This window comes from Phalacrocorax carbo, chromosome 2 (assembly GCF_963921805.1).
Source record: "Phalacrocorax carbo chromosome 2, bPhaCar2.1, whole genome shotgun sequence".
NCBI lineage: Eukaryota > Metazoa > Chordata > Aves > Suliformes > Phalacrocoracidae > Phalacrocorax > Phalacrocorax carbo.
The window spans coordinates 52,343,740-52,414,402 of record NC_087514.1 but is presented as its reverse complement, the minus strand read 5'-3'; the positions used below and the strand labels follow the sequence as shown (position 1 = coordinate 52,414,402).

Here is a 70,663-nt window from a genome sequence, read left to right as displayed (position 1 = left end):
CGGAGGATGCTGAGGGAAAATCTCTGCTGGGACCACCTCCCTGAAGATGCTGACTGCAAAAGAGATCTTCTAGAATGAGATAAGGGGCAAGTGTCATGAGGTCTAGTAGGAAAAATTAGAAATACTCTGTCAAATTGTTTAGCTTTCTAATGCAAAAGCTCCAAAATGCCCTTTGGTGGAAACTTCTGCCTGCAGCACTTGCAGTTCTGTTACAGAGGAAAAAAGAAAAAAATGGTAAATTCCTCGATAAACAATGTATTTACTAGAAAATAGATTTTAGGAGCAAAATTCCACAGCACAATATGTTTTGTTTTGAACTTTTCAAAACCAAGCATGTTGACTTTATTTCAAAATTAGTTTTCTTGACTTGATTGGCTAATATTTTAAATGAAAAAAATAATTAAAGATAGAGCAAAAGATTTGAATACACATATATTTAGTTAGAAGACTTAGAAAATGTTATTCAAAGTCATTGTCACAACTTTACATCTATCTCAGGATCATTGCTGGCAGTGTCCTTCTTTCCCCAATCTTCAAAAAAACACATTACATTGGCTTTGTTAATAGTGACACATCATTACATTGGCTTTGTTAACAGCGAAACATTTAGTACCCTTAACCTCAGGTTCTGTTGGCATTTTGATGACAGCAGCTACTGGAGCTCTGCTGCAGCATTTCCTGGCTGAAATGTAATGTGGTGGCTGGAGCTCTGTGTCAGAGGACTTTGAAATACGACGTGAGGGAGTTTAGTTCGTCAGGGCTATACAAGGTAGGGGTTGCTAGCCTGGTTTAGGTCAGGAGTCCGTTCAGTCCAGTGTCCTGGTTTTGAAGCCTCAGCAAGTCTTGCACTGAAAGCATGGGAAATATACTGCCCAGAAAAAGGGCTTTTACCTGAATTGTCCCAGACACGGGCAGTCCCTGCAGGAGAGCACCCGTGGCACCATGCAATAGGTAACACAGGGTAATACAGCAAAGCAAAATTAACGGATGTAGAAGTGGAGGTTACGACATAAACATGCACTCAAATACGGGTGTAATGAACGTAGTATAAATATTTAGATGTATTCCTACATCTAATTCTTAGCCTCATCATTCTTCTGTCAAATGGTTTACAAAAGGCAAAACTATATTTCAGTTACAGGCACCACTTCATAATTCTTGAGGTTAATTAAGGCATCTAAATGTGTTTCATGTCTGTCTGCCTCTATGTCGTAAATGGTACAAACCTGTGGATAATTAAAGGCTTTTCATATTAGTGACAGTAACAGCAGTTTAGGCTGGGGATGGTGGTCCACAGCACATCTGGAGCTGAGCATCCAGCCTAGAAGAAAAGCAGCAGCCACGTGCGTTGTTTGCCTGTCTCCTATAAACAGATCGTTGCTTGTGTCATGTGTGCAGACATCATATATGGGAAGAATTCATCATGGCTTGGGATCTCATTACACTAAGTGTTTGTGAGTGCACAGTTCTGACGGGGATGCTGTTTAAGAGCAGGTCATGCTGATGTGGTGCGTGTCCCTGATGCCCTGCCCATGACCACTTCTCAGCCCAGAGCTGCCCCGTGCACCTGGGACGAGGGCAGTGAGTTTCCCCAGGCTCGGTGCTGGCATGCTGTCACTGTGGGGGTCCTGGTGCTGGTGCAGATGCAGAGCGGTGTCCCATGGACAGGCCGGTGTAGTGCCGATGGGTGGCCAGGGGCACAGGGGTGCCTGCGCCAGCCGTGGCGTAGAAGCAAGGGCCCAGTGGGCCCCACCTTCCCAATACGGCTGCTGTGCTGCAAGGCTGGCATTGGCCCAGGGCACCATTTGTTGTTCTGTCCCTTTCTCCGTCTGGTGCTTTTATGCAAAAACTGCATAACTGTGCAAGCAAAGGAGGAGGGGTGGCCTGTTCCTAGCTGGAGTGTCCCCTTGCAAAACTCCTGGATGTCACCCACAGCAGAGGGGGCCATAGGAGATCTCCCCTGGGACCCAAGGCTGGGCTGCCTGTAATGGTCCCAGGGCCTTGCTGGCAAGTGGGATCTACTCGGTGCGGGTGGAGACCCCCCCCCTTTGCCAGGGGAATCCCTGCTTGGCCACTTCACAGTGTTTTTAAGGACAGCAAGGAACCTTATCATGTCTCTGCATCTGCCCCAGATACTTCACATTCCAGTGATGCTCCGCAAAGATGTTGAACCCTATAGCATCTCCCAAAGAGGGCTCACTGTTTGCCACCCTGGGGCTGGCAGCCTCCAGGCACACATCCAAGCCAAGGAGAAGGGAATGGCCCTGCTCCTAAGGATGTCCCTGCAGAGCCAACAGCAGGTGACACAGCCCTGCCCCTTGCCCATGTCAGCGGGACCGCACACAGCTCCGGGTGCCGCGTGTGCAGGGAAGGCTGGACCGCACACAGCCAAAGTTCAGCCAAACAGAGGGGAGAGGAGAAATGGTTTCTGACCTGGTGGCACCGAGGCCGCTTTGGCCACCTTTGGGTTTCACCTTGAACCATAGCCAGAGTGTGGGGTGCTGCCAGCGCCTGGTGCCTCTGCAGCAATGGGCTTGAAGCAGGGCATGCCTCCTGGGGAGCACTCTGCTCCCAGAAGAGTAAATAATTAATAAAAGCCTCTCACAGCATCTTCCAAGTGCTGCTATCTGTCAGTCTGGAGCCAGACCCCAGTGCTTCGCCATCTCGTTGCCTTACGGAGTATCAGTATGCCTTGTCTTCCATTTCTCTCCCTCTGTCTCCCATGTCTGTGCTTTTCTGGGGCTTCTTTCTCTTTAAGAGGAAACTCGGCGGAAGCCTAGCTATTCAATATTGTTTCATATTATTTGGTTGTGAAACAATTTAATTTGTTTATGACTCTAAAGGTCAGATTTGACTGTTGCCCAAATTTCTAAAGAATAAAGAATGAATCAGGCTGAAGGGGACTTTGTGGCATGATAAACTGGAGAAAGAGAAGGGGGCTAGTGAGAATATTTAACTGGAACAGCAAGGCAAACTTACCTTCAGCTCAGGTTTAAAAGCCTAGTCAATCATTACACATTTTTTATTATTTACCTGGTACAAAATCCCCCTGGGAGAAGAAGTAGAAAAACTCACAGGCCACATTCTTTCAAATTTTTAGTAGCTTGCTCAGCATTTTTTTTTTTTTGCTGTATCTCAGGACAATTGGAGTGATATGGATTGTGTTGGTGCCTGGATAGATGAGACGTAAAGTGGAAGCACATTGTGGTTGCAGCTCCAAGCAGGGAATGTATGTAGCACTGAAGAGAGCAGGGCCAGCCGGGGTCTTTGAGAAGGAAGGTAATTCTCACACAGTCATCAGAAGACAAAGGTTGCATTTACACCTGGCCAGAAGGTTTAATCATCTACTATTTCCAAACATTGCAGGCTCACAATCTGTTGTGTCTGAGATCATAAAACATATCACGAACTGGAGACAAGAGACCTGGGGCTTGATTGACCAAAGCTTATCTTTTCTTTTTCTTCCTTCTTATTTTTCACTCAATTTTCGGCTTTTTTTTTTTTTTTAAAAAAAAAGATGCTTTGGAAAGGACTTAATTTGATCTGAAAATTCTTACCCAGTATAGCAGAAAACATGATGCAAAACAATTCTGAAAATGAGGGATTAATGGGCAATTTTCATTCCTCTCTGCCCTACCATGTCAAGAGTATTTGGGAGACAGATCACCTGGTTGCTAAAACTTCTGTCCCAGGCTTACAGGGAAAAGAAATTGTGGAAAAGGGACAAAAAGAGAGGAGTATTCAAAGAGGAGCAGGTAGAAACCTCTCATAGGTTAGTTTTCCAAGCTCTACCACAAAAATCACTAACATTCAACCACTTGAAACACTGGGTGTAGGTGGCTTTCATCTTTTTTTTGGGGGGAGGGTTAAATTATGGTAACATTGAAAGACAATCTGGCTGTGATGGCAGGTTTTTTTTGGGATAACGTTAGCCACATTTTTGCAGTTCTGGTCTGTAGTTGGTTTCCTCTGTACCTGCGAGGTTGGCGAGAAGGTTCATTGAGCAAGATCAGGGACTCCTATGGCAAAGAGGTGTTTGGGGAATGTGAGTTCTGCTTCACTCTCCCAGTTGCAGGGTCATCACCTTTTGCTGTCTGCCCATGGCCAGGCTGTGGAGAGGAGCTGGGATTTAATGTGGGCGGTGTTTCCTACTGATATTCCTGGTGGTCTGTAGGAGAAAGGGTGGAAGGGCCATGCCCTGGCCCCAGCTCCAGTCTCCCTGGAAAGGGTCATGCCTGCATCAGGGAGGAACCCTGGAAGAGATGATCTTGCTTTGCACCTCATTTGGGTGTTACAGTGCTGATTCATCAAAGCACTTAGCGCTGGGAGGAGGAACAGGTCCTACTGAGGTGAAGGTTTGCCCTTGCTGACTTCAAAGGGGACTGAATTTAACCCTTTCTGTGGGGTTTGAGCCCCTAGTTGGAGTTAAACACGTGCTGTTGCTGGGCTGGGACAATCTTCTTTATTTTGAAGGGAAAATAAGTAGATCCAGTTTATTTATGCTATATCGTCATCTACCCGATGATGCCTCTCTGTGTTTTATGACTGCCAGCCCAGTAACTTCTCCCCCACAAAAAAAAACCAAAACAGAGCAGGAGCAATAAGCGTTTCCCCAGGAGAAGCTCATTAATCAATGCAGGCTGGAGGGCCATCTGCCCCTGGCACTGCTGGGTGCCCTCGGGGTGTCCCTTGCCTGGCTGGGCCTGCCCGCCACCTGATAACAAAAGTGGCATCTTTGATGTAGGGCAGCAGTCACACAGAATTGCATAATCAAGGTCACTGGAAAATTACACAAAACTTTGCCCACGTCTATTGGAAACAAAGTGAAGCACTTGCAAAAAAAACCCCACCCAAACTTCTGCTCATGCCACCAACGCGCCACACTGTGTGAATGGCACATACAGAGCCAAGCTATCCCCTCAATAAATCCTGGAAGCATTGATGAAAAAATAATATTATCTACATAAAAACAATTTCATTTTTTTCCTGGTAGCCACACGAAGTCAGCTCTGTGGTTTTCCAACTCTCTCCTTCAGCTACAGTTTCAATTAGATAATGATGTGCAAATATAAGGCGTAATAGTCTCATGCTTTGCATTGCTGAGTGATGTCCTTCTGAGGATTTTAAGTCTCAGGGTGGTGAGTTTGGTTTCACATGCCCTTAGGAGCTACTAAGTCTTTCCAAGGCTGCTTTACAGATATAGGAAAGCCAAGCTGAAAATTTGTAAATGAAAATAAAGAGAGGAAGAAATTTCAGAATTTATCTTCAGAAAAATAAATTTATTGGAGAAATTTCTGTTATTCCCCCAACATTTTTCTGTGTTAATAAAGCTGACATTGAAAAATAGAGGGGTTTTTTTAGCACTTTTGGTTTATCACCTTTCCCTGCTCCCTTCGATTCTTTTTCCTTTTATTTCTTTCCACTTCTGTCTGTGAGAAAAAGAAAGTAATGGAGCTGGCATAAAGAGGAAGAACTTGTAGCATGAAAGAAGTCAGGGCTCAAAGTGAAGCAAGAAAAAAAGCCCTGAAAACGTGAAACATTTTCTTTTTTTCTAAGAAAAAGCTGGAAAAACACTCCCAACTCCTGAAGGCCTTGCTGGGCAGGCGCCGGGTGGCAGGGAGGGTGCGGGTCCAGTCCTGTTTGCCCAGCTGGACTGGTGCTGGCTGTGTTTCCCAGCTGCCCCAGAGCATTGCTGTCCCCTGCCATTCAGCGGGGATATCCCAGCGTCAGGACAGGTGAGAGGTGCAACACGCACCTCTCTGTATCATTTCACTGGAGCAGATGCCCCATACACTGCTGGTTTTACACCACTAAAATCTACATGTCACAGAGGTCCAGGCAGTCTTGTGCAAGGCATCATGATGCCACTTTGAAAATCTTATGCCTTTAACTCTGAATTTACATTTCTGACAAGCCCCTCTTGTAGCCAGGTCATTTCTGGGTAATTTAGAGTGTGTCTCCTTCCAATTTCTGTCCTTTTAAAGTTCTTCTTCTTAAAGCCTCTCCCAGCTTCCTGAGGATGGTTTGATAACTGTCAGTCATGAGAATATTGTGGCAGAACTTTTTAGCTTCTCTTTCTGTAGACCTAGGGAAATTAACAGTTTGAAATATCACATGCCTTTCTGTTGCTTCATAGAGTTCAGGTGAGCTATAAACAAAGCCATCTTTCCCCCCATGGTGGAAGGAGCTCTCTCTTTTCATTCTTCACATCATATGTGGAATAATGGTTTGCATCTGTCTTCTTAACTTTAAAAGCTTAAAAGCTTAAAGAATAATTTTTTCCCCGTTTTTATTTATGAGAAAGCTGTTAGTAAACATCCACATTGCTTTCCTAGCCAATATGTCACTCTAAAATTCAGATCATCTCCCTTAATCACATCCATAAGCCAGATGACTGAATTACAGTATAGAAGTTGAAGTGAAGGCACAATGCGTCCTCTTGAGTTTGCAAAGTGCTTTGGTTTTGCTTTTTAAATTGACACAGTGGGTATGAATCCTTATGTTCAGGGCACTGAAATTAATAGGGTTGTAATGCTTATATAATCTCTGATGGCCACTTTGTTGTATTTTAAAGGTAGTTTAAATTTCTATTATCTAATTGCATGCTGCAGTAAAACAAAAAAGGTCACTCCATCCTCGAGATCTCCTAAATGCCTGTGGGCACCTTCCCACAGCTGGCAAGTGTGCAGCCAGGTATTCCACCTGGTGTCAGCTACCACCGCCTCTGTCATAAAAAAAAAAAAAGAGTCACTTTCCAGTTTATTAAGGGTTAAAATTTCCATTACAACTGATGAAACATGTAGGTCAATCTCTCTGAGAACTGTTGGTTCCTTGCTCAAGAATTTGATGGACATTAAACATTTGGGGTGGAAAGCAGGTAGGAGCAAGCACATGGAGATCTTGTTCTCCCTGTATTATCAGTGTAAGAAAAACTTTAGCAGGCCCAAGGAAATGGCTTGTTTAGCATTCATTTCCTCCAAGGGCTGTTACATGTGGTTTAGCTCTTGAAGGTTTTCCTCTGCCCTCTGTGGCATGGGCGAGGTGAGGGACCCGTTGCAGGGTCTGCATCACGCTCAGCTGGTGCCCTGGGTCACGGCAGCCATCCCACTGGCAAGCAATAATGATGACAAGCAAAGCTGCTGGGTAAGAAAAGGCCACTTTAAAATGGGATGCTCTGATCCTCACCGTCTATGGGCCAGGCCGGGCAGCAAGTGCAGCCCTAGCACCCAAAATATTTGGGGAATCACCTTGCCCCAGTGGGAATGGATGGTTTGGCGATGGGTAGCTGGGAGCTACAGAGAGGCAGCCAAGCTTCCACGTGCCTGTTCCAGCCAGAGGGTGCCTTTTTGGTGGGAATTCGCAAGAATCTGGCTAAACCCGCACCTGGCCTGTTGGGGTAGCAGGATGGCCACAGAGCCGCGGGCAGGGCAAGGGTCTGGAAAGCCAATAAATTCAGGAACTTTGCTTGCTTGGCCGCTTTGTGCAGAGAGGTAACAGTACCGGCTGGGATATACCCCTCTTGCACATACCTTGAGCATTTACTGTCACCCTCATAACATTTCCTGGATCAGCAGAAATGCTCTTCAGCTATAATTTTTGTTGAAATATCTTGCTTTAAACCTGGAGATCAGCAATGGAGGCCTCAAATCTGTAAATCAGCTGCACCTTGGAAAACAAATCATCGTGGTGGAGTTTTGCCAAGCTAATTTTCTGTGCTCATTCATTATTCGGTTTTCACATTCTGAGCTGATTTAAACAGACTGTGCTCTAACTGTACCAGTTGCATTTAAGATATGAGCCTGATTTACACTTTGAAAATGTGAACTGTTCTATGGCTGCCTTTCCAGGAGGATGAAGTGCTATGAAGAGGGGTTGTTTGTCAGCAGCCATAGACTTTATAGACAAGAGCTTGCAGGTTGCCTCTGCTTACCTGCTTGAGTTGGTGAGATTATATTACTGAAAGAAAAGACATGATCTTTTCAGGTGCTATGGCAAAAGTGATGTCTTCCAGGGGGAAAATGACAAGACAGCTCCAACTGTGATTTTCCATCGGGAGATCAGAAGATTAGAAGATACAGTGGAATAAGCATCTGTGAAGATAAAGCGACACCTGGAAAAAGGGGTGGCAGAGGAGAGGTGATGGAGATGTGGCATTGACATCTACAGTCTGGGAAACGGCAGAGGTGGAGAGGCAGCATCCGTGGCCTGGAAGAAGAATGGGAAGAAGCCAACAGAAAATCTGGTAGTTATTTAAGTGTCCACTTAAAAATCCAGCTCAACAAAACTGGGCCTTCACCCAGGTTGTCTGCAAGGGGCAGTGTGAGATAGTGTAGTTTCAGCAGCCCTGAAACAGCATCAGGGAGGACAACAATGGCTTTTAGTTTTTGTTCTTAAGTTTGGGAGTTTCTTTGGTTCTGGGGGTTCCTATGGTAAAGTGAGACCTGGTAAAAAAATTACTTGATTCAAACAGCTATCCTGCACCATTAATAAATGTTATTACCTTAATTATGTATTTATTGGAAGTCTACTTGTTAGAAAAACTTTCTTTCCCTTTTTCAGCCTTCCCAGCACCTTTTTCGCCCCCATGACCGGGTGAGATCAGAATATTTTAATTGCCGTAGTGGGCCAGAGCTTCACCTAAAGTAACTTTGTTCCGGTTACAAGCAAGGCAATATGAAAGTGGAATTGCTGTCATACAGTGCAGTTTCCACCCTATTTTTGCAAGACCTGTAAGTCTGTGTAGTTAGACAAGCTTTGAGATGAACCCCACAGCCTCCTTTGCTCACGTGAAAGCCTTTCAGGCTTGCTGAAGTTTATTGTAATAATGCTATACTGGCATGTTAAAAATACCTATAATTTCTAAGAACACACAATTGTTTACATCTATCATAAAGCTTTAAAAAACAAAGAGCTTTTCTTCAAAGGGAAAATGGGCTTCCTTGTTATTATTGCAACGTCCTTGTTTCCCCATCTTGGTGTACAAACAACATCACTATTCAGGGAGTAGTCTTGTGTACAGAAATATGAAATCCAAGACTGATATATGTGCATGGCTGAAAAAAGAAGCTGGCTATGTAAAACTCTCCAATTTCACATTTGCCCTGGCATAGGATTAAGGGGATTTAAAATAGATGAACAGGTTCACATAAGAACAATTGTTATAACTTCCATCAGAACGGTATCATTGATATCCTCTTTAAAATGGTTTATATTGCCAAAACAGAATGAAGAAACCTTTGTGCAAATTCACATCAAGTCACCTGTGCTAAGACCGCATAGACCTTCACAAAGTGCTTGGAAGAGCAGCTGCTGGAGTTGATGGGACCCATTTATTCCAACTTCTGTGAAATTTCAGGTACATTTCTCCAATGGTGAACGAGCAGGAATGGATCCCCTTGGCAAGCTCTTTTATGTGGATAGTAGTTAGTAATGGTAATCACCCCACCTGGTAATCTAATAACCACATTGACCCAGCTGTGATGTTCCTACTGGTACCGCAATTCACTTTAATGTAGTCAGGAGCCTGTGTCCCATCATCCTTTTTCTATGGTGATGACCACAATCCCTCTTTTTGGGTATGTCCTTCCTTCAGGTGGATCCCTTGAGATATTGTTATCTGCATTTCAATGCCTGCTTCCCCTTTGCTGCTGTAAGCATTTTGAATCACATCTTCCTAGCATCTTCCTTGCTTTTACTGTTTCCAAGAAATCATCCTTGTGAGATATCCAGGAACCTAATGTGGTGCCAGGGGCGTTGTAAGTTCCCCAAAAAGATGACCGACTGCATTTTACAAGAGTACGGTTGTGCAAGGACGGGCAGGACAGATGGCTGAACCTGCAGAACGAGTTTCAGCCATAAATGCTCTGAGTACCATAAATGTTCAGTGGCTTTTCTTTTTCTTTTTTTTTTTTTTTTTTTTGAACGCTGAAATATATTTGGGAAGTACTTGTACAAACTACAGACTCAGTCAAATATTAACAAGTGGAAACTGAGGAAAAAAAAAAAGATACTTTGAAGGGCTCAAGCATGTGTGGGTTCTTGCTGTATTTGCCTAACTATAATCACTGGGGCCACACTTGCGACAGGCTAAAAACGTTGCTGTGAATAGAAAGTATACCATAAGGGTTCTCAAATATGAAAGTGGGGCTGGAACAAAGAGCAGGCACCAGACAGACTTCCCCTGTTAACGATTACTGGCCTGTCACCCTGGTGCCAGCAGTCTCAGAAATCCCGTCAGGAGCAGGCGGCAGTATCTTGCCCAATGTGACCGGGCTGCTTTGAAACCCTGCCCACAGCCTCACCGTACTCCTCACTACCGCCTCGTCGCGGGGGAATGAACTTTATCGCTCTGCTTTTAAGAGTGTTTGCTTTAAAGATGATTTACCACACTTGACAATTACCGAATTTCCTAAATTCAGCCTGAGGTATTGTTGTTGTTATGTATCTTGTGCCATGCAAAGCAGCACCGCGGCCGCAGAGCTGTAAATCTCTCAGAGCGCAGAAGGCTGCTCTCGATGCACACTGAAGGTCCTCGAATGCTGCTTCCGTCCGCAGTCCCGCAGCTCGGGGTGTCAGCAGAGACACAGTAACCTATGACTGAAGGGAGGAAGAAAACAAAACCGTCACCCAGACTTGCAGGAACATCAGCCCACCATTGAGTTAGGACTCGTCTCACCATCTCCGTCTGAAGGACGTGAGCTGCAGAGCTGGTGTAGCAGGGACAAACACACAGCCGAAAACGCTCCAGCAGAAATTTCGGGGCTTTATTTTTTTAATGTCTTCTTTTAAATCCATATTTTGATCCTGTTAATCAATGGGGTAGCAAATCCAAAACAATACATACACATTAGTAATGAATGTGATCCTTTTTGTGCTAATGTGATTTTCTTTAACTATGTTGTTGCTGACTCAAGCACTACAGGAATGCTCTTTTTCCACTCGAATGTGAGGCAATACAAAGAGTTATTGTTTCATTTATGTTTTGTTGGGAAAACTACCAAAACCTTTATATTAGAACATTTGACAACCGTGTCGACAACACTTCCCTGGACTGCTGCTTGATATATTTTTTATTATTTGTTTTCCATATGTTGGTTCTCTTAATCTGTTCTTATTAAAGTCGTCCACGTTTCAGTAATATTGTCATTGTGTTTCTTTTAAAGGAAGCAAGTGTGTGTACTGAAAGATTAGATTATCCTGTTTAAAAAAAAAAAGAGAAAAGGGAGAAATGTCTCAAAATGAAGTACATCAAAAGTAAAAGTAGGTGACAAATGTTAATATTTGCAAAGTGCTTCTGCTTTGATCCTGCATTTCTATTTTTTTAAGAGCTTGACAAATGTGTCCTGTGGTTTGGCTTCAAACCTCTTTGCCTAGTGCTTTACTTGACCCATAATCCATTTGATCTTCCACTTGTTTTTCCTCTGTCCAGGAGACCTCAGGACTCGATAAAAGACTAGTTCTTATCTTCCACTTGCTGCTGTTCAGAGCCATCATTTTTTATTTTTGGTTGTATTAGGCTATTGTGTCTGTTTGCTTAGGCAGTTTCTATAGAGACACTCATTTTGCTGTAATTATTCGGGATGGTTCCCTTCTCATTTCCATGCCAGTAACAGCTATATCAGCTCAGAATCTCGATCGGCCGATCAATTCTGGCACTGGGTATGAGGAAGATGTGGATGCTGGAGTGGCTGGCTTGGATGGCAGGGTGCTACTTCATTTCTATCGTACAACTGCCGTGCATGCTGCATCCAGTACCTGAGCTTACTGTTATTTAACATACCAGACACTTTCAGGGGCTCTGAGAAGGACTCCCCCAGGTATAAGGATCCTACTGATCATCTTTGTTTTTCCCAAAGCTATTGAGCACCATTCCAGGTTCCCTCACCTGCAACCCAATAGTTACACCTGGAGACTGGCAGCTGGCCACAGCTGGCTAAAATGCACAGCCCCCAAACACCCACCTTAGTCTGCCTCCTCTGATCCCAACCACAGGATTGTCCATCATGTGTCTGATCTCCTGCCTTCACTACGCTGCTTGCCCGATCCCAATATTGCCCAGCTTGGTAAGAGCTGTCCCACTACCCAACAGCCCAAGAAAACTGGAAGATGCTTCTACAAATACTCACATTGGCCAGAAAAGCCAACATTGTTTTATAGCATGAGCTCTCCTGTTCCACCATGAGAGCCCCTCCTCCCAAGAAACCATAAACCACAACTGAGGGAAGCACGGAGGTTTGAGCTACCATTTCAGCCAAGTAGGCCAGGAGGTGCACCATCCTCCAGCCATCCCTGCTACAAACCACTCCTCCAGCTCCAGGCATGGGGTCACCTCTCCATGCCTCATCCTCAGGAGCCTCCTGCTCCCTTTAAAGAAATGGAGGATAAACCATAAACTGAAGACAATTATGACCACTTACGTATCAGTCTGGGAAGCATCCCCCCAATCAAATGTGCCCCCCACAATAGTGTTTCCTCAGGACTTTGGGTAACAACAATGGGGTTAGTGTTATTTATGCTGCTACCAGGTTTCAGGACAGTACATCTGCCAGGGCTCGCACGTGCTGTGCATTTGTTTCCTGGTGACACATTTAGGATATAATTTGCATTGCAGACGTGTGGCTTCTCTACACTGGACTCAACTTCTGTCCCCGGAAAGAGGTATTGACACAGTGAGATTAATTTCACTGCCGTTGCAAGAGGCATGTATGTTTTGAATAAGCGTGAGTGTGAGGAAAGAAGGACAGCTTGGTTTTAGGAGCAACACTTACAGTGCCTTGCTTAACTGGAGTGGCTAGGCAGGATGTTCTAAGAGTAGAAAGACCTTTGTGGCTACATTTCTTGTCTTTAATGGGAGTATGACACCTAACAGCTCTCTGTTTCTCTCTCCTGCAGAATACATGCCATCGTGTGAGTGAAGAAGCAAGGCAGACCAGGATTCAGATTTTCATGGGTACAATCACCTGTCAATTAAAAAAAAAACCCCAAAACCAAAACACATAAAAAATTCTGAGAATGAGGAAAACTGTGATGATGGCACTCAGAGATTCAGAGAGAGCCTAGTTAGGTAAACACTCCATCGCTGTAGCGGCCTCCTCTGTGTTTGTCTATCCCTTTCCATTCGCTCATTTTTCATGCTAAGCTATTTCCTTTTGCTCTTGCAAGTATAAAAATCCTTCTTCTGGCAGCTTTGTATCTTCTAATACTTTACCCTTAATAAGGCATTCTGCCTGTTGTGGGGTGGCAGGATGCTTTCCTTCTGGTGAGAACTATTTTGTTTTCTTTAAAAAAATATGGCACCAGAATTTTGCACCTTTCTTATTTCAGGGAATATCATCAGCCAGATCAGCTATTACTTTCCAAAACTGTTTTCACAGGCATTTCCTAAAGATGGACTATCAGATAAAATGCTGACTTTAGCCTTTTCTTTATCCTCTGCATAGGGTATTATTTTATTGCTTTTGTTTGTTTTTGCAGTTTCTTTTTCTGGGTTTTACTGAAAGCACTTTTGCCAGTGAATCAGGAGATTCGGTGCCAGTGGTGTGTCAAAGAAGCTGTGCGTGTCTCTGCTGGATAAATCCCTGAGATTGCTTTATGATTTATAGCCAAACTAAGTTAAACAATTAATCATAATTAAGGAATGAATTAGATTAAAGAAAAAAAAAAGCAGCCTTTCCAAGGATTCCTCTGCTTGGGGGACGCCTCTGATGGACAAAGGCTGCTGTAATGTCTCTTGTTCCACCTCTCAGTCTGCAGCAGACCAAGTGGAGAGCAGAACTAACTAATGCTTGATGTGCTGTGGTCCTCTCCACTGGCTTGCCAGCCTCAGGAAGGCAGAAATATTGTCAATCTAACTCCGAACAGGTCCGGTCAATCTTTAGCTATTCAGGTGCTCCTGAGGCTGGAAGTCTGCAGCTCAACGTCAACGGTTATCAGCAACTGAATGCAAGATGTAGTTAGTTACTTCTTAAGTACAGTGCTTCTTTGTGGTGAAATAAAACCCAACAAAATAACCAAAATATTGCAAAACGGAGGATGTAGACTAATATATAATAATATTTACTGTTTTAATAAAAAGTTTCTGCCCTCCCCTCTAGACTTCTCTTGTGCCCTCTCCCTGCACTGTTATCTGGATATACAAATTTCCTTGCACTTCCTGGAGTGACTCAAGAGAAGATCAGGCATAGTCTTTATGCCTAGACACTGGTGCACTCAGCAGTAATTGCTTGATTTGCATGAAGGTGGCATATGCCATTGTCAGAGGAAAGGGCTTACATGAGGTGGAGAATCAGGGGTCCCAAAAAGCAGAGTCTCCAAGGAGCTACTCTTTTCCTTGGGTGAACAACCTGCTGTGTTGTCTCTCTGAACTTCAAGCTAACAGGAAGTACGTCTTGAAGAAGATGAGAAGTTTTGAACCACATCTAAACAGCTGGGACCCAAGGGAGGGGATTTGTCCCACTTAATTGAAAGTCAGATGTTTAATTTCAACTAATTGTCCAGATTAATTGATGGCCAAAGAGATGTAATGGCAAGGAGTGATGTAACCTAGTTCAGTCTGGACACTTATGCTAGGATGAAACAGGTCACCTTGCAAGGGTGCCTATTTCCCCATAAAAAGACAGCAAACTTGCCTAGGTGTGTAACTTGGCCGAGAATCCATCCTCCAAATATTTCACATTTCTCACACACTGAATGGCTTTAATAGATAATTTGTTCCTTAAACTGTTCTCACTCTCTGGATGTTACAGGAGAGTGCAGAAGGCTTATGCACGTACAGTGCATGTGACTGTGTATGTGTGTGCTCCTCTGCAGGGGGCAGAAAAGGAGAGTGAGGAATGCAGAGAGAAGAGGATCCAGCACCTCTCTGAAGAGCGCTCCAGCGTGCTTGTGCTGTGCACGCCTGTGACACTGCTTCTACTCAGCCCTGACGTTTTGTTATGTCCTCCAGCTTTTTTACCTGCTGCAGCAAAACTGGCATCCCAGAAGTTCAAATTCTGTGTTATGTGCCCAGTGCCTATTACAGTCAGGCCCGATCCTTGTCCTAGGATCTATATAACTAAGCCTAGTTATACTGTTGCTTGTGTAGGTAAGCTATGTAAGTGCATGCAAGGGTTAATCCCCTCCATGGACTAGGACTAACTATTTGGTGTCTGAGATGCATTTCTGTGCCTCTGTGTGGTTATTTCGCTCCTCTGGGTCTCCTATGTCAGCGTGAGCATGACCCTGTCTGGCAGAAGGTTTCCCAGTACCATGCCTCAGACAGAGCCTGACCCAGGAGGGGCAATGCCAGCCATGGCCAGAAGACCCCCAAGGCTGCACTCACACATGCTGGTTCTTCTCAACACTGTGCAATATGGGGAAAGACTGTCTCACGTTTGCATTTATGGAAGAGTGAGTGGCTTTTTGGCTTGGCACAAGCAAAGGTAAGAAGCCTCCAGGGAAGATGGAATAGCAGGAAGAAAAGTCCGCACAACAGTTTGCAGAATGGAAACTTTTATAAGTTTGGGTGGTTCAGCATTGTTATAACACCTGTCAAGGGTAGGAAATAATACCTTGACCCTTCACTAGACAGGTGCTGATACAGTGATGGATGTTACTTACACAGGGATAAGGGGGAGGCAGGAGGAGGGGCTCGTCCTTACCAGAGAAAGGTGCAGATTTAGCAGGTCTGGAAATGCTAGGCAAGAGTAGGGAAGGATAAGCATGACAGAAAGCATGTTAAGAGAGGCAAATTAATATAGCTTAAAAATAAGTTAGTAAGCAGAGTTAATCTATACACCTAAACTTGAACCAACCTCACACCGAAACTTGAAGTTTGAATGTGCACAGATATCTTATGAGAACTATTTTCCATTTTAAAGAAGGGCTGTCATTGCTAGGTCTGACCAGAATTGGCTTGCCAGGTGTAGCACTGTGAAGTGTTCAGGCAAGATTTGTAGCCTGCCTTGAAACAGGAAATAGTGGAAATCACATGAGAACTTGTGGTGGATTTTTAGTTCCATTTTGGAGAAACAAAAGATTTGATCTTGATCCAGCAAGACAAGTAGCTGTGTCTGATTTTTAAGCTTGTGAGTGGCTCCTTTATTTTTGTGGGACTATGCAGGGGGTCAGTATTACAGCAAGTATTACAGAGGCAGAGAGATACTCCACAAAATCCTTCCTTCACATGATCTTATTAGGCATCCAGGCTTTTGTGAAACATCCAAAATGAGGTGAATGCCACCATCTTGTGAATTTTGTTATCATCACAAGCTGCCTGGGTTCACTCTTCTGCCCAATAAGATGACACTAATATGAATTACGCAAGTAAAACTAGTAATTTTAGTTTAATATCAATCTCTCATTAATAGTTTGTTGTTGCCTTCAAACAATTAATTGGTAACCAGCAGGGCTATCTGAACCTTTTGCATAATTTGAGGTATCTGCATGTTAGCATTAATCATCGACTGACCAAGGCAAATCTTAAAAGGGTTGGGGAAAGAGGTAATCTGCCTGTCCCTTCTGCTACTAAGTTTATCTTTCTGCTTGATACCAGAGATAGCAGACTTGCTTTCTGTTGTTCTCTCCCACAGATGACTGCCATATGCAGTGCCCATCACCAGCACAGCCATCTTTTATGCTCTTGCCCTTCCTGAAATCTGTTGAAGGGGTGGCATATGGGGAAGGAAATCTGCTCTTGTGTCTGCAGAGTGGGGCTGTGGGATGCTGGGCTCCTCTGCGCCCCGGCCTTCCTCCTTGCTCCCTCATCTACCGTTTGCTGCCTACTGTTGCATTAGGAGTCGAGCAGCAAAAGTCGACCTTACTTTCCCCAAGTTCGAGTTACATCGCACTCCTCTTCCAAGTTGACTTTTCTGACTCAGAAATGGCAACACAGTTCTGCCACAGAGTGAGTGGTAGAGGCTCTAAGTGAGGGTCCTGGGCAATCTGGGGCTTTTGTACAAGGCTTCTGTAACTCCCCTAGGAAGATGGTCATTATGGCCTTTATTTTGGTCATTAGAGTGGCCATAGCCAAAACCCATTTTGCCATAGTTCTTTCTGCTTTGTGCATGAGAGTTCTGGGAGTTTGGCTTTCTACCTTACTTGGCTTTCCTATGGTCTTAAATGACAAAAGAACAGTTCAAGAAAAAATGGATGTTTTCTTTTTTTCCCCAGAATAAATGGTCTTCTATGAAATGTATCTGAAAAATTCCAGGAGGCTCTCTTTTTTAACCCATCACACCGTATAGACCTAGTTATTCTACTGAAAGCAACTGAGACAATTTTCTTCCTGCTTTGCTTCTCCCTTGTCTTCCACCACATTTCCCATTCTCTCTCATGTATTATTATCTTAAACAATGCCTTTTTGGAAAGCAAACTCTTTCAAGACATGCTTTGTTAAAAAGCAAAACAGAAACACAAAACCAACTGCGAATAACAAACTCTCGCCAAATCCCCACAGAAACAAATAAGATGACTTTGAAATTGGAAAGCACTGGCAAACGTGCCACTGAGCCCAGGTGTTATAGCCCAGGTAAACCACAGTTGCCCTCCAGTTGCTCTGCTGACTTATTTTTTACCTTCCATTTGATGTTTTTCCATTGAGCCCCAAGGTTTCCAGGTTCAAGCACCATTATCCACAGAGACCAGATAATTGGCAATGAGAGATCAGAGTGTGTCTAGAAATCATGTTGCCTCTGCTTCCTCACTTCATGTCTTGGCATCTAAAAGGGCTTTCAAGGAAGGTGGCTATCATGAGAAAGGTGGATTAGCGATTATATGCTCGTAAGTGTATAGACAAAGGGAAGCTGAGAAAGACCCCACTGAGCTGGAGCAACTGGCATGCACTAGGATGAGGTTTGGGGTTTTTTCTCCCAAAGACCAGGAGCTGCTCTTCCTCCTCCTTCAGCCCTCATGAACTTTCTGGGAAGTAGGTGCCCCATCTGCGTAGTGCCACTTGCCCTTAGCTACCCCTCAAACCTTTTTTGCAGGCAGAGGACAGCTGAGCTCTACCATTCCAGGCAGGACCCTGAAAATCGCTCTTTCTCTGCAGCTTGACTCCCAGATAATTATTCTGTGGTGGGCACCATCACAATGACCATGCCATGAGAATGTGCCTTCTTTGTACCACTTGGTGTTCATGAAGGATAGATGGGGGTCAAGGGAAAAAATATGTGTAGTCCTTTCCCATTTCCCTTTAAAACCATACATAACTCTTAATGTTATAGCCTCACCAAGTATTTGGAAACTGTGTTTATGGTCTTACCTTTGGAAGGACCTTAGGCCTAGTGGGTTTATTATATCATTGTTTCTAGACGAATTTCTGTATTTAAACTATCCTCTGGGTCCAGGGCTATATAAAATGCTCAGACACTTTCATTGTGTTCTGGTGATTATGAATATGTATTAATTTCTTTAATGTCCTGCCACATTTGTGGTATTGATATTACAGGACCGATTTCTCCTGGCAGATACTCCTGGGTAAAGTAGCTTATGTAAGGATCATGCAGCACATACAATTTGTGTGCAGGCAATTGTACATGACCTTCTCTGCATTGTCCTACCAATGACCCCTTCTGTAATCAGGCAGAAATTATGCTCCTGAAGAGTGGGAGGTATTACTGCTTCCATGCTGGCCTGTTCCTGGGCCCCCACTGCACAGACATTGCCAACAGTAACAAATTGCTGAGTTATGTGCAGCGGTTTAGTGACATGGACTAGTTATTTATTAGAGAAAGAGCTGAGACACCAGCAAAGGGCAGAAGAGGGAATAAAAGAAAAATCCCAAATCAAATGAAATGAAGCTGCCTTGTCTAGCAGGCTTCTCACAAAACTGATCTCCCATTTCTCGCTTCTGGATCACACCTTATTTATCTAATGGGGGACCACATGCAGAGTTTTGAAAGTAAACCCCTTACAAAAAAAGAAATGTCCCCAAGGGCTGTGGATAAAGATGACATGGTTGGACTAAACTGCATTTCCAGAGGTGGCAAATCAGCGTTTTATTGTTTCTTTAGGCACAGTTTCCTAGGCGTAAACTTGGCTGTGATATTGATTGCCTTGCGCAGAGGCACCTTTCAATGTGAAGAAGTGTGATAAAAATAAGGGACCTCTTCCCACACACTCAAAAGGAGAAGGCAGATCCAGAAGAGTGAGGGCCCTGTCTGGTAAAAGCCAGGTCAATGGAGGCCACTGGAACAACGTTGATTGCCATGAGCAGAAAGCCAGGCCTTGTGTTTGTCTTGACTTGAAAAAGAAACTTTGAGGTTTAACACCATGAGTCTGTAGTGTGGAGTTTCAAAAACAGGAGAAGAGCCCTTTAATGGTTGTACTGATGTGCAAGAGCATGCCATTAGATTACTGGTCTGCAACGATAACTAAGTTTCACCCTCATTGATTCAATTCAGTTTGACCAGAATAGGTTTCTTGCTTGTTTTCTTTCTTCCCTTCCATTGGTTAGTGGTCACCCATATTAATGCTCAGTACCTGATACAGAGGCCTGGAGGGCTGGAGACGCTGTAGAGATGCAACTGTCAGCTCCTGAACGCCAAAGATCTTCACAGGCAGAATGAGATGTAGCAGCAATGAGACCCAGACCTGTAAAGATCTGGAGCAGAATAGTGGATGGGAAGACGTGTTGATGTAAACTCCAGGGCAAAAAGCCAGCTATGCTGAAGAAGAGCCTCTCTTTCCTGGGCCCTCACCTGGGCACCAGAGCAGCTCGATTTGCTTGTGTGATGCAGCAGAGAAATCAAACCTGGTTTTCAGTTGGATCAGCAACTGTGGCACATGTCCCTGGGAATGGAGACCCAAGGAACTGGTGCTGAGCTCTTTACTTAAGTTATCCTTCCAAAATCCCGCAGCACATTGGGGAATTGCCTTACTCCCGGCTTTTTGCATGCAGAGGGAGCACCAAAGCAGACTGCCACGTTTTTAAAGAGATGTTGATCTGTAAATTCTGCTGAGAAAAAAATGTTTACCTTAATAGTGGCTACAAGCTGCTATTCAGGTCTACCTAACCACTCTGGGGATCGTGTCTCCAGGATCAACGTTTGCAGTAAAAAAGGAGATTGGTTTGATTCAGGTCGAATCAGGTCCTCCCCAATAAAAACACTGTGCCAAGACCCTGGGCAACAGCGAGGCTTTCAATTAACACCTTGGGCAGGTCTTGAGAGCTGTATCTGCAGGGACTCACTGCTAAGGCTACAAAGCTATACATTGCTCATGGGTTAGCCACCTGTATGCAAGACAGGGGCTGTGCATACCTTCCACAGGGACAACCGCTTGCAGATCTCTTACTTGTGAAATTGTTCATTCTGTAACAACAAAAAAAATAAAATAAATTTGGTTTTTTTTCAATTATAAAGCTTTGAAACACTTTATTATCTTTTAATTTTTTTCTTTCTCTTTTCTCTTTTTCCCATTATGTCTTTTGCTGGATAGTGCAATAAGTGAGCTCTTTCAATTTCCCCTGTTCTGTCTCTTCCTGATTTTCAACATTTCCTCAGCTTTGGAGGTGCACTGACCAGTTAAAGCAAAAATAGGTGGATCCTGGATATGTTTCACTTAGCAGAAAAGAAAAGTCCGTGGAAGAGGGAAGAAAACTTTTCCAAGTGTTTCACAAGTACAGCTCCCAGAATCAGTTGAAAAGAAAATCTGGTGAGACCTGAAAATTGGAAATAATGTTGGAAGTCCAGCTTGCCCTTCAAATGGCACTTCTCTTATTTGGCCACCGTGAGCAGCAATGCACAGCATGCGTCTCATCACCTTGTGAGCATACTGTGAAAATTTATGGGAAGCTGCAGTGGTTCCAGTCCAACATAATGGACTTTAACACCTTTTTTTTTTATAGACGTCAGTAACAATGTGTCTAGATCCACCCAAATCCTAAAGCCAAATCAGCTTTGGGATGGAATAGAGGAATTTCACTTTTCCTCACTTTCACTGCTGGGACAGACAGCCTTCCTCCCTTATGAGGTAATTTAATTTTCACATTATGCTTTATGGGATATCCTTTATTTACCTAATGCTTTCCTGTCGAGTCTTTTCAGACTATGAATCTTGTATATTTTATATACACAAAGGTGACTTTTCCTTCCTTTAATGACCGTGGCTTATCAGTGCAGGCAACCGATACTGGACTCATAAATATGTCACTCTTGGGTTTGCGGCAGCCCCTTCTGCTTCGTAAGACTGTTCCTTGCTGCTTGCTCCTCCCTTTTGGTCACTACATCTCTGTGGTCCGCTCGTCCCCTCGATGCTGCTGAACTCACCATTGGTTGGTATAAATAAATCACTGATTTAAGCTGTAGGTGAAAATCATTGTGAAAGGAGCACGCAGAGGAATGTAGTACAAGGTCGGTGGAGCCAGCGCCTTCCGACTCCAATTAAATATTTCCTGTAAGTCAGTGCCAATTGTGCATCTTGTAAGAACATTTGAAAGCAGGAGCTTGAACTCTAAGGGACCCTCTCGCCTCGAAACCTGTTTCCTGTTTAACAAGATTTAACAAGTACAACCAAACATGCGCCATCAACAACAAAAGTCATTGTAAACGGCTCCAATGTGCAAAGGTGCTGGGTTTCCTCTCGGCCCCAAACGCCTACCGACCCCGCCAGGCTGTCACGGGGTGGCTGCGGCGGGGTGGCACAGTGCCCTGATGCCACAGGACTGGCGTAGGCTCAGCTGTTTTGCTGAGAGAGGTGGAAAGAAAGAGGGAAAAGGCAGCTTTTTCCAAAGGGGTCAAAGCTTGTTGGGTGAAAGCTTCAAGGCTTGGTTTCATACTCCCAGGAGTTTTCTACAGAGGATGTGATAACATCTACTCTGTGCTGTCTGCCTCCTCAGCTTGAAACACAATCTTGCTGCTTACAAGATGCCTCAAAAACATCGCTGTGGTTGAAGACACCACTGTGGTGCCTGAGGCAGACTGCAGCCCAGGGCGAGCTCCCTGCTCCGGCAAAAAAAGAGGCCCAAAGCACAGATCAGCCACTGACATCCTTTGGATGTACAATCATATATGGGGAGATGGGTTGTGGGAGCCCCAAAGTTTAGGGAGTCCACAGTATGCCCACTTCTGGCTGTAAATGCAATGGGGACACTGAAACATATTCGCTGTGGCCAAGCACTGAGAACACAGTGCTGCTTCGTAGAGGGCTGTACTGTGGTAGGAGACATCCATACATGTTTACATATACACACACACGGAGACATACGTAAAATATATACACATAGAAAAAAATGTGTGTGAATATGTATCTATATACATCTAACCGGTACAAATTTCTGTGCACTACGCATATAACTCATACTAGAAGCTCTTGCAGCACATTCCCTGTACCTTCTCCCTAATTCAAAAGGCCTGGGACTTGGGATGAATCCTCCAGGTGCTCCTGAGATAACAATAATAACAATGACCGGAGCAACAATCCCATCGGTTTACTGCAAAGCACAGTGGCATTTGTACACCAAAAAATACACATCTGACCAAAGTTTCCAAGTGCATAGCCCATGTCTTGCCACTCTTCTGCAATCAGCTGCTCCTCCCACCTATGCCATCCCTACAGCAGCCAACAACCAGGGCAAGGCCTGTGACCAAAGGGAGGACACGGATGGAAAAGAGCAAAAGAAACTATGTAAAGTGCAGCTTAATGTGATGGAGACACAATACTGTCCTCAATACTGGTCACACGCTGCTAAAGAGATTTCAGCCACGGGTGTTAAAATGAGAACAATTTTCTTTAAGGAGATCACGAACTTGATATATAAGATATATTAAAACTGATTTTCTCATTGTCGGGAGGAGGAGAAGCTTGGGAATTTGATATGGGCTCCTAAGTTACATGCTAAATGGGCTGTCCTTTCTTTGAAATCCATCATTATGGTTCAGGGACGATAGCACTTTTCTGAGAGAATTGTCCTCTGTCTTTTCCTTGAGTCCCCAGGCCATGATCATCCAGGAGCTAAATCCACCCTCTCTGCCCGTTGTGATGCATGGCTTCAAAGCAATGGGCCCATGTCTCAAAGAAAGGCCTCTGCAACATCCTCGTCACCCAAAGTGGAGATGTGCTGGTGTCCCTGCCTTGTGGCTGAGGAGTGGACGCCCCATCAAGGCCTCTGGGATGGTCTTCCTTCCTCTGCAAGCTGCCTGTGATTCTTCCTTGCCATGGCTTGGGGTGGTTTGTCTCTTCCCATGTGCCGTGTCCTGAGCTCAGCCTCTCTGGGTGCTGCCTGGGACCTCGTAGCCTTCTTGAACGTGGACACGCACACCAGGAGCGAGCAAGAGCAGCTCTCAAACAAGAGCATTCAAACAGCCAGCCTGGTCTTTGCAGGAGCATGTGCCCAAGGATATATTCATATCCCCTGTGCACCGCCAGTCCTGACAAGATGGCAGCTGGCTGCCAGGCTGCGGCAGGTTATTTACATTGCCCCACGTCTGTCATCAACCTGGCGCACGCCCTGTGTGTGCCAGCGGTGAGAGATCAGAGAGGCGGTTTCCCTGTGAGGGATGCGGATGAGATCTGTGGCCATGTTTGCTTAGGAGGTTTTACCAACCCAGGCTTTGCCAACCATGTCCGCCCCATGCTGCAGCTTGGGCTGCTGCTGCGCAGCTGTGGGGAAAGCATCTGGAGATGTTCCTGGACCTGTCTGCCGGGGAACACCAGTATATGTCACCCTGCCCTGGCCTTGCAGGCGAGAGGTCCATCAGGCCAACTCTGCTCCACTAGCCCCTTTTGCCGGAAGGCGAAGAAGAAGGCAAGGCTGGCTGGTGCTGTGGCCAGTGCAAGCCAATGGTTCAGTCTGGGGTAGAGCTGGGGTTTGGCTGAGGTGGGAAGTGCTTCCAGTTTCTCTCATCTAGATGCAGCATCTCTTGTTGACACGAAAACGGCTTGTGAGTCTACTTTGGTGCCTGCATGCTGAAGTGTCTAGCTTCATCATCCAAAACTGACTCCAAAATCACGTGTAAAACCAGGACGTTGTATGATGGTCTTCAGCAAAGCCACCCATTCCTGCTCTCTTATCACGGCACAGAGCAGAAGTGCCATGTTCTGGCATCGTGGGATCTGGCACAGCAAATGAGAGTTTTGGGGCACTTCTCCAGGGGAGGAGCATGCAGGAGGAAGGTGAAACTCCTGCTTGTGGAACGAACAGTTCAGATGTGCAGCTTGGAGGAGCCCTGCACAAAGTGTCCACGTGCCAAGCAGTGGCACAGGGGAAGACTACATTCATCTCCATGCATAAAAGTAAATTTGCAACAACGGGCCATAAGAGAAATGCTTCAGGCACTGTTGAAGCAGTACAGCACCTACAAGCTGAAACTCAAGTGGCTCCCTTGGCGTTAAGTGCTGGACATAACCTCTGAAAGAAGCAGCCTAAGGAACCCCAAGCCTCACTAGATAATATGCACAAGAGGAAAGAAAAGCTGTAACATATTTCCCTTTTGCAAATGGGAAACTGAGGCATGCTGCAACCCTGTTTTCTGAGAGTGTGACTTGGATTTACACAAGGTCTCTGGAGCACAGCTGGGCATTAAAATCAGAAACTGTGTCTTATGTATCTGCTCAGGACGAGGATGGGATGAGGTGACTGGCAAACATTTCCAGACAGACGGTGGAGCGGATTAGTACAAAAAAGGATGCAGATCTCAGCTGTTCAGCTGCCAGCAGAAAGGAGGGGGAGTACAGTTAGGCAGCTGGTGGAGAAACAGGTGCAGAGAAGGTTTCCTGATAGTTGTACTGTCATCCTGCTTTGAACCCTCAGCTCCTCAGTAAATCTTCCCTCTTGGAACTCTCTCTTCAAAGTTTCATTTCCTCACGCTCCTAAAATAGTTCTTGATAAGCAACTTGTCCTGCTGGTAAAGCTCTTTTGGTTACTTTCATAGAAATCTATTTTCATATTTTCTCACTGGGCTTCAGCTGCTTGCATTCACATTTGGAAAAAAATATTGATGAAAAAAATCCAGCCAAGGCTTAACACAACAAGAAGGTGAAATGTTTATGTTTAGTAGCACAGCAGGACCTTGTCTGTCAACTGGCTTTCCAAGCAATGTCATAAATTTATGGTGGTAGAACTTGCACCTAACCAGAGGGCCGTGGAGAAGGAAATACGAAAACATATTCTTTTGCATGTAAAGGATCTGCAGGAAATGCAGACTTTTTACTTTCAGTGGCTTCTTGCAGGGCATTTTGTCTTCAGGCTACAGGCAATTAAATGGAATAAACCAGAGGTGGTCAAGCTGTGGTTTTTAAGGCACGAGGAGCCTTTGTGCAGGGCAGATGCTCTTCCCATGCTCAGTTGTCTCATTGGAGACACACTGGGGCTGCACTGGCACAGGGCTCCTGGGCAATCCCGAGTGGTGGGGGAAGAAAACTGGCAAAGTATACCGGGACTAACATGGCTAAATCCCATTGCAACCCAGTCCATATCCAGATCATTCCTACCCCATAGGAAAGCAGGGGAAACTATGCCCAAACAATGAACTTCTGCCAGAACTCCTCCCTCAGCTTTCTGATGCCAGTGGCGTTGTGTTGTCCCACAGCTCTCACCTGGAAAAGATTTTGACACATAGCTATGAAGGTTTGCCTGGGGGAAAGTTTGTCATCCTGCTTTGTAGGGGAAGAGTTTTCACAGAGCCTCATAATAATGTGGGAGCTCAGGACTACTACAAGATTGGGGGTGCTGGAGGGAATAAAAGTTTGTGGGTGGGGAGAATTTGGCTGTGGTCTCTTTGGGTGAACTAACTACCATTTCTTGCAGCAAGTGCAGAGGTCTCTGTACAAAAAGCTGCAATAAGAGAATGAGAGGTGATCTTCCTGGGATGGCACCAAAAAAGGAAAGTTTGCCCCAGAGTGATTTGGATGCATTATTTTAGAAGTGGGTCATCTCATGAGATCTCTGACTCTGATCTTAATTTGAGGGCAAAGCTCAGACAGCAGCGCAGTAATGTCTGTGGACTGGGAAACTAGACATCAGAACCATTGGTTTTTCTTCTGAAAAAGAATTAGCTGATTTTGGGTGTCTAACAACAGATTAAATAACTAGTGTCAATTCCAAGGCTGTCATTAGAGATATCTGTTTTCACATGATGTGCCAGGGCTGTTTTGTAGGGTGAGAAATGCAGAATGAAGAATGTGCTAAAAGCGACCTGTACGACAACCTTGCTTTTAATTCCTCAGCAGCATGGGGCAAAACTGGAAGTCTGATGTGGGCAAGGGCTGCCTGGAGCCCTCGGGACAATTTATCCAGCCTGTCCACCATCCCTGGTAGCTTTTTCTCCTGGGAACCTCCTGGCAGTGTTACAACCTGCCCAGAGTTGCCATTTCTTTCAGGGGTCCTTTTTCCTCATTGTGTACAGCCACACATCCATCTAAGGCCACAGAAGGGCCCCTTTCCTTTGAAGAGATAGTGTCTGGGAAGAAGTTGCCACCCCCCCCCCAGATGGGCTCAGCCCTTCCGATGCTGGTTCCCGAACCATCCCAGATGGCTGCACCATCTTTCCCAGGCAACAGGAAAGGGTTGCATGTGTGCACATGTGCAGCAGGTCTGGAGCACCTCGGTGTCTCCGGGAAGCACATGACGGACTGTGCCTGGCTGTGTGGGTCTGGCAGTTTGATGAGGAAGGGGAGGCACCCCTCAGCCCTCTGCTCCTACTGCAGGAAGATCCAGGGCTCTTCTGAATGGAGACATGGAAAGAAGCTTACAAGCTTCAACAATATTCCTTAATAGATAGGTCATCACATTAGCCCATTACCGCATGAGTAAACAGCATATTTCTGTTTGATTTTCATGTATTTCTTCCCACTCAAGTCTGACACAAACAGAAAACACTGCCCCCAGCTTAGCCCAAAGGTGACCTCCGGGCAATACAGTCTCAGAAGTACCCAAACTGCACACACCCTAAACATAGACACACATTTTTGTAGAGTCAAGAAGTCTTTTGTGTGGGTTTGCAGTGACTTACAGGCATTTGGGAAGAAATCAAACAGGAATCAAGACAGTAATTCCTCTACCGTACATCAGATATTAACAAAATAGCCCTGTACCCTGCTTCACCCTCTGTGCTCAAACGACCACCCTACAAGCAAAAGCCTAATTTCTCTGGGACGAGAGACATCCACCATGCCATAGATCATCCTAGAAAATCACATTCATTTGGCCTGACTAAAAGCTCTGGATCCAATCACCATCTCATTTAGGTTAATGGTAGTTTCTCATTGTTTCTCATAGTTTCTCACTAAGTGTCATGGCAGCACAAGAAGGTTCCATCCCAGAACCCACCAAGGAGTGATATTTTAATCTTAGAATTTAATCTTAGAATTTAAACATTTCAATATTGAATATTTAAGCATCAATGTTGGCATAATTTCCCAGCTTACTGAAGATGTGTTCCCTAGTGCTGTAAGAGGTTCCTGACTGGTGCCTGAATACCATTAGGAATGTTTGTTCCCACTTGTCTTAACCCTAATAATTGCAAAAAACTGATTTTAAAATAATGAATCAGGAAAATCTGCAGAAATGAGTCATTTTTTTTGTGTATACTGCACATACTAAGCATGCAGAATGAAGAAAATTTAGAGTCATCAAAGCACAATTTCCAAACAGACTTGCATCATTAAAAAGCCATTAGGCTTCATAGTTCAAGGTTAAGTTTGTTCCCAGAAGATGAGGTAATTTAGTAAAATAATAATGCTCCCATTAAACAAACCCTGTAATAGAACTGAGCCTTAGCGGCTGTAAAGGAAGGAAACCGTAACTTCTGTCAAAGCACAGGGATGAGATTAGCATTAATAAAGCATTCCTCACAAAGCAGAATGATAGTATATAGGGGAAGGCACATCCAAATAGCTCTCATTTCCACAACGTTTCCTCTCAGATATGGGCTTTTTAATTAGCCATCGGAAAGAAAACTGAAAGTGTACTTTCTCCTTCTCAGTTTCTCCCTGGCTATTAATCTCTGTGCTTAAAACGGTGCCACCAGTCCATCTTATTGTTATTAGCTAGTGGAGACGTAAAAGAACTACATTCATATTCCTTATCGCAGCCCAGAGGTATTTCCTTTGTGTTATGAGGAGTATTTTGATTAGTTTTGGCTGTGTCTGCAGGGAAGACACAGTTTATATTTTCCACAGCTAAAATAATTTCTAGAAAAAAAGGTTAATTCCAGCACTCGCTGGTATTTATTGGTGGGGTTTAATTGCTGAAGGGATTTTATTGCTGAGCCACAGCTGTTCCTTTTTTAACTCCTTTTGGTTTCATGACTAAGTTTGAGGCAAAACACTGATAGTGAATTGTTCCTGGAGCTGGTTGCTGATTTTCAATGAATCATTTATTTGAGGAATGTAACTTTTCTCCCCTGCAACCGCACTGTCCACCAGCAGATGTGGATCATCACTCATTTGCACAGCCAGAGAGGTATTCTGTTGGGAGGGTTCTCAGAGGGCTACCCAGTCTTTTTTTACCTATGTCTTGCCTTCCCCTAATATGTTTAACCTGCTCTTAAAAGCACAGGTGATGGGGATTCTCCACTCTTCTTTGGTGGACCTTTAATGTTGCTGGTACCTTTCTCAACAGGCAGCCCATCATTTCTGTCTGCCAACAGAGAAAAAATTATTAATTTTCACAGCAGCCTAATTGATGGTATTGAAGCCCATTACCTGAAGACCAACTTACTTTTCCCTTCATCAGACTAGGCAGCTGCCAAATACTCAATTTTATTCTCGATGATGCAGCAGGTGAGATCTGAGCCCACAGAGAAATTTTGAAGTGGCTTGTCAGTGCCAGTGCTGGATACTCTTCATCCTGCTTGCACCCCATGCTGTCCCAGAGTCAGGGTGGTATGGGGGGGCCACGAACAGCATTGTAGTGGGGAGGTGCTGTTCTGCCCACACCATTTCCTACACAGAGACTGGGGTACGTGCACGTGCAGGCAAGCGGTTGCAGTGCTTTTGCTTTCCAGTAGGAAAAGGTCCCTGGCAAATCTGGCCAAGGCAATTCAGGATGACACAGCTCTGTGGTTCCCTGTGGCTTTTTACCACATGGAGGGGAAAGGAAAATGTAATGTTCTCTTTCCCCTCTGCAGAAAGGGGATGTGGTTGCTGGGCTGACAACTCCCAGGTAAGAGCCATGACAGCACCCAAAGCCCAAAAGAAGAAGGTTCGCAGCAAACATTGCTGCTCATGTGTTGCTAAAGGCTTGCCACAGAGCGGAAAAAATTTATGGTGCTTCACAGGTGTACAGGCTTTGACTGAGGGAACTGATGGGAAACATAACCCACTTTTGGGTATAACAGGTGTAACACACTCACATATTTTCCTTCTTGAGGCTTCTAATTTTACATTACTAAATTAGCTGAGAAAACCAGATTTAAAAAATCAAATGCTGGCAAAGTTCCCAGTGGCTTAAGGAAAAGCAGGGCTTTGTTCTGCTTCGGTTCATCTTTTGTTTTGCTCACAAACCTGAAGTGAGCAGAAGGTTTAACAGTGCTAATTGGGGATCAACTTAAGTCCCTAAATAATTCTATGACCACTTGTATTGTTTTGCATGTGGAAAATTAAAAAAACAACAATGGCAAATGGACCTCTGATTCGTGGATTCCTGTCGCCTCAGGTGTTTCCTACTTTGGCAGCCTATGAATATGGCTCCAGATGAAGGATCAGGGTACACTTCACTGTGAATTTATTTTCTGGAGCTGTTATTAAGTTCTCCAAGAGCTTTTACTCTCTACAGTTGCTATTACCCTAAACCAAACAGGTCAGGGTTTTGCCTGCTGTAGTGACATGGGCTTATGTATAGCCCAGGACCGCTTTGCTCTCCTACCTGAGCCATTACAACATCTCACAAGCAGTGTCAGTCAGAGACACAAGGTGCCGCACCTCAGGGCTGTGAGGGAACTATTGGCACCCAGGGCTGACATCAGCACCCAGGAACTCAGACACCTGGTGCCTGAGGCGCCCACCGCTTTTCTTTGTTGCCCTATATCCCCAGTCTCCATAGGGTATGCCAGAGAAACGCTCCTGATTTAGAGGAGTTGGATACAGTGAGCTAAGCCTGTATTCATGGAAGATGTGGAGCAGATTCCTTCCACTCTTATAGCATATGCCTCAGAAGAGTCTGTCTACTGCAGAAATCTCCCTGTGCCCTACAATCCAGGGAGCAATAAAAAAGGTATCTAAAAAATGTGGTGACAGTGCGTAGTCAGCAGTGCTTGAAATCAAAACAGTGTCTTCAGCGAGAAAACGAGCTTCCCGCTCTGGAAAAATTCCTGATCCCCATTTTCCCAAAATGTCATCGCAAAGCATTATCTTGGAACTTCCTATCTCTAGCATGTGTCATTGAAATAGCCTGAATGAAGTTGCTATTTGTAGTGTGTAGCTCATGCAAAGCGTGTGTCAGTGAAGCCACTTAATTGCTTTTCTTTGGGGTACTACGCAATTGGCTCCTCTGTAGTAGTTTGCCTTGTCAATGCAGAGATCTCATGACTCACTGTCATGAGGAAGGCTTCTCCTTCCTGCCAGCCGTAATAATCGGCTTGCTACCGAATCTCTGCTTGCTCCTGCAGATGGGAGGATATCTCCTGTCTTTGTTGCTGGCTTCAGGGATGCATCAGAAATGATTGTATTCAAATGAAGGTAGCAAGGTAGGGCCCTTTTCTCCTTTAAGAAACTCTGCAGCATGGTGGTGATAGCAGATAAAATTCCTTATGCTATTCATTAATATTGAATTTTTTCTCAAGTAACTAGGAAGTATTGTTACAGCTTGATTTGGAGACTCTATAGCCAATGCTGCTTTTCTAACAGATGCTAAAGTAGTGCCAGATAGTGCTGTCACCCAGAGAGGTGATTGAGCGTTGTTTGTTGCATCATTTATAAATTTAAACCTTATTGGAGGCTAGCCCAGGCTCGAGCCATTCTGCTATGAAACCCGATTGAGGAACCCTGTAGTTCCCTCCATCCTTCTCAATTAATGTAAAGCAGGTGCTTTAAGCTCTGCAAATGTAAAAAGTGTGTTCCTGGAGGAGGACTACTGTGAACAAGCTCCCCTGAAATAAAGAAAATTAATTGTTAAGCTGACTCCATTATGAGATTCTCCTTCCAATAACACGCTGCTAAAACTCAGGAGCCCACTTCAATTAATGCTGGAGGCATTTAGATTTTAAGGTATTTAACATGCTGGGGATGGGAGAAAAAAACAGGACAGGGACTGCATTATACAGCCTTCTTTGGGGAGGTTTCTGTATGTACCCGCTGCTGGCAGCTGTTGGAATGAGGTGAGGGAGGACTGTGATGGCTCAGTCCAGCAGTTCTCTTCTTGCCAGAGATTTCTCACGTCTCCCCCATCCTCTACTGTCTTTCTCTCTTTACCTTCCTTCCTTCTAGCTCCAGGAGAGGCCCTTGCCTGCTTGCTAGGCACTGAGGCTGTGTAATGCCTCCCACACTTCATCTGAAGCACCGCATATCGGGTTATAAACCATCTAGCGAAGGGTGTTTGCTTCAGGTGGGCAATCAAACAGAACCACGCTTCTGGAGGAGATCTGCTGCTTTGGTTTATACTGGGTTTTATAACAGTGCATGACATCTGCTTCATCATGGCTGCTCCCTGATGGCCAGGCAGATTCAGCAAGCCAAAGGCAATGGTAGTTTAACCTGTGACACTACCAGAGCAGCCTTCATCTCTCACTCTGTCAAGGTTTGCTGGCTTTGCCAGCTACCAGAGCATATGCTGCTGGACACCTCTAAAGAAAAAAGTCCACAAACTGTTTTTTATGGGGTTGACCCTACCTGTCAGTCCATAAACCACCTTTACAAGATGCACATGATGCAAACCCACCTCAGCAGCCATGAAGTAGTGCCCAGCAAAGGTCTGCAGGTTACAGATGAAACGTTCCCTGGCTCACAGTGAGACGAAAGGATGATAACAGCAGCACCCAGGAACATTCCCCTTCCCTCCTACTGCCACCACCTTCTCTCTTTCTCAAAAACACAAACAAGCCAACACAATTAGCATTTTCATAGCTGGGAGTAAGTGATTGCTAGATTAATGAGCATTGCTATTTATATCTAAATAATCACAGTTCTAAACAACTGCTTGGAGGCATCAGCGTGGAAGGTAAGATTCTGGGCTGTGATTGGAAGGGATTCAGGCAGCGCGTGTCATCAGAAGGAGGAAAACACATCCTATCCAAACTAAAAAAATACTTTACCATATTTTGGACAAACTGAGGGAAGCCGAAAGAAGAGAGATCTGAGAACAGTGTATGCAGACTTGTCTCGCTTAACATAGTGCGCTGGCCTTAACCCTATTCATAGTGATTACTTCTGCTAAGCAGCTTCCTTTAACTGTCTTATGTGATACGACCCTGACTGGGACTTTGTTACCACGCTGTACTGCCCAGATCCATAGGGTACCTAGCATTGTTCTTCCCAGGCCAGATTGTGTGAAGAGTCCTTGCAAGCCAGCTCTCCCCTCACTGCCTTTGGCTGAGTTCCTGCAAAGTGAATCTCTTGGCTCAGTGCAGAGCTTGCAAGGTCACTTAAATCTCTCTGACCCCTTAATGAAGTTTTTAAAAGGGCTTCATAAATCTTCATCACTAAGAATTGCTTAAAGCTCTGCAGGGTTTCTCTAGTGGCATTAACCACTAAAACAAGTAGACAGGCTCAGGTATATTTATTGCATTCATCTTCATTATTTCATGGGTTTTCTTTCTTTCTACTCTTTTACATAAGCTACAGCCAGGAAAGGGAGCGCAGGAGTGGGAGTTCTGAGTCAGTACTGCCTGTCTGGCAGTTTGTAACCATCCACTATGACTACGTTGGACAAGTCCTCTTCTTGGGAATGTTTTCTGTGCAGGCAGCAACTGTGTGCTCATCATTTAGCTTTCCATAGTTAAACCATCATATTGTTCCTCATCTGGGAAAGAATCTGATTTTTGCCTAGCCTCTGAAAGCATGCCTTAGGTAACAATCTTACAACTCCAAAACAGGTTAGTTGCCTGCCTGCCTTTCTATGTTTTTTTTCTTGGAATTTTGGTTGACTTTGGTAACAGCTTTTTATGAGTAGCATGAGTCACTTCTAAAATAACTGCCAGCTTGATGGATATGTAAGCATTACTAGGAAAATGCATTATTTAAAAAAAAATTTGTTTACATACCATATATTGTATGGTATACTTCAGAGTGAGTGTGAAGATTCTGTATACCCTGTATAGATTGTTTGATTATTCGCCTCTGGGAAGTGAGGACAGAAAAGGCATGATTGAGGTTCACAGACAAACAAAAATACTCCAATGCTGGTAAAGTCACTGAAATCAGTAAGAGTCTATCCGCCCTGTGTGATGGGAAGGCAGTTAGAAATGGCAGATAAACATGAAGTAGCTGAACACATTAGCTGAACACATAAGGAAGCTTATATCTCACTGTAGTTTGAAGAAAAAGTTCCAGGGCTAGTTCTGCAGACTATGAAGGACTAAGGCTCCACAGAGCTCTTGAAGGGTTGCAGGTCCTCATGGTCCAACCTGGTCCAGCCAAGCTCAGGCCACACCATTCTACCACAAAATCACACTTTTGTGAGCCAGATGATTTTCAAGGGTGACCTTTCATTAGGTGGGGTTTTTTATGCCATCAAGATACAGTAGAGTGCCCTGGAAATGCTCCTTTAGAGCCATTGTGACAGTATTTTGTTTTAAATTTATTTGCATTACAAAAAGGCCTATTAACCTCAGGAAGGACTGGAATGGTGTGTCTGGAGCAGAAGAGAAACAATATCCTTGTGCAGGCAAACAAGGTGTTCTTATTGAAAAGTTCAGTTTTACACTGAAGCCTTAAATCTGCCAAAAGTACCAGTCATCAGTAACAAAATCTTCTAGGTCCCTAATGTAGGTCAAGACTGGAAGGGAAAACAATGGCTGATGAACGTGGTGGATGCTCAAAACCCAGACTATGCTGTGTAAGGTGAGTTACCTGAGGCATTAAAGGAGAGGTCCAAACCCACCAAAATTGGTATTTCTTCCCTTGACTTCAGTGGGTTCTGTGCGATGTCATGCTGTGATGCTGTCACACATGAACAAGTCAGATGATTGCTTTTAATATAGGGAACTGTAGGATGAGTTATATGATGTACTGTGCTGTCTGCTCTAGAATGTATTGGTTAACAATAATGTGCTAGGGACACAATTTTATCCTAGTGAGGAGAATATTAGGTATTATCTGACTTCCTGTACACTAAAGGCTATGCAAGTTTGCCCAAGTGTATCCAAAAATTCAAATTAGGTTTTACCTTTTGAGTCCTCAAGAGACAAAAATCACAGGCAGAGGAAGGAAGAAATCAAAGGGCCACCATTGCCTGAGGCCCATGAAGTGGCAGGAAGTTGGAGAGATAAGAAAGGAGATTTCAGCAAGTGACTCATGGCCTATGCTTTAAGAAAAGATGGAAGACCCCCAAATCCTGGCCAAAATGACCCAGCAGAAGTTCTTACTCAGTCGTGAATCACATACACATCTTGATCCTTAGCATGTAAGCAGAACACATAAGGATGTGACCAGAGACCCGCAAAATAACACAGCTGAGGCATGTAGGTGGCTGTTGCCCTGTGGTCAAGGCTTTGTCCCTGACTATATGCCTGCTCCTAACCCTGTCCATTTAAGCCTTCCACTGACTGAAAGTTAGCCATCTAAATAAATGTCTTCAAGGATAAAAGCCTCATGATTCGGCTGAGGCTTTGCCTACACTGTGTTCCTCTATGATATAATCCCCATGACTGTAAATCTCTAATGTAAATGAACCAGGCTGGGGTAGGAAAGCAACGCTGGTCCAGCACTTTTGTACTAGGGATTTTGCAGTGGAGATGCTACATAGCTATGAGAAGAGTCAGGAAAGGTAAAGTTTAAGTTTATACAATGAACTATCACACTGTAGTCCCATGATATGCTGCCTTTGGCAGCTAAGCTGCTGCAACCGCCTCCTGCCCCAGACATTTGTTTCCACCTCTGGCCTGCAGTTTGTCACCTCCTCAGTCGTGCCAAAACAACTGCATGTAGAGTAGTGCTTAAATCAGAGCACTGAAGTGATGGAAGTTAAAAATAAACAATTTGTGGGAGGAGGAGAGGGAGAGCTATTTTTAATTGTAATATTTTCAATGGTCTTTCTTCCAGTGTGGTCCCACAAGGAATTTCATTAACACAACTGGGAGAAGGCAGTGGATTGCTGCGCTGGCACCCGTTTGACTCCTCCGGGCAGAAAAGTTCCTTCTGGCAGAGGGAGAGGACTTCTTAAGCCAGGATTGCATCAAAACCAAATGTGCTGTAGAATCGCACCTTCCAACATGCAGAATTACGCGTTCCCTACCTGGGTCAAAGTCAGACCCAGGTATCCCAGGCTCTCCATTTGCTATTCTGTCTCCTAGATCCTCATAGCATTCATTTAAAAAAGTATTGTACGCAAGCCAGCATTATTATTAATGAAAACAAATAAAGAGACGCTGAGGTTTTTTCCTGTTTTATAAACAAATAATCATTCTGAACATTAGCCTCCTCCACAGTTTGCTGTAGTATGGCTAGATGTCACCCATTAAAATCTATTCAAATACAAAATCCACAGTAAACAGAGAGTAAAAAACTTCAGAAGAGATGCAAAAGCCAGTTTTATTTAATGAAGTTTGTTACATGATCAACAAAGAAAGTATCTGTATGTTCCTTAAATACCATTAAAAGTTGAAGGGAAAACATCTGAAAAGAGTTCAAAAGGTTGCAGCACAGCTACAATTTGGAAATTCAGAGAATATTCAGCAACTTGCTTTCGTTTTGGTCTTGGTCGTTTCTGTGCTTTGATGAGCTTTGCTATGAGTGAGTGAGTTGTGTGTGCAGAGCCTTGGTTATGTCTTACGGTTCAGGCACCTCAATGATTTGTTTCTGTTTGAACATGAAACACATCCACTGGCATCCAAACGCTTCTGCTGCATTACTCCAGAGAGGCGCTGTGCCAGTGAAGCATGTAAAATACAAACAGCTTTCAAACGCCTGTCATATTTTGAAATAAGTAATTAATGACCTTTTTTTTTTTTTTGGTGCTATTATTAAATGTTTTCTGTGATATTGGCTGAGTTTCAAAGCACTTTTCAGCAAAATGGGGCAGTAGTTTAATTTCCAGCACACAGAAAAATGAAGTAGTATCCTGAGTCCCACATCAAGGCACCCTCCTTTGGGACTCCTGATCCATGTGCTGGATCGCACCAGTTCCTGGATACTTGGGTGAACAGGCAGGATTTAAATTTAAATTACTAAACTCTGAGTATGTTCAGTATGTCCTTCAATTCTCTTCTAATAAATAGAGCCAAGGGCATAGTGAGTCAGTTTCATAATTAGATGATATAATTGTCTCATGAACTCTGTACAAATTACCTCTTCTCTGTATTGTTTTTGCAGTGTATTGTTTTTCTTGAATAACATGGCACATATCCAGTTTATATTGCAGTCAATAAATTACCCCAGTTTATAGCTTGATGGCCCACAAATGAATAACAGACATCAACAAAAATAATTAAGTCATTAGGCTTTTTAATACTGTCAGTACTCTTCATTTAGACCATTAAATTTATTTTTAATTATGAAGGAATTTCCCTAAAAGCATCTTTTTGCCTTTTTTTTTTTTTTTTACCAAGAGGTAATCACAGATGAATCACTTTGCTCAGCTTTTAACAAATTGGTGATTCTAAGGTTGACACTAGAGTGTAATGATGTAAAGGAAACTGCATTTTATTACATTTTAATTAAATAGGTCAACTTGTGCAGGCCTTTCTCCAGCAAAACTCCCACTGGAGTTTGGTCTTTCATCATTAGACTTTATTTACTTCTTAAGCTTTAGACAGCATGTTTCTGCTTTCCAAATAGAGGACTGATAAGATAATTTAATTCATTAAATGGTGTATTTTTGACAGTCCAGCTGACAGATACTGGGAAGCATTGTAATGCTGACTACCATAAAGGATATGCGTTGTCATTCCTTTTAGTGAGGTGTAATTCTAGGTGTGCTGGATTCTGCTTCTATGCAAAGAGTTAGGCTGGTTCAGGACAGCCCATGAGCCAGACTCTGAAACCCCGTGGGGTGCCTGGCCATAGTTCTGGGCTTACTTTTGGGGTACAGACCCAGGGCAGCACTTCTTCCTTGTGCTGAGGAAGAGGACATTTTGGGACCCTGTTGTCTCCTGGGTCCTGCTGCCATCCTGGGGTGCGAGGGCCAGGGTGCAAACCCCATCTTCCAGGCAGCAAGGAGGGAGGTAGGTTTTCCATTTGCATTGCACCTGGGCAATGGCACCCCTCCTTGATACTGCAGCTCTGGCCTTCTGCACTGACTTGCTGACTCCAAACTTTTCTCTGTTTCTATTTTTTCTGTTTGCTTAAAAACAGTAATGGAGTCCTGAATGAGATTGTTTCCATCAGCCTCCCCCTCCCATCCACTTAGCATTTCTCTCCAATTCCACCCTTGATAACACAACGGCCAACATATTCTGCTTTTGCTGTAATAATACTGGCTGTATCCAAAATGACCAGACAACATGAAGAATTCAGCTTAAATTCTCACATTTAACATGAAATACTCACGTTTAACATCCAATCAAGCTCTTCCAAAGCTGGGCCTGCTCATTTGGTCCAAGCATGTAACTCCATTAAATTCAGGGGGCCTCCTTTTCCAGCTCAGGTTTAATTGTTTACTTTCCATTCTCTCTGTAGATTCATCCTAGTCACTTCTATGATCCACAAGTCCAAATGCTGCGCTATGGTTAGCATATTTCTGTACAGAATATTTTTAACCTTTTAGTAGCTACAGCTCACTACCATTAGTTTATCTTCTCTACACTAACTAGAGGAAACATTTGTGGAAGATGTGTCACCTTCTGGACCTCAGAGGCACAGGTAGTTCCAAGCAGGCACAAGCAAAATATGGGTTTTTTTTCCATTTCTTGTCAGTAGAAATGAAGTCAGTTTGTTTGGAAAACTACTACTAAAGGAAATGCCATTCAACAATTCTGTTGAAGCTATCAAAAGCAAAACCGAATGGATTTGAAAACTTAGCACAGGTCACAGACATAGTTTGTGAGATGAGTAGAAACTATTCCTGTAGGTAGTAAGAACTAGAATAAGAGCATAGCTTAAATTCTTGTTTTAGGCTGAATTACCACCCCCCCTCCAGTTCCATGAGTGAAATATCTTAGAGCATATCCATGTTAGCCCCTACCTTTTCCAGTAAAAAGGTTTAAAACTTTAAACCCAAAACACAGTCAGCAGTTTTTGCTGCAGCTTCTGGTGGCTGAGCAAAGAGGTGCTGAGATCTTGGCTTCTGGTCCAGGCATGACAAATCTGTCCTGCCACCCCAGATGTGACCCTGTTACCAAACTGAAGGAGAGAGGAAAATGTAAAACATTTTTGTCTGCCCTCTCAAGATGAACATTGTTGGTAATTTGTGTCCAAGTTGATATTTTTCTTTAAAGGGTTAAAAAATTCAAAACATTGTGGAAGGCTTTATTAAATAATTCAAAAACAACATGGAAAGCTTTACTTTGAATAAAAGGAAATGTTTTGACTGAGATGAGCTTTTCCTGGAGGGAGTTTGGCTTAGTGTAGAAGTTGAAAAACTCTGATTTCTGTAATATTACCTAAAGCTGTGGTCGCTATAGGCAGATTGGTGGCCTGTGGGAAGTGCTACTGTGTCGTGTGTCATGGTTGGGGCACTTGGGGGAAAGCAGAAAATAGCTAAACAAAAGCCTTCAAGCCAGATGAGCACTGCTGAGTTTTCATCTCCCAACACTCCCAGGGCTCTGATAGTCCTCTGTTGGATTTAGCTGTGATGTCATGAGACACTACTGCTGTAACTGCTCTTGTCCTCCTTTCTGCTGGGGCCACTGGCCCCCAGAAGTAAGGGCAATATCGGTTTATAAGGCTGTGCTGGCCATGGAGCTGGGATCTGCCATCTCTAGTGTTCATGCAATGGCAGGGCATGCTAAAGAGATGTTGTAAACTCGACAGAGCCTGACATAAAACACGGAGAGTATCTACGTTACCTTTACTGTTGTTAAGTTCATTACAGGAACTAGGCTAGTTGCTGAATTAGTGCTGACTGGGTTTGTTTGGGACCAGCAGCTTCCAAGCTGTGACAGCAGAAAGTTCTGCATTAGCTGTCCAAATATTCACCTGGGTTTTGGGAAAGGATCTGCTTAAATCCAGCTTGGTTAAGCTGCAACCATGACTTGAAGGGCTGAGTGGCAATTCTTGCTGTTAACCTCAGACCTGATCCATTAGCAAGGTTTATTGCTTCAACAGGAGGTCTGTGGAACTGGCTCTTCATGCTTTGGTCATCATGAAGGAGGATTAATTCCAGCTGAATGAGTAGCCTTAGACCATTTTAGGATCTGGATAAGCAAGCAGAGACACAGAAGCAGGGCTTCTTTGTAAGCACTGTTTCACATGCGCTCAGATAAATGTTTGATTCACTGTCAGGCAAACCAACCTACAGCAATGTCACAATGAAAATGCGCTGCTGAAAAGCAAATAATGTAAGTAGTTTTATAGTAAAACCTCCTTTGCATTATTTCACAGGTGAATATTACAGCTGTGTGTGGCTAAACTTATGTTTGATTGTCATCAATAAACACTAAATGCATGATCCAGATACCATTCTGGTTACTGATGGATGTTAGCAGCAAATCCCTGAAGATATCCTGTAATACTGTTGCATGGTATTATGTTCAGAGTTTATTGACAATGCCTAGGTTTGGGGTTTTTTTCTTGGAAATAGTAGTCACTGTACAGCCTGCCATCGCATTGATTTACTCTGAGGATTGGTTACTTCAGAAAAAGGCTGCTAACTCTATCCATATTAGGAATACTAGGAAAAAAAAAACCAATAACATTGGGATTACTCCCATCTACTTTGCCACTACTGTGTTACATCTTTAAATACAAAAATATTTTACCCATCAAGGATGATAAATTAAGAAATTATGTGTGTCAAATGTATGTATGTAAAAAAAAACCCATAAGAAATTATTACAGCATTAAAAAAATCCTTTTGCATATCAGACTACGCTACTTCTTGATCTAAGTAGAATTAAAATAAAGATGTTTGACTCCTTAAGATTCAGTCATCTGTGACCTTTTAAAATAAGTCAATAACAGCAGTGGAACAATACATTACAGCCACCTAGTTATAAGCATCTTTTGGGGCTACCGGCTTTTTAATTGTTCTTTTTACTGTTTGAAAATAATGCTGTCCTTTAATAATGAATTATAAATAAATATATTTAATAATGAATTACAAATTCAAGATGCCCAGCAATAAGGGCTGTACAAAACCAACCTTTTCCTAAAGTAATCGAAAAGTGTGAATTATTCGCACAGCCCCTTTCGGTCCTGGAGGTTTAAGGGAAATGGATAAACACTGCCAGTGATTACATGAACGAAATGGAAATTGCGGTATTCACACGGCTAACGTATACATTTATACTTGTAACTGCAAATAGAGGGCTGTGCCCGCGAAGCCATTAACACCGACTGGGGGGTGGGGGAGGGAAACCAAACCAAAAACACCAAGAAGGGTGAGAAAAGCAAAAAGGGAAGGAAGGCGTCGCCTCCTCGGAGGTGAATTGGCAGCATCTCTCATCCGTGGGCCGGCGAGGATGGGACCCGCCTGGCCGGGACCTGCCTCCGCGGCTCCCTCCGAGTCCTCCATATATCAAACGAAGGGAAAAGCCGGCGTCTGCAGGGGGAGGCAAAGCAAAGGGGGGGGGGGGGGGGGGGGGTGTACACGCATTTTGCCTGTCGGTGGGGCCCCACTCCTCTCGTCGGAAACGTCCTTCCCACCTCCTGGGTCTCTATCCTTCTTCCCGTGGGATGCTTGCGCATACCCTCAGAGGCAGGAGCCATCCACCTACTTTTTAGAGTAGCGAGGCTCTTACTGGGCTATCTAATTACTCCGAGCTGTTAACTCTGAAGTCACTAATTCTGTGATGTGGTGGGTTTGATTTGTTTTTCCAATCCGGTAGGACTTGCATTTACAGAACTGGTCAGACTCGCTCTGGAAGATATTATTTTAACGTTTTAAAATCAACTTCCATTCCAAGCAGGAAGAAAGTGCCCGGATTTTGACATTTCTCACAAAAACAGCAACTGAAAAATTATTAGTTTGGATCAAGGGAAGCGTTTTGCTTAGGAAAGATCGCGAATTTCGTTTGGGTTTGGCACTTGGTCTCGTACATTACGGTAAAGCAAGTAAATGATAAGGAAAAGGGTTTCAAAAGGGAAGGCAAGGGGCTGCCACGGTGCCACCAGAAACGGAGCAGCTCCACCGGAGCTCAGCAAGGACACGCGTGAAACGAAGCTACTCCCGCAAAACGCCTCCAAGTAGGACGGATTCATTTTGTACCGTGGAAAACACTTCGCTGAAAGCTTTTGACCAGTTCTGATGTTTTATTTTATTTCCTGGGAAGAAAAAATAAGAAAGCAACGATGTTGGGGGGGAAGTGAGGGGCCGCATTTTCCGACAGGTTTGGATGCATAAAACGATATTTTCTTAACGGTGTGCGGTAGTACCAGCAGCCGGCCCAAGGGGTACCTAGTGATGCGGGACTTTGCTTGTGCGGGGTTGTTGGGCTGGGGTTTTTTTTTCTTAAAGTTGAAAAAGAATTAAGGCTCTGCAACCTCCGCTGCGGGAATAGGGGCGGAGGCAGGATAGCTAATTGCAATTGATAGTGCCTGACATGGGTGATGAAGGCCGAGGGGAGGATGAGGAGAAGCCTTGCTCCGAAGTGGCGGGGGGGGAGCGCGTCCCCGCCGTGCCCCGCGTCCCCCCGCTGCCAGCTCTCTCCCGCAATGAGCTCCCGCAGCAACAAACCCGAGAAACTTTCCCCCGGTTTTTCCGTGTCCGATCCAGTAGAAAGGATCCCTGAAAGCCTTCCCCGGCACTCAGGCAGGAGCGGGCAGGGAGCCCGCGGGGCGCGGAGGGGGGTGGGGTGGGGTGGGGTGTCCTTCTGGCCTGACCCTGCAATTAAAAATAATATATAATATTCGTTACTACAAGGAGTGCATGAAACCCAGCCCCACCGCTTCGTAGCAAGGGCATTAAGGTACCCGTTGATAAAAGCATGAGACTTAGGTAGTTTTCATCACCGGCCCTTAAAAATCCATAAAAACGCAGAGGAGCGATAAACCCAAACCTCAGCTCCTTATTTTCTGTGTATGTGTTGGAAAGAGACAAAGTGCATAAACCCCTGTTGGAAAAGAAGCAGCTAAATCGTAACCGTGTGTGGTTTTTTAGGGTGCTGCGTGGATCCCGGCTGCCTCCCGGTCACCCCGAGAGCTGGAGGGCATCGTCTTTGCCCTGCCCGCCCCGCCGGGGCTCACCGTGCGGGTACCGCCGGGCGCCGGCTTCGGGAGTCAAGTTACGCGGCAGCGAGAGCCTCTCCTCCGCGCGTTTTGTTGGTTTTAATCCTATTTTTTCTTTTCTTTCTTTTTTTTTTTTTTCATTTTTAAAGGCTGAAATCATTAACCAGGCAGACCTCGGAGACTGGAGGGAGGGCAAATAAAAAGAAGCTGCAGAACATTATTTTTAAAAAAATAAACAAAAACAAACCAACAAACCAACCAACCAACCAAAAATCAGACAAACAAACCAAAAAAAAAAAAAAACCTCCAACACAAAACCCCACACTCTTAGCCACCTATTGCATAAAAGTCCGTGCGGGCTGCTTGTTTGAGTCAAGGGTTAAAAGTCACCGTGGAAATCACCCAAAAGCACGACGGCAGCAGGTCACTAATGATGGGGAGGTCGATGGCTTCAACCCGGGGGGGTCGGGGGGGAGAGGCGAGCCGCCGGGCGGGAGAGGGGAAGGGCACCCCGGAGCCGGGGCAGGGTGTCCTGCCCGAGCGGGGACAGCCAGGAGACGGGGGGTGAGGGGAGGTGCGGAGGCTGCTGCCTGCAACCAGCAAGAAAGGCTGGAGCTCAAGCCCGGCCTCTGAGCAGCCGACAGCCCTTCGCTAGTTTTGGGGAAAGAAGAAATCATCCCTCCTCATCCGTGCGAGCTGGGGGCTCCCCCGGGGCAGGGCCAGGAGGCAGCGGGCAGGGCGCACCCGAGCGCTGCCCATACCCCCGATCGATAAGCCCGCTTCAATGTCAGAGCCGCTGGGGAATGGAAACACTCCGTATCGTAGGGTGGCCTTGATAAAAGTGTATTTTAAGTAGGGCGGATAAGCGAACGGGAGAAGAGAGGGGGAAGCTGCCGGCACGTCGCCTGTAATAACCGCGACGCTTATCAGCCTGGCCTAAACTCCCCAGCAGCTTCTAAAGTACATTAAGTTACATAAACAGGGCTCGGAAAGGAATAAACTCTATCCTGCGATAGTCACCAAAGTGACCCCTCGTACTGCCCCGCACCCGAGCCCGCCGAGCCCCCACGGCCGCAGCTTGGCGGGGGATGCCCGCGGCTCCCGGGGCTGCCTGGGCCGGGGAGGGGGCGGCGGGGATGCGGCCGGCCCGGGGCCTTCCCCTCCTCCCTAAGGCACCCCTGGTACGGGATCAGGTTTGCAGAGAGCCGGGAGCGGGGGAAGGAGCAGCCGGCTCTGCGCCCGCACACGGCTTTCCCCCAGCCGTTTGTTTGGGAGGTTCAAGTGCCCACTAGGGGATTTGCCTCGATTGGATACAACCCCTTTCGCCCCCCCCCCCAGCCTGCCTCCATCCCTCCTTGGTCACACCGAGGGGAGGCGATGGTCATGTCGCCGGCACCACCTCGCCACGGTGCCTTTCCGCACTGAGCATCCTCCCGCCCGGCTTTTGCCTCTGCCCTCTCACTGTAGATGCCTCCCAGGGTGCCTACCCCGGCCCCGGGGACAGGAGGTACCCGAGCGGCTCCCGGGGTCAAAGTTACGTCAGAAGAGTGGGGTTTGGGGAGGGAGTGACGTCACGAAGAGTTAGGAAGCGAAGGCTACAGGGTTTGAGCGGTTCGAGAGCAAACCTGAAACGAAAAGGAATGGAGAGGAAAAAGGGTGATGGGGCATGGTTTCTCACGCTGGTCCTAGTTCAAACCGTGTTTTCTTATCGGGTCTATCGGAGGAAATAAAATGAAACTTGTAGCCCGGCTATAACGTAAACAGGCTAATCAGCGGTGAAAAAAACCCGAGGCGCCTGAAGTGTAAAACACAGGTCACTTTGGAGCCAGGGAAAGAGGCGCCTGCCAGGCCAGAGCGTCCGTTCTTCCTCCCAGCCATCCTCACCTCCCGGGCAGGCACCCCCCGGGCCTGGGCAGGGGCTCTGCCGCCCACCCTGGGGGCACATGGGCGTCGCCCCTCCCCACCCCCTCCCAGCGAGCAAAGCCTGCCTCGAAACGCCTGTAACTTGAAAAAAAAAACAAACCCAAAACAAAACAAATCAAACAATAAAAAACCCCAAGCCGGCATTTCTGGCACTATATCCACCCAGTCCCCCCCCTAGACGTGTTTGAAATACCCTCGGGTTTAACTCGATAAGGGGCATCCGAAAGACTCTAAACGAAACGCGGGGTTTAAAGCCGACAGCTCGGCGCTTTTCAGCGTAGAAATTTGCAGTGGCAGCGCGCAAGGTGGGAAGAAGCGGCGTGGGTATCGACACCCGTGGCTTCCCCTGCTTTTGTCGCGCTTTTGCAGGTCAAAACCACGGGAAAAATGTTTGGCGTTGCAAGGTCGGGTCGGAAGGCACGCCGGGGGTTTAGAGAAAACGAATCGCCGCCCTCGCTTGCAAAATCTTATTTTCTATTTAATATTATAGCCACTAAAATGCACCCAACAGTAAAAAGAAAAAAAATCACTTCAGCCTGGCAGGGTGGCCAAAGAACAACATTGTTTAGAGAGAAATGAGAGGAAAGAAGTATCGCCTTTAATCATACAATTTAATAGAGAAACGGTTTCTCGGGAAAACGGTTATTTTCCCATCAAACCCCTGCCGCGCTCCGCCACAAAAATTAACGAGCACAATAAAACCTCGAGGTCGCGGTCGGTTCCCCCCCGCCGGCAGAGCGGGTGGCTGCAGCCAGAGTTCCACCGTACCCGCGGTATTACAAATCCTTCACCTCCCGACCACTTCGCCTGGAAAGACCGAAAGAAAAGCCTTGCCTACCCCAGGAGCGACAGCACCGCGCATCAGCAGGTTTGGGCTCGGTTTCTGTCGGGAGGGCTCCTGCCTGCCGGCTGCCTAGAGCCGGGCTCCGCTCTTAGTCCAGCCCTTTGCCGCAGATGACTTTCTGTACAAACTGATGATGACAGATATCCAGCTGATAACCTCTGGTGAACGAAGTTATTTTAATTTCCAGTCACTTTCCTGCTAAGTACCATATCAGTTTGTACACAGCTGAGATAAGAGGACTGGGGGGGGGGGGGGGGGGGGGGGGCGCGATAAAAAGAGAAGAATAAGAAAGAAACAGGAAAAATGCCTACCGCCTGCAGCTGGGGTGGACACATCCCACAGCTTACTTTGGCTTCACCTGACGGTTGAGGCAAGTCAAGGAGGAGCTGCATTTTTTTCCCCTCGGATAGTTCTGATTTTAACGAGAGAAAAATAAGGAGATTTGCGAGGAGGAGAGTTCACCTGGTTGCTTAGGGCGAAAGCCGGGCGCACATCCACGTCCTCCCGGGCTGCGAGGCCAGGAGGCGCGGGGGAAAAAAGGAAAAACTTGTAAAAGGTGAACATTCACCCTAAAGAAGATGTTGGGGAGGGGGGGAGGGGGAAGTATGTATTATTTCTGGTTAAAGAAAAAAAAAAAGGAAGAAGAAAACCGACAGGGGGACCAGGGAGGGCTTGTCCCCCTCCGCTCTTCCCCGCTCTCCGGGCAGGGGGTCCGACGCCACCCCTCTGCGGGCACCCCGAGGTGTGTGTTGTCCCCCCCCCAGGTCCCTCCCCGCCCGGGCTGCTCCTGCTCCCGCCCCCGGCGCGGCCGCGCTGCGGGCCGGCTGGCCGCCGGGACTGGCACCCCTGCGGAGCCCCGTGTTTGTTTAGGGCTCTCCGAGCCCAATCAGGACCAGCTGCCTGCAGTTTTCCGGCAGGGCTGCAAGAGGCGCCTCCTCTCTCCTTTTTATACATGAGCCGCCGGCAGCAGCCGCTGGACTCGCCGCTGCCGCTCGCCCCCGCCGCACTGGATTTACCGCCCGCCGCGGCCCCGCGCCCCGGCCCCATGCGGGACACCGGCTGCAGGTTTGGCCCCTCGCTTTTCGCTTCCATACCCCCCCTTCTCCTCCCTTCACCGCCGCGATTTCCCTTTCTCTTCCCCGCTTTTCTGCTCCCGCCTCTCGGCCGCTCCCGGAGGCAAGCGGCGGGGCGGCGGCTGCGCCTGCCGGGGGGAGGCTCGGTGGGCAAACATCCGACGCCAGTGCCTGGAGCCCTTATCTGCCGCGGCCTTATCTCCCCGTTATCTCGCAGGAGAGACGTATTCGGTGCCTATCTGCGAGGGGGCTCTGTGTGTGTGTGTGTGTGTCCTGTACTCGTGCGCCTGCGGTTATCTGCAGAGCCCCGAGGTGGGCTGAGAGTGCGGAGCCTCGCCGCCCCGCTTCTTGTGCTGTCACTTCTCGGCGTCCCCTTTCGCTTTCTGCCGCTTCTCCCCAACGCTGGGCACCGGGGACTCTGTCTGTCTGTCTATCCGGCCTCTCTCATGTTGGCGGTGCCGGGATGCGACCGGTCTCGGCGGGGAGCCCGGCGTCACGGCTGGCCGCGGGATGGGGGCCGTTCCCCAAAGGTGTGCTCGGGCTCGGGGCAGGCCCCAGCCGGGGCTGCCGGCTGCCACCGGCCCCGGCGGCAGGCATAGCCCGCCCGGCCCCGGCCCCGGAGCCGCCGCGCACACGTCGGGGCCCGGCCCGTGCGCATCTCCCGGCTCCCGGGTGCCTTTCCCTCCTCCTCCTCCTCCTTTCCGTGACCTTGGGCTGGAAATGCAAACAAGCGAGACGATGCGCGGAAAAGCTAACATCGCTCTCCGGAGAAGTAACCTTAAAGGGATCGCCTTACTAATTGTTTTTTCGGTGGAACCGAGTCAAATGACTCATTCATTGAAATAATCATAATAATAACAACAGCAGCAGCCGCCAAGGAAGGGGCTTTGGCACAGACGGGGTAAAATACCCCTTCTCCCGCCCACCTTCCCCCCGGCGTGCTTCACGTTCAAATCCGTAGCCAGGGGTGGGTTGCCTCCAGGGCAGCCTCCCTTGATGGGGGGCAGCCCGGGGCGGGGAGGGAGGAGCGGGGCCGGGGCCGCAGCCCTGCCCTGCCCCCGCGGGACCGCGCTCCACGGGGCGCTGCGCGGCCGGCGGCTCCCGGCCCGTGTTGACCTGGGCTGCCTGATCCCGCTCCGCCGGGGTGGGGGACAACAGCGCCGAGGCGACATGACTGATTAAGCTCTCAGAGGGTCCAGATAAGCACTGATGAATCTCATTAAGGGAGGGAGACGGGCTGTCCTGTTTGTTAACTTTGTTGTTATTATTTCTCCCCCCCCACCCCCCCGCCTTCTCCTCCCTTACTCTTTTGTGTCCTCCCTCCCCGCCCTGCGGACCCCCCCTCCACTCCTCCTCCTCCTCCCCTCCTCCCCCTTCCCCATCCACACCCAGCGCCTAGAAGGGGACCTGGATGGCCGTGGCTGAAGGCGGCTGGTGCGCGGTGAAGCGGTGCGCTGCGGACGCCGGCGGTTCCTCCTGCCCCTTCGCGACCAGGCAGCCGGGCCCGTCTCCTCCTTCGCCCTCCTCCTCCTCCTCCTCCTCCTCCTCCGGCGGCTCCTCCAAGACTCCTCTGCCGGAGCCGGACGGCAACCACCGGCCGGCCCCGCCGCCGCCCCCCGCCGCCGAGGGCAGGTCGCTGCTCGCCCCCTACGTGCACTTCGGGGCCCCCCACCCCTCCGGCCTGCCCAGCTGGGAGGACATCCTGCTCTTCGCGGATTTAGACCAAACCAACAAGCTGATCTGGTCGAGCCGCGGCTCCAAGCTGAGCGCTCTCGGCGCCGAGCAGCCCGAGGAGATGTACCAGACCCTGGCCATCTCGGCCGCCCAGGGCCCCACGCCTTACGACGGATCTCCGGGCGGCTTCATGCACTCCACGCCTAGCTCGCCCGTCTACGTGCCCACGACCCGCGTGGGCTCCATGCTGCCCACGCTGCCGTACCTGCAGGGCAGCGGGGCGGCCCAGCCCAGCCACCCGGGGGGTGGCCATGCCGTCTGGTCCCAGCCGGCCGCCGAGAGCCCCTCGTACAGTACCGGCGGCGGCTCCCACCCCTCGGGCCGCTTCCCCTACTCCCCCAGCCCGCCGGTGGCCAACGGGGCCTCCCGGGAGCCCGGCGGCTACAGCAACAGCCTGGGCGCCAGGGACCAGTACAGCCCCCTGGCCCGGCCGCTCAACGGCTCCTACCCGGGGCCCTACACCTCCTACGTGGGGCCGCAGCTCACCCCCGCCTGGCCCACGGCGCCCTTCGAGAACTCCATGCTGCATTGCCTGCAGGGCCGGGCCGCCCCCATCCCCGTCCGAGCACCCAGCGCAGGTAGGGCCCGCCGACAGGGCGCCGGGGGGGGGGGGGGGAGCGGGAGAGGGGTCCCCGGGGGGCGCGGGGAGGCGGCGGGGTTCGGTGGCCGGGCGGCGGGGGGCCGGGGCCGGTGGCAGGACGTCGGCCCCGGGACCATGGCTCTTCTGGAGTGGAGGTGGCTCCCGTCGTTTGCGGTGGTTGGTGGGGACGGGACACAGGGGGCACCCACCAAAAAAAAAAAAAAAAAAAGTAAGGCAGTCGGGGTTGCAAACCCATTCCCAAAACGAATGGCCCCGTGTAAGCCTCACTTTTAATTTTCCCAGCTCTGTAACGTTCCCGCTTTCCCTAAATGCGGTAACCTGGCCAGGAAATCATGGCAAAGTCACTGCGAATTAACCTTTCTTGTAGTGTAGGGGAAAATTGCGGTAATCCCTTTCGGATTATTTCACCTACAAATCTCTTTGCTGCTTCGTTAAAAGAGAAAAGCAGCAAAGCAAAACCTCGAGTATGAACGAGAAACCTGGTTTATAAACGGCTCTTAAAATACGGCACCTTCTGATGGGATTTTACTTTCGCTTCCGAGGTGTCCCGTCCTTTTGGGGTTTTTTTTGGTTGGTTGGTTGGTTTTGTTGTTCTATTGTTTCTTTGATTTGGTGGGGTTTTTGTTGTGGGGTGTTTTTTTTTTTTAGTTTAGGAAATTCTCGGTGTCATTAAATCCATCGTAGAAGTGGAGGCTGAGCTGCAATGGTTTAGTCAAGATGTAGAAAGATTAACGATTATTGCAGGCTCTTCAGCTTTAGAATACGTGTATGTATATATAAATACAGATGCATAGAGAGGTGTGTGGGTCTGTGTGTATATATATGTATATTTTCATATATTTATGGATATTTATATTTATGTATATACGCGTGTGTATACACACATGCGCGCGCACACACATTTGATCAGCCGTTGCTTTAATCATAAACTACCCACCAGGCAGGTATATTTTATATACACTGCGATTTCTTTTTTTCTTTCAGTGCGGTCTTGCAGAAAATTACTTTATGGCTTTTCATCTTTCTGTTGGGGTGCACACCGTGCTCCTCCTGTCTCTCGATGATACCCGGTAGATTTAGGGATTTTAAGCCTCCCACTTGGTGTTTACTAACATGACAGAGGGAAGGAGACTCGGTTTTAGTGGTGGTAGGAGAAGGGCAGAGCAAAGCCGCGTCTCAGGGCGACAGGAAAGTCGAGATTTTTAACCTCAGTTTCCAAAAGTTACAGTGTAAAACTAGGTGATGGCGGAAAAAAAAAAAGATATAATCCTGTTTTTCATTGTTTTTCGGGAAAGAGGTGGGGTTGGGGAATCTCATGGAAGGGAGAGGAGAGGGGTGGGGGAGAAGGGGCAGAGGAGGGAAGGAGCGGAGCCGCCGAGGAGGGGCATGGCAGCTCCCCCCGCTCCCGGGGCTCTCCGGAGCCGCTCCCGGGACGGTGCCTCGGGGCCCCAGTGCTGGGAAGCGGGGGGGTAGGGTTAGGCTTCGGAGTGGGGGGGTGGGGGTGGGCGGGGGGGGGTAAGAATGGGAGCCGGGTCGCAGTGTTGTAAGGTGGGGCGAAGCAAGCCCGGGGCTCCTGGGCCACGCGAGTTTCCTGCTCCTGCAAGGGGAAACGCGACGGCAAAGCCGAAGCCACGCGTGCTCCCGTGTCAGGTAATCGCGTCAGCTGTCAGGGAAATTGTAGCCGCAGTGTATTTTTACGGCTAAATATCAGACAGTTTGATATAGTTTTCTTAACGTTACCCGTAGAGTTACTAACACCGTATCTAAAATTAAACCTTTATTTTCCTTCCCTCGGAGACAAATCTATTCCTCACGCGCTAAGGGGGAAAAAATATTTTTAAGCTCCCGAGAAATATTGTCACGGCCGAATTAATTTCTGCAGGCACGAAGGTAACGTTATAAAGTAAATAGCTGAGACAAATAACTGTTTAACTTCCAACGTCCTTGAAGCCTGAAGCATTTTCCTGATTACGGTCTTCAATGGCGCTTTTAGTGCAAAGATTAATAAATCTTAGCGATGCGCTGAGAGCTACAAGCTGACAACGGGAGTTGAACTGTGCTCTCCGGACTCTGCCGCGGGCCCGTTCCTGTTTAGCTCCTAATAATTTGCCAACGAAGGGAGGAGAGAAATGTATTTCGGTGGGTGCGGGCCAGAAGGCCGTTCCTTTCTCAGCCCCGTGCCCGCCGGGTCACTGCAGCCCTTTCTCCAAAGCTGCCGGGCGTTCGCAAGCTGCCTTTCTGCTTTACAGAGCAAAGCCTGTAAGGGAAACGTAAAAGAATAACCCAGTGATGAATTAAGGCAGGTAGCGGAGGGGATGGAGGGAGCATAAGAAAAAAGAAAAAAAAAACAGTGACGAAGCTGTCTTTGATTTTCATTGACTTGAAAATTGAATTGAAAGTCTGAAAAGGACTTTCTCAGTCTCAACTCGAAAGCTGCTGCAGAAATCCAAACACCCTGTTGAAATTATTTCTGTGCAACATAGCACGGTAGATGTAAAACCCGGATTTAGTATTTTTCTTCCACCCCCCGAAATATGGAGAGGTGAGTTAGAACACTAAGAACATAAGGATTCGCAGGCGTGAAGATGTTTGCTTTTATAGGTGGGTTCTCCGTATTTTTTGCCGTGCGTTTAGACCCTTTTCCCCCCAGCGCTCAGTAGCTATGGGAGCAGGAGGCAGAATACCGCATATTTTTCCATTTCCTCCGTTTCCTATCAACCAGCTCGAATTTATCCAAATAGCTGAGACGAAGTGGTCGCTCCCTGTCGCTGACTTGGCACACCAGGGTCCCAAATGCTGGCGCTAAATTGGAAATTTTACTAGTTGTGAGGCATTCAAAATGAGAGTCGGGATAAAAACCCCTTGCCCACCCTCCACCCGGGGTGGGACTGCTGGGCAAAAACTTGTACCCCCTCCCTGCGGTCTGGCCCCCCCCTAAAAAGCCCAGTGCACACACCACCCCCTTTCCGCCCAGTGGGCACCACGACGCGGGGGGTTTCACCCCTCGCCCCTCCATCCAGATTTCTGAATGAGCCAAATCTCGACGTGAGTACCGGGCTCCCGGGGGTCGCCGCTCACGGGGAGCACCGGCCCCGCTCCGGTGCGCAAAGCAAACGCGGCGCCGGCAGCGAGCCCGGTCCATTTAAAGAAATAAAAAAACACCCCTCACATTAAAAAAGAGGATTTTGAAAAAAAAAAAAAAAAAGTCATCGCATGCTTCGATCGCTGCCGGGGAATCGCTTTTCCGAGGGGTTGAGCAGCGCCGGTGCTCGCTCGCCCGGGACCCGGCTCCCTGCGCGGCGGGGCCGGGGCAGCGCTCCGGGGGTCCGGGGGCTCCGTGCCCGCCGGCGGCCCTGCCTCACCGCCTCTCCCCTCTGCTCCTGCCCCCCCAGAGCTGCTGGAGGACCTGTCCGAGAGCCGGGAGTGCGTGAACTGCGGCTCCATCCAGACCCCGCTGTGGAGGAGGGACGGCACCGGCAACTACCTGTGCAACGCCTGCGGGCTCTACACCAAAATGAACGGCCTCAGCCGGCCCCTCATCAAGCCCCAGAAGAGAGTGGTGAGTGGGGATGGAGGGGAGGAGAGGGGCTGTGCCCCAAGGGACACCCACGCAGTGCGAGCCAGGGGGAAAGCGGGAGCAAGGATGGGGGAGCGCAGCCAGAGCGGGTTAGCCCGGTGATCCCCCCTGGCCGCAGAACCGAAGCGGGGCTCCTCACCGGCTTGGCAGGCCAAAGCGGTCACGGCGTGGGCGACAGGGCTGGCAGCCCTCCGGGCGCCGCTTCGGGCCCACCTTCGGGCCCTAGGCTGGCGAAATCGCCCCCTGCCCCCGGTGAGCTGCGCACCGGGCACGGGCTCGCCTGACGCTTTGAGTTGATGGACCCTGTCGCTGAGGGGGCATTGGCGGCTTGGAAGAAATTTGTGCTGCTGATGTTGGATGTTTCCAACAGAAAAAAAAAAAAAAAAAAATCAAGGTTGGAAAGTGTTTGTTCAGAGAGCTAGGAATTTCTCCAGACCTGCTTTGTTTGCTGAGAGCTCGATCCTTGGGAATGTAAGCAAGTTTTGTATATAATTCAAAGAAAACCAATTGTTTAAACAATGATAATAGCCTTTGTTTTGTTCTACTCGTAAGAAATGAGCGGCAATTTTTCTAAAAATATACTCCTAAAACTAGGGGGGGGAAATACATAGTACAAACCAGAACCCCTGTTTATAACTCAGGCTGGCACTGAATAGGCAAGGAGAAAATTTAACAAGCGGGAACTGCACATTATGTTTAGCAAATCTGGGTGGAGGTCAGCAGAGAGAAAGAATACGCTCTTCAGTAATGGCTGTTACCGAACGAGCCACAATAAATCACACCGGTATAATCCAAGCTGATGTTTGGACCCTTGTGTATGGAAACAGCGTATCAAACCCACCAGACTTTCAAGCCCCTTTCAGTCACACCAGCTGCTTCGCTCCGTGCCTGTCTTCCTAGCGTTAAAACACATCCCGTTCTTTATTTCACAACTGTTTGAATTTAATGCCCTTACGGGGGTGGGGGGAACAGGGACAAAAACCAAATGCCGGATGATCAGAGCAGACAGTAAGTGCTCACGAACCAACCCCACCTCTGCTTAAAGACCTTCCTTTAAGCCGAAGAACGAGTTTAACTTTAAGCTAGAGGTTGATTCCTGCTGGGTGCCCGTTTTTTTCTGGCTGGTCATCCACTAAATTTCACGACACAAGGTGTTATCTCGTTACCGGGGACAAACGCAGCAGACAGGCCAGATCTGCCGCTCATCTGAAGTGTCAGAGCTCGACTGGCCGTGGCACCCGGGCCAGTGCAGGTTTCAAGTAGCTGATACCCGGCTCTGGCATTTCTGTGTTTCTTTTCTTTTTTTTTTTTTTTGAAGGGGGGTGGGGGTGAGGAGACTAAAACAGAGTCAAACTGCAGCCTGATTTCAGCCTGACACCTCGGCGGAATAACTCTGAAATAGCTCTGCGTAACAATCCCTACCGAGTACCCTGGCCATAACTATAAATCAACCGTGACTGTGTGGTCATACAGTTGGAAATATGTAGGTGAGAAGGGAAAATGTTTTGAAAATGCTAAACATGTTTAGATTGCCCCGAAGTTTCTGATAAAATTCCTGCAGCAGAAATATGCCAAATCTGCGCCCCCCCCCCCCATTTGTTTAGATACAGGAATGAGCAAAAACTATTGAAATAAAATATATGAAGATTTATACCAGACTATGTACAAACGAAAGAAAAATTTAACAGAGTGACAGCATTTCACTTGTGAAGAAAGAGAACTAAGCATACGAGTTAAGATCGGCTTGTTTTTTACCTGATTCATGTAAAACGCATGTTGAATCGAGAAGTGCAATTTGGACACTGTGTGCATATATATTTAATAACAAGGTCAAAAATCCTGTTTTCACGAGACATGGATTTTTAAGATTAAAAAGTATATTCGTGTACTTCAGCCTATATTACTTTTGGCTGGTTTTTCTTTTATTATTTTTTTCTGTGCAATTAATAATGGATTACTGATTCAAAGTTACAAAATTCGTATTTAATCTGGAATTCTTTCTGAGCTGCGGTGTAAGATGACAGCTTATTGCTAAAGAAACTCAAACACATAAAATTCAGGAAACTCTGTTATTACTCTGGAATATTCTTCATTCTCAAAACATTTTTATCGGTTTCCCAAGTGGCACGCAGCTCTGCGGTATCAAAGGTGACCGAGTTATGTCTAACAACCCAGCAGTAAATGATTCAAGAGGAAGGGCATTGTACCCTTAAGTTAGTAATTTCAGTTATGGATGCTTTATAGTCAGAATAAGATTAATGCAATCCTCTAAAACTGACTTCTCCATGTAAACTTGTTCAGCTGCCAGACACAGAGATAGGCACAGATTTTTCTGTATTTTTTTGACAATGCGATACTTTGAAAAAGACGAGATTTATGATGTAGCTGGAATTCTTTGCTTGTGATGAACGTAAAAGAGATCACTTGTTACAGGGACTTTTATAACCCATTCACCTTCATTTCACATGTTTATGAGGACTGCCTTCACTTATGATATACAGCCTGCAGCCATAAAGCTCTGGGTTATACGGTTATTTCTGATACAAGGTTGCTTCATCTTGGCTCCAAACTCCACGGAAGAGTATCATAAATAGCTTGTTTGCAGTGGGGACCTTGTTGTCACCCACCAGCTTTTCTGCTGGCCGAGACAAAGCTGTGTTCTGTAAAACACGCTCCCGAGGCACGTTGTTTTTTCACGCGAGGATAAAATGGGCGATGGTAAAAAGATCTTTTTATAAAAATGCCGCTGTTGTACGTTTTACCCCCTGGCACCTGGTAAAGTTTGTTCTCCCCAGCTGCTGTACCACCGAGGGAAGGTGATTAAAGTGGCTGATTTTTCTGATGAGTCGGGAGTATCGGTGGCAGGTTCAGAGCTGCCTCTTTGCCCACCGCATGGGGGAGAGGGCGTTGAACCGCTGGAGAGGTGGCACAGGAGTGATGTGCCTTTTCCTCAGCTGGATGGAGCTGTAGTGGAGACGTTTCCTAGCTGTCCTGCTGGAGGAAGAGCCAGTGCCTGGTGGTCTGAACAGAGGTCCTCGGGTCAGCAGCTCCCAAAATATGAATTCTGCCTCTACCACCACTGCCTGGAGTTGCAGGCTCACAGTACCTTTTCACATCAGCTTTCCAGTCTCTGAAATGAGGATAATCTTGGTTTAGTTCTGGGATGTCACTGATAGATGCTATAAAAAACCCTCCTACTGTCCCCGCTGTGTGTTAAAGTACTTTTTATAAAACTGTGAAGACGTAAATCATTCTATCCTGCCCGGCTATTTACACCGTGTTTGCCTACGCTTGCCTCTAGCCTTCGTCCCGGCGGCTGGGCTTGTCCTGTGCCAACTGCCACACCACGACCACCACCCTGTGGCGCAGGAACGCGGAGGGCGAGCCCGTCTGCAATGCCTGCGGCCTCTACATGAAGCTCCACGGGGTAAGCGGTCGCTTTGTGGTGGGAGGTTCTCCGCTGGTTCTGATGGTCCTTTGGGTGGGCGCTTCGTGGCTTTTGGGGGTGACATTGGGCTTCCTCAGGTTGGGGCAATGTTTCTGTTGATGCTAATGGTCTTGGCTCACAGTTTGGACCGCGGAGTTAAAAAAAAGTTGATAAAGTGACCGAAAAACATCCGGCATTAGAAAATAGTTATGCTATTTTGGCAAGTTATGCTTTTGACAAGTTTTGTGTTTGCAGTTGTGGTTCTCCCAACAGATTTGTGCAAAGAAACCACCTCTGGCTGAGTGGCAGAGGTCTTTTCTCCACTCGGATTTAAAACAGCTTTTCAGTGAGGAAAAAGAAAAACCCCTACACCTTTAACAAGACAGTTTTTCATGGACAGATATAGCTATGCCAGCAAAAATGTAAATGTAATTCAAGCCATAGCTATGCCAGCAAAACTTTAAATGTCATTCCAGCCTTTGCTAGGCAATAATAGAGGAAGAAAATAGCTCTATCCTGACCGTGCTGGAGTATGTTTTGGGTGAGACTCGGAGCCTGTTATGCCCTTGTGGATTAAGTTACAGTCAAGCACAAGTGTTTGAAGAGTGAGGGCATTAGGAATGATTTGAGTTGGTCTAGACCTCCAGGACGAAGTAAATTATATCACATGTTTAAACATTATAATGCTAATAAGCATATACCTGAATTGTCTTTCCCCAAACTTGTGTTATCATTATGTTAAAATATATTTTAATCTAATGTTTTCTATATAATGATTATCATTGTGATGACACAGAACACAAAACTGGGGTTTGAGCGCACTTCCTCTATAAATATGAATTTGGATACTACAAAGCTGCATCACGAGCAGAACTGCTTCTAAGAAAAAATGCTAAACCGATTATGGCTTAAAGCTTCTGTCCTAAGACACTTACCGGAGATGATCTGGTATCTGGTTTGCGTAGCTGGTCCACAGGAAGAGGAGTATTTTTTGCCCTCATAGGCATTCTTGCTTTCCAGAGTCAGCCACTGCAGATAATGCTCCTAACTGACCAACTGGAATAAGGAGTCAGGATTCAGAGCACCCCGTCCAATTTAATTTCATAAGACCTATGGCTGAATGATTCTTTTTTTCCTAAAAGCGTGCTGTTTATCTATGGACTGACTGAAGAGTTGGTAAAACTGTTTAGGCCACATCAAGAAAAAAGTTTTCCTGCTTTCTTTATTCAGATAAAACTCCCATGAAACATTTCATTGCTTTGCCCAAATAAAATGCAAAGGTTTTTTGGAATTGCTGTTGTGACACAGGAAAAATTGACTTGCTATACATGGCTTCAACAGGCATTTTCAACATCACTGTTTCATCTTGTAGTGTATTTTGATTTTTGGTATTATATATACTACACTATGATCGGTGTGGAAATTTAATTTTTTCAGGTTCCCCGACCTCTTGCTATGAAAAAAGAAGGAATTCAGACCAGGAAGCGAAAACCTAAGAACATAAATAAGTCAAAGGCATGCTCTGGTAAATATAAAAAGTTAAGACAGTTGAGCTGCAAGAGTTTTTTTTTTTTCCCCTGGCTGGAAAATATTTGTTTTTAATACCAGTTCTCGATCTTTCAGGTAACAGTACTACTGCGGTTCCTATGACTCCAACATCCACGTCTTCTACTAACTCAGATGACTGTAGCAAAACCGCTTCTCCCAGCACACAGACTGCAGCCTCTGGGGTAAGCTATAAGCCGGTGTCTGTGTCTGTACTCAGGCTGGTCACTCTGCGATGTTATCGCAGCTTTTATCTTATCTAGCAGAACAATAATCTAAACAAACTTTCCAGTTTTGTTAGCTGATACTGGAACAAGATTTTCGGAGCATATTACATATAGCTGCAAACACAATGACAACCTGAAGTACTTTACAAACCTCTTAATTGAGATCAATGTAATTTTTATGATTAATTTAACCATAACTTAACCTCGGACGTTTTGTTTTGAAATGTTCAGATTCTTCTATTTCAAAGGTTTTCTTTTGGAGCAAAGACAACTGATTGCCCAATTGATCCTTTCAAGAAACAATTGTGCATGTAGCCCTTCTTTTCTGAAATGATCTGAATTTATAATTCAAGGTACTGGTGCTCTCACATTTTCCAAAAGCTGTTTCAGAGATATATATATATATATATATATATATATATATATATATATATATATATATGCATTTGTATGCATTGTTCCCAATGAGTGGTAAACCCCAGCAAAGTGTTATCCTGCTTTATGGAGGGAAGGCTTTTGTTTTAAACTAAGATGTGGGCTTAAACCCTGATCCAGACCCAGCTGAAACCAGTCTGGGGAGCCCTGCTGACTGCAGCGCATAGGGGATCAGGCCTCTCCTTGCACAGGGCTCTCCAGGGACCAGATGCTCAGCACCTGGCAGCACCGAGCTCCTGAGGAGCACTGGAGGAGCGCTGATCATCCCCTGCTTTAGTTTCGATCCTTATTTTCTATCATGTACTCAAACCATCTCAAACTTCCTTTCTTCACTCAGTTGTGTGATGTGTGATAACAAATACTACCGCTAAAGTTGCGAAGCTTAATGTAGATTAATTTCTAACCCCTTGGCTATACATACCCGTATCCGCACTCACTCCTCGGGCCTTCTGTATCCTTTAATCTGCCACATCATTTCTTTGAAAAGCTTTCCTAATGTGCCTTTCTCTACTCTTTATTAGTAAAAAGAAGACATTGTTTATAATAACTATTTTTCAATATGTCTCAGCGGTCCCACATCCAAATTCCTTTCAATAGTTTAATTCTTGACGTACAAAGTTTCATTGTACAAGGGGAGGAAAAAACCCATTTTTAGCAAATGCGATTGTTTGTGGACTGACAGGGCCACCCAGTTTCAGAGGCAATGGGTTTTGGATTCGGATGCTGCCAGACAAGGACATTACTAAAAGGGCTTGTCTTTGACATGAGAAAACCCTGTCAGTCCAATAAAATAAACAGATCACATCAAAAAGAAAGAACCACTAAGCAAAAAGTGAACTGTTGCAGGGTTTCAGGCTGCCCCCAGCGAACCACTAGGCACAGTTTTAGGCTCTCCCCTAATATTTGCAAAGGAAAAAAATGCATCCAAAACTTCCTTAAATTTTCCTTTGATTGCCTGAAGCAGAAATCCCGATCTGAGGAATGTTGTGGGATTTATATAATGGACAGAATTAGAAGCACAATCCCAGCTGTGTGCTGCTTGGGGCAGGAGTGGCCATATAGACGAGATCCTGTTTCCCCTATGCCGTTGCTTTCTTGGCTGGCTAAAGCCTGCCCTCCCTTCTGTAGCCCTTCTCCCTAGGAGAGCATATCAAGCCTGTTGTTAATAATCTTTTTGTTATAATTTTAATAGTACCATCTGTAATACTATTTTGTCAGGTGGAGTTGTATGGGTACCAGAGGAGAGCAGGGTGGGGGTATGATTTGTGAGCGAAAAAGCTAGTTGAGAGTTGTTAGCAACTACGACGTAGCAACTCCCAGGGACCCTAAGGCTGCTCTTAATCACACCATGGCATCCCCCTGGTGCCAGGTTTTCCCTGATTTTTCTGGAGTAGATCAGGCTGGGAGAGGACACATGCATGAGGACTGGGGGAAATTTATCCCCTTGTAACCAACAGGCAGCATGGTAACATCTGCACAGCCTTTTCCCCACTGTGATCCGATCAGATGTGCACTGCATATGCAAAGCACTTGCAAATTGCCTCTCATGAAAAATTTCAATAAAAGGAAGCGACGGAGGGAGGTTGTGAAATGTGCTGAAGCAGCAACCAGACAAGTGGGCATCCCCTTGACTCTCCCCCACCTTACATGAGGGGCTAGTGATCTCCCAGTCAGGCACCCCAGCCCTAAATGTATGTAAATGAGGATGGGATTTGCAGGGGAGCTGTCAGGATGTGTCGTGAGTATGGCCACACCGTTCCCTTGGGCTCCTGGCTTTGCCCAAGCATCAGCAATTCAATGGGATGAGGACAGGAGAGACTGGAGGTTGAAAGTAGAAAGTGGTGGCTGTTATGACTGGTTCCCGTTGCCCCAGACATCATTTGGGAGCATGATGACTAGCTACGAAGGAAGAGAAATAATTTCTTGTGGGCCTAAATCCTGTGGGAGGCGTTGAGCGCTCAGAAGGGCCATTGAAGTTGCTGGGAGTGAAGGGATGTCAGCATTTAGAGCAAGGCAGCCTGTAACCTGATGACATGCTGAAGCAAAAATACTCCACTAGACTTCTATCTTCCTTGATATTTTTTCCTTTGGGTTGACTCATCAATAGCCTGGAGGTTTGTATTTATTCTTAGAACAGGCAATGGCTTTGCACAAGGAGAGTAAACTTCTCCAGGCCATGTCAGGAGGGAGAAAACCCTCAGAGAGATGAAGCCAGGCTCTCTAATCTTTGGTTGCATTAATGAGAACAGTGTTCCTTTGTGCCAGCGGCGCTGGTGACGCTGCTGAAACAGGGGCACCTGCTGGAAGATCGAACCTGGCTCATTCCCCACGCATTACACAACCGGCATGGCAACTTGTTTTTGTTTTGCTCTGTTTTTACTTCTCCAGCCCTTATTCTGTGAAGAGGGGAAAAATGCCAAATTGACATTAGGCAGAGAAATCTGATGACGTTTTAGAAACTGTTGTCTGAAATTCACAGCAATGATGTTGCTAAATGAAACAGAGAAAATGAATTCCTCTACTGGTACAAAAGCAATTTATTATGCCTTTTATGGGAGCCTGCCAAAAGAGTTCCCAGTTATGTAGAAATCTAATGGAAATGAAATTCAGCAGAATTTGTGTCAGTAATATTAACTTTTTGCCATACCTTTCTTTATCTCTTTCAAAGTAAAATAAAGAGGGCAGGGCAGAAAAAGAGAAGGGCAGCAATTACTCTTGGAAATGTCTTTGAGACTATCCATTTCATGAAGGGAATCTTATATGATGCCAATTTGGAGACAAATTAGCAAGAACCTTAAATGTTGATTTTATGTTCTAGCTGAAGTTTAAACATTTAAAAGATATGATTAATGAATTGCTATGGGTGCATAGTTGATTTCAAACATCCCAAAACATAGAAGTGTTTGGATCAGAGGTATTTCGTTGTCCCATTGTAAAGGGGCTATTTGCCAAATTCACATCTGGATCTAGGATTTAGGCCTATTTCTGTTTTCCCAAGCAGTATAAGTACTGGGTGTCCTGTGTTACTAATATGGAAAAGGTCCAGCTGCAAGATATATGAAGTTGCCTTACATCCCCATAAAAAGAAGATTTTAAGGTTTCAGACAGCTTGCATCTGCATCTATACCTGCCTCTCTCTTTGATGCTGCTGAAACAGTACAGAGAAAAGCTATGCAGAATAATTTGATGAAAAGAAGGGCACGGTCTGTAGCGCACACCCATCCATTTCCATGCACGGGCTCCACTGGTGTGATTACCAGAAGGGCTTTATTCCCTTATTAGGATAAAAGGCAGTATGAAAACTGCTGTAAAATCTGCTTTTTATGGCAGGACATGGAGGCTTCGTGAGCCAGGGCTGATGTCAGTAAGGGCTCAGCAGCACCAGCAGAGCTCTTCTTTCAGTAGACTCTACTGTGCCCTTTGCCTCCAGTTTGCAGCTTTCTCAGAAGGACCATAATCACACACCACAGAATAACCTAGGACAGTGGTCTTTCAGGTAAAACTGGTGCTTACTTCCCTTGGAGATTTACCTTGAGAAGTGGTTTAGGACCGGCTCTTTAGTGTTGTAGGCTGCAGAGTGGGAGAGCTGACTGAAATGGCCTTGGCAGGTGGTGAGCTAGCAGGAAAATGCAGTTTTAACTGTCCCCCAAATACCCAACAACCAGGGCCGAATTCACAGAATAACTTGTCCTCCATTTGCTTTGTTTTGTTTTCAGGGGAGGGCTTGTGAGATGGTTAGAGGTGTTGTTCTTCGCTCCTTTTTAGGCAGCAGATTGGTCAGACATTCACGCAGGCAATAGGGAATCGGCGTCTGTACATTATCGCCCAGAGTCTGGATGAACCCAGAGACTCAACCTCTTAAAAAAAAAAAAAATCTCCTAACCATCTGGATGTTGGAAAGTTGAATGGCTGATTGTCCTTTAGGCTATCCGATGATAAGATTTCAGTTGGTATAGAATAATTTCCTAGCCTTTGGGACAGTTTCCATGAGAAACGCTCACCAGCACGGTTGTTAGGACTTTCACCTGGAAAATGGGAACATGGTGCCTCAGTCCTGGTATGAGTAAATATTTATCTAAACCAGGTGGAATAAGATTAACAGGAGGCATGAAGAACATGGCAACCTAAAATACCAAATGGTCTGGTAGTCAGCTGGTTTTGCTGGGACATCTGATACTCCAGTTTAAATCCTTTCTTGGTCTCCTACCTCTTCTGCATTAGTCCTTACTCCTGGACAAAATAGGATGTTGCTTTCCTCTCCCCACTCAGTTTCATAAAATCAGTCATTCATTTTCTTTGCTCCATGTACACGTATCCAAAAGAAAACATTTCGTTTTGTATCAAACAGAACAAGGCAATCCAGCTTTTTTGTTTCAGCAGGGAAAACCAAGGAAAAAGAGTATTTTTGGTTCTACCCAAAACTTCTATATGCATGTGGACGCATACATTTTGCTTGGTTTTGTTATATTGCTGAAGCAATAAAGCCAGTTACTCATACAGCCCTCAACAGCAGAGGGATAATCAGCTTTCCCAAGCCATGCTGGAAGTTTCCTCCCTTAGGAAATTAATAAAGTATTATCCACAGTTTTATGTTGCTATAATACAAAGGAGAGATTAGAAGATATGTAAACTTACATGTCTGCAATATAAACAAAGGATCAATTGGACTAGCAAGAGATGACAACTTTGCGTAGTAAGAGGGTCACTAATTCAGAAAGAAAAGCTGTGGTTTTGCCGTGCTGAGACTTGCTCTTCAGAAACCAGGGAGCTGTCACTCACTATTGGGATTCAGAAACCAGGGAGCTCTCAGTCACTATTGGGAGAAAGTGCTTTTGGTGGGGATGGCAGTTATTACAGGGGGGCTGAGGCTGGAAAATTAAGGACTCCACCACAGTTTGCCACAACACGTTATATGCAAAAGAAGTTTTTGCCAGTGTGTTTCAGCTGACTATGGTTATCATTCAAGTGTAGTGAAACTAAACTAGGCTCACAGAAGAGGAAGAGAGTATCGGCTGAGACTCAGCTTACTACAGACCTCGCGTAATGTCCAAAATTTGTGGCGCGTTTTGAACCTGTGAAGTGGGCAGAGCAAAGGTTTATCTTATAGAGCAAAGGTCTAGATCAAGGCCACTCACTACCCTCTCCAGCTGTTAGCACAACTCCTTGCCCAGAACTTTTGCCTCCTTGCTGCGAGGCGCGGGCGAGGCCGGCTGGTGCGGGTGTGTGTCCTTCCCCTCCCCTCCCCCTGCTCTCCGTGGTGAGCGACGGTGCAGGAAGGAGTGGGTGGAAGAAAGAAGGAATCCTTCAGCCAGAGATGCTGGTGCTGTTCCCCAAGTGCTGGCCAGCACAGGCAGAGCAGCCTGGTTTTGATCTGGGACAGCTTTAGTGGGGGTGAATTTGGCTCTGTGATGCTGCTGGCAGGGTTGGGTGGGATGTAGGTGTCTAAGTCCCTCTGTGGTTCTGACTGAGGTCTCCCTGTGAGCATGGTGGACAGATCCTATACAGAAAGGCTACCTCTGATCCATACAACCTGCCTGGGGGCTGCGCCATGACCAGCTCCTACTGGCTTGGGTAAAAGGAAGGGATCCTTAAATCACCTTTACAGATACAAATGCAAGCTTCCTCTGTTTGTTTGGGAGGCAACCTCTTCCCAATGGGCTTCATTCATTTTTTTTTCCTCAGGAAGCTGAGCTTCAGCTGATTGTCTATCCTATTATCAGATTTCAGCAGTAAAAATAAATCTATTACCTTTTTATTGATAGAGCCAGCTGTTGTGAATTAGAAGAGCTCATTGGCTTCAGCAGCATTGTTCAGCTTATTTATTCCAGCTGACAAATGTCCTGTAATAACTAACTGTAGCTTCTGTCTTCTTTCATCCCTTAAAGCTGGAGAGTAAGAGCAGAGGTAGGCAGGCTTGGGAGCAGAGCTGTGATTCAGTCACGTCCTTTTCATTAGCTAAAGTTTGTTTTCCATGTCTCACTTTGGGAGCTGCCCAAGTTGCCTGGATTTGTCATGACATTACCAGGGTGGGGTTTCCAGGCCCCGTGGTCCTGCCCAGGTCCTGCCCGCCCCAGCTCAATGGAGCCAGGATCTGGCCTTGGTCGAGCAGGGATGGGCAGTCTTCAAACAGGACGTGCCTACATGTCCTCCCTTCTGGGGTGCCCAAGGGAGGGGTAGCTGATAACCCCACATGGAAACTGCAGGCCCCCGCGCCCCACCTTTGTAGGTCTGAATCAGGAAAAGGATGAATTACACTTTCCAAGCCCGGAAAAAACAGGTAGTGATAAGTTATTTGCCTACCGGAACAACAGTGGCAAATATGGGCAAACGGGAACCTTTCAAAGCAGCTCCTAGTATCTTTAGCTCAGGTTGAGCAAACACTGCTCAACTCTATTTAAACCCTTCTTCCATTGTGGGGAGACTCAAGCTGTTAAAAATGATGTCTTTTGTGCTAACAGGAGTCTGTTTGATGAATGAGAAATAAAAAAAGCCTTTTTGAAAAACTAGGCTGATGCAGGACCAGAACTGAACCCAAAGGTTAGTGTGAAACCTGCCTCATTGAATTCTCTGTGCGTAGTCACAGGGAAAGAGGACAGAGAGATTCGTTGTCACTGACTGGTAATAGTGTGTAGAGAGAGCCATAAAACTTCTTAGGATTATAGCTATTTTGGGTGTTTTTGGGGGGCAAGCGGTTGTTCCTTCCATCACTGCATTTCTCGGTAGTGACTGATGAAGCAGGATCCTGGTTGATGACTGGATGGAAAAATAGCAGTGATCAACCATTTTAATAAAAGCTAAAGAAAATATTGGAGTTTGAGTTATTTCAGACAAAAGTGACCCCTGGCAATGAAGATCTCTTTCAGAAGGTGAGGTTTCCTCTGGGTTAAGCACAGCAACAAGCACCCTGCACAGCACCATTTGGAAATTACCTTTGAGTAAATGAAACCTTGCTTTTCCTATGTCACGACTGCTAGCTTGGCACAGCTCCAGATGAGCCAAGAGCTCTAGTCTTGTAAAATGATTAAATAAGTATACTTTTCACTTAAACAGCAGGCAGGAAGCTTCTGCAGTCACAGTTTAGGACAGTCCTTTTTTTTTCCCTTCTTTTTAAGGAATCTTGTTCGAACACTATCCATTAACAAGTAAATTAAGGTTTTAAAGTTGTCATATCCAAGAGTTAATTTTGCATGAAGTCAGCTCTTAAACATTTCCTTTATCAGGTGAAAATGTTGCCCCTTCTCTGTCTGGCACTGCAAATTTTTCCTCTTTAGCAGATCTGGTCAGCCTCATGGAAAAAATGATCATTTCTTTGTCTTTGTAACTCTCCATTTCTCTGTTGAAATAAATGGACAGGTTCCAGTGCAGCTCAGAAGTTCATCTTTGTGCCTACTGGGGCTCCCCTGTGCGTTGTCTTGTGCATGTAGGTGGTAGAACAAAAAGGCTCCTCGTTCAAAGACTTAGTGTTTCTCCACTTGTGATGAAAGAAGCATCTCCTTTAGTGGCCAGTCTTACAGAGATGAAGTGGTTGTGGCTAGCATTTTGAAGGGTGAGGAATGATTTTAGGCATTTCAAGGTCTGAGGGAGCCCAATAAGGCTAATTTCCAGGAGGTGCTTCACACCTGCTGCTGGAAAATTAGGATGTCTTGGGCTTCTCCCACTGGTGAAGCAAAGCTATAGGTACCACCACTCCCAGGTCACATTTTTAGTGTCGGCATCTGTGTCCCTTCAGTAGGGGGCGGCGGGACACATGCATGTTACCTCCTTCATCATGGTTCGATTTCCAGGTTTTTCTGCACATCACACGCTTTCTTTTCCACCTTGCTGTGAAGATGACATGCTGATCTCCAAACGCAGATAACACTCCCGTCGGCGAGGCTGAATGAGAGGGCTGACCCTGAGACATTTTTTCAGTTTCAGGATTTCTAGGCACAGGGGCAAGCTGAGGGCAAACCCTGGCTTTCTACAGAAATCCTGGGACAGCGGCTGTGCCCCAAGCCCGCTGTGCTCCCACCCGCATCCTGGTGCGTGCAAAGCTCAGCTGCTCAATGAAATCTCTTTGCTCTTCCCCCCCACTCCAGGCAAGCTCGTCAGTGATGTCTGGCCCAGGAGAGAGCACCAGTCCCGAAAGCAGCAACCTTAAGTATTCAGGTCAAGACGGGTTGTACACAGGAGTCAGCTTGACCTCCACGGCTGAAGTGACGGCGTCTGTGAGACAGGATCCCTGGTGTGCCCTGGCTCTGGCGTGACCTGGTGTGAGGAAAGCTGGATCGCGGCGCTGCGCGGCAGCCCCCAGACGTCTGCGCACGGTTTCTTCTGTGGAGCAGTGGCGGCGGCAGCGAGAGTGCTGGCAAAGACCAATCCTCTGAAATTGTTTCTGTGCCTTGGCGGCAGAGGTGTTTTTCAGCCTCCAAAAGAGGCTTTGCTGAAGTATCCAGTTCCTCATCTATGCAAGAAAAATATAGGGAAAGCAAATGCCCACCAGGGGATAGCTGATGCAGCCTTACACTCTCAAAAAAAAGAAAAAAAAAAAAAAAGAAAAAAAAAGGAAAAAAAAAGAAGAGATGAACCTAGATCTATTGATAGATTCCAGAAATACATCCTCAACTTACCCAGCAGCGCTGCCTTTCTGACTGTATAGTTGTTTTCACTCTCTCATCGCCTTCTCCCCCAAGAATTTGGTGGAAGTTGTCAGTGTCGGGGAGGGAGAACCAAAGGCTTCAATTACTGGACATAGCGAGACACTTTCTAACGAGTGTCAGAAGCGAGTACTGCTTGAGTCAGCACAGATGTCTCACACGGAACATTTGATGTCTTTGCCCAGTTGGTCCTCTTCTCCTGTGCCTTCCGTCTTCAGTGTGCCTTGTTCTGGTCTTCAGAGCCCAGCTATGCCCCTGGAAGAAATCACAACGTTTGGTACAAGTCTCACAAGGTCCAGCTTGTTAAGGAGATTTTGGGTTGTTTTGTGGTTTTTGTTTTTTTTTTTTTTTTTTAAATATTTACTCACTTTGCAAGACTGCAATATAACTTTTAAAGTACACTGTGACTGAGGTTTATGAAAGTTCGTATCTTCTGGCTGAACTGTATAGAGTCAGTCGAAATTTGTAAACAGGGTAGCAATCAGATATTTTTCTTCCATATATACAATAATTTTTTTAAAGAAGTGCAATTTGCGTTGCAGCAATCAGTGTTAAATCATTTGCATAAGATTTAACAACAGTTTTTATACGAATGAATGAATGTAAACACTTTAACTTAATGGTACGTAAATAATTTAAAAGAAAAACTTAAGTAGGCATCCTTAGGCTTTTTAGCGCAACAAAAACTCATCCACTTTCTCTATTTCCAGTTGTTAAAGCAAGAGTTTCAAAGAACAAGCCTTCTCTCAGGAAAATTGCCCTAGCTGTTTGCTCGAAAGTATTGTACCAAAATACAAATGCATCCCCAGGGGTTTTTTTGCCATTGAATAAATATGTGCTGGAAAGAAACAAATCGCAATGAAACTTTACTACCTAACTGATACATATGTAAATACTCCATAAGATATTTAGGCATCTTGAAAATGTAGGATGCAATCTGTATAGTGTGACTGACGCATAGTTAGGTTGGTTTCCATTGGTTTTTAAGTGGGATGTCATTTGGAAAGTTGTTTCATCCGAGCTCTGCAAATAAAAGGGTATCATTTTGGGATTTTTTTTTTCCTGTAGACTGTGCCTTCTCTTTTGTCTCCAACACAATTGTTAAGCTACATTAAAAGCTATGGAAATGTACCTGATATGGGCAGCGTGTGTGATGGCTGCAAGGAAGGTCTCCAGCTGAGGTGCCTTCTCTGGCTAGCTAAGTTTGCATTCCATGTGGTTTTTCTGCACCTCCCCTCACTACGCCTTCTGATGATAAGTAAAACCAGGGCCCCGCTCCCACCAAAACAAATCCCTCATGGGCACGTGGGAGGTTTTTCTGATGAAAGTCTGGGGACCTGATCCCATGCCTTGTGAGGACTGTCATGGTTTTTCTTGGCCTTCACACCATAGCTAAAGGGTCTCACCCAGGTCTCCTGTGGGTGCAAAGATCTGCCTGTCACCCACTGCAGGTGTAACTGGGTAAAGCCAATTGGGTGGCAGAGCCATCGTGCGCCTGCTGGCATCCTCTGGTGGCCAAAGGTGAAAGGCAGCAAAAACTGAAGGTGCTGCTGCTGAAAAGAGAAGACAGTGAATTTTAGCTACTGAAGGAGTGGAAAACCTTGCGCTGGCTCTGAGAACTGGTGCTCTGCATTGCTTAGCTGATTGGAATAAGACAACGTTGCATGTGATTGCCAGCTACGTTGGCAGACCAGGAAGCTGAGATGCCCAACCTCTGTGCCCAGTGCTGCTGTCAACCCGTGGAGCAGCTGGAACACATCTCTTCGCCTCCCTGAGCCACATTGCATTTGGGGTGAACTGGGATAGCTCCTTGGCCTCCAGTGAAGCTATGCTGATTTGCAACAGCTGAGAATCTGTCCCTTGGTTTTCCAGCCCACAGAGTTGAAGAGGGTAAGGCCTCCTTACCCTGGGGCTGTCATGAGGACTGTGGGATGAATGCTGCAGCACAGCCCTCAGAGAGGAACGGCTTCTAGCAGAAAGACATAAGGCCAAACCTTGCCTAGGGTTTGGGCTGCTCCAGCCAGCCAGGAGTGGGGACCACTCACCCTTCCTGGTGGGGGCATCACACCAGCCTTGTTGCTGGGGCACTTCACAAATTTGCTCCCTGGGGGTTCACGTGGCCAGGTCCCCTAGCCCTGCTAGCCTTGGGGCTATGTGGGCTTGGATCTCGTGATTTACAAATCCCTATCTAAGTGCAAAGTGAGACATGCAGAGAAATATTGGATTTAAGCAGCAAAAGGTGTGGAGAAGGGGGTGAATATCTTCCCTTTTGAAGCATTTGTTGGTTAAAATGCCTTTTTCTGTGATTTTCCATTGTTGACACATAAACGGATAAAAAACTGTTGCTAATTGGTGTTGAAGAGTGTTCAGCCTTAGCTGGGGTTGGCATTCTTTTTTTTCCCTTTTTTTCTTGCCAGGGGTGAAGTTTGGTGTGTCACTTCTGAAAAGCTTAGGGCAAAACTCACTGCCGGGTACGTCAGAGCTGTGTTGCTCGGAGTTATCATAAAACAGGAGGTTTAGATAAGCGCGTCCCAGTTTTGGGCAGCTGACCCAGCAGAAAAAGTCAGCTGGCTGCTGACGCTCTTGCTGGCCTGTGAAAGCCTATGCTGCTTTGAAAACCTGTGGCACAATATAGGAGGACTCCCAGGAGGCCATGCTCCCTTCTCAGCACCACCTTAATGCAGGGTCTGGCTTAGGGTGGTTCCTGCAGATAACAAGCCTTGCAGGGGGCATAAAAAGATGCCTTATGTGAAAAGAATCCTTTTTTGATCTGAGGCTGAAAATGCTCTTTCAGCAGATATCAGGGAAAAAAAAAAAAGAACAAAAACTCAAACCCAATTTTTCCTAGGGAAGGTGTTTCCCATTATTTCTTATCAGCAAAAACATCAAGAATTAAATACTTTGCCTCCTTGAACCAGAAGGAGAGCTAAATCAGGTTTCTATCCCTCTGCAAGATGAAGGGGGGGCACAGCACCATGTCGCCTTACTCTGCAGATGCCGAGGAGCTCAAAGCCAGGTTCTGTGTTATGATTTTACATAGAAAAAGACTGTAAGAACAGTACCTCCCTACTCATCAAAACTGCTCTCCAAGTGTACCAACTTCTGGAGCAGCTACTGCTTGACAAAATAAAGGTTTTTCTTTTTTATTTTTTTGTAATTTTACCTTTTAGTCCTGCTAAGCCAGCACAGTTCTGGGTGTGTGAGTTGGACATTTCTTTGTCTCATATATCATCAATATCACTGATGGATGGCCTGGCCAGATGCTTTCCTCAGTTATCCCTGTTTCTCTTCAGTGATGGCCCCTGGGATGGGCTGAGAAAGAACAAAAAAAGAGTTCGACCATGGCTCTTGGTTACTAGTGAGGCTGAATGAGCCAGACTGACCCCAGAGCAGCTCTCTAGTACAAGAATGAAGCTTGAGTTGACAATTGGGGAGAAAAAAAAAAAGAGTACAGTTACTTGCCACTTTAGCACCTCTTCTCTGGAAACAATGAAATTAAATAGCCAATGACTTGAGGCATCTGCTTGAGGCTCCTCCACCAAGCAATACTAGAAGGCTCACATTTGCCTGGGTGGCCCCTCAAGAGCGGACTGCTTCTGGCCACATGTGTTACCCTGGGCTCCAGTCTTCCCTAGGTCCCAGGTTTTGACTTAGTAGTGTTCCTGTCACCCTTAACCATAGTCATATTTTTTCTGTTCAAAGTATTTGTAATAAGTTGAGATCCCTACCATGGTATTTTTCAGCATGGCATTGAGGGTGTGGTACGAGTGCTGTGGAGGTATGTGAGGATACAACAGCTGCTGGGTTTGGCTTGGTGGCCTGGGTAAAGGAGAGAGAACCAGCCTTGGACAGCTTGCCTAAAGGAGTAAGAGGTGCCTGGCTGTTTCCAGAACTGCAGGTGGGCTTTGTTACATGAGGATGATCAGAGGGCAAGGACCTGTGTGTGAAGTGAGGAGCCAAAGTAGCTGATTTGTTCTGGTTTTCTTGCTGCAAAGCTAGACAGAGCTATACGCCAGCCCTGTAACATTTGCCGTATAGAACTTGGGTAATTTACTGTCTGTTCCTGCATAAAAATAATATCACTTCTGCTCATTTCAAAGAGAAGAAGGGATCTGGGAGTTACACCCTGCCCCTGTTCCATGAGCCTGAGCTGAGAACAGGCTGCAGAAACCCAAAATGGACTTCAACTCTTCCTGTGCACTCACAGCTCCAGATCTTCCTTATCCAGCTGTCCTGAGCTTCATTCCTCACAGATCCTCTAGTTCCTAAATCTGTATACACTGGACATTCCAGGGTTGTGTCAAACAC

At 46.3% G+C, this 70,663-nt stretch overlaps 1 protein-coding gene and 1 long non-coding RNA gene across 12 annotated transcripts; one reads left to right on the top strand and one right to left on the bottom strand.

Annotated features, from left to right (window-relative positions):
* Nucleotides 1–40,237: 40,237 nt before the first annotated feature.
* On the bottom strand, nucleotides 40,238–46,950 carry LOC135311933 (uncharacterized). Of its 9 annotated transcripts, none has more exons than XR_010371489.1 (6): nucleotides 45,412–45,882; nucleotides 45,095–45,258; nucleotides 43,821–43,958; nucleotides 42,352–42,514; nucleotides 41,843–41,989; nucleotides 40,238–40,708 (listed from the first exon to the last, which is right to left on the bottom strand). It is a non-coding gene; the product is annotated as an uncharacterized LOC135311933 (long non-coding RNA). The 9 variants fall into 9 exon arrangements; XR_010371487.1 differs by lacking the exon at nucleotides 40,238–40,708 and adding an exon at nucleotides 46,195–46,950 and having other exon boundaries at nucleotides 41,399–41,989; nucleotides 45,412–45,512; XR_010371488.1 differs by lacking the exon at nucleotides 40,238–40,708 and having other exon boundaries at nucleotides 41,399–41,989; nucleotides 45,412–45,512; nucleotides 45,669–46,184.
* Nucleotides 46,004–67,422, top strand: GATA6 (GATA binding protein 6). Of its 3 annotated transcripts, none has more exons than XM_064442881.1 (7): nucleotides 46,004–46,165; nucleotides 47,566–48,485; nucleotides 51,901–52,067; nucleotides 55,387–55,512; nucleotides 56,950–57,037; nucleotides 57,121–57,242; nucleotides 65,798–67,422. In XM_064442881.1, the coding sequence occupies exons 2-7, from the start codon at nucleotides 47,585–47,587 to the stop codon at nucleotides 65,963–65,965; spliced, it is 1,572 nt and encodes a 523-aa protein (XP_064298951.1). In that variant the 5' UTR covers nucleotides 46,004–46,165; nucleotides 47,566–47,584; the 3' UTR covers nucleotides 65,966–67,422. The 3 variants fall into 3 exon arrangements, with proteins under 3 accessions (XP_064298951.1, XP_064298953.1, XP_064298952.1); XM_064442883.1 differs by having other exon boundaries at nucleotides 46,015–46,165; nucleotides 57,136–57,242; XM_064442882.1 differs by lacking the exon at nucleotides 46,004–46,165 and adding an exon at nucleotides 46,530–46,703.
* The last annotated feature ends 3,241 nt before the right edge of the window (nucleotides 67,423–70,663 follow it).

Coding starts and splice junctions, on each gene's coding strand:
- GATA6 (XM_064442881.1), top strand. CDS start 47,585: ATGGCCGTGGCTGAAGGCGGCTGGTGCGCGGTGAAGCGGTGCGCTGCG. Junction 52,068..55,386: donor TCAAGCCCCAGAAGAGAGTG/GTGAGTGGGGAT, acceptor GCTTGCCTCTAG/CCTTCGTCCCGGCGGCTGGG. Junction 57,038..57,120: donor TAAGTCAAAGGCATGCTCTG/GTAAATATAAAA, acceptor TTTTAATACCAG/TTCTCGATCTTTCAGGTAAC.